The sequence below is a fragment of the Xenopus laevis genome, chromosome 1L (genome assembly GCF_017654675.1).
Source record: "Xenopus laevis strain J_2021 chromosome 1L, Xenopus_laevis_v10.1, whole genome shotgun sequence".
NCBI lineage: Eukaryota > Metazoa > Chordata > Amphibia > Anura > Pipidae > Xenopus > Xenopus laevis.
In genome coordinates this window covers 153,631,886-153,703,974 of record NC_054371.1, presented here as the reverse complement: position 1 = coordinate 153,703,974, position 72,089 = coordinate 153,631,886, and the positions used below count along the sequence as shown (strand labels likewise).

The window sequence follows — 72,089 nt, the reverse complement described above, 5'->3', positions numbered from 1 at the left end:
GCATCTTGTCAACTACAAGAGGTCCTCTGCACTCAACCCATTATCAATATATTTAAGACAGAGACATTTTGTGCATACTGCTACTAAAAAATGCCTTACCCTTTAAACAACACAGGGATTGTTTGTCCATATATTGCAATATATTTAAGCTGGACAACTACGTCAAAGTCATCCCATATCTGGCCAGTCCTATGCTCAATTTTCATCTGATTCATTAAGAATTCTATGGTTTAATTATACATTTTACAAAAGGGACGAATACGTTTTACCTTACTAGCTGCTTTCAAAGTAAAACTCCCAAACTTGGCTGCCCTTTTATTAGACACCAGTGGGATCACCTGACTATAGCTGGGAAGGGTGGGAGCTACAACATAGAGCTGGTCACTGCTCTTGTATAACTATAACAAACAAGGGAAAGTTGTGCTCACCACTATTTTTTAAAACCATTCGGCGGGGGTGCAATGAGGGTGTGACCACAAAATACATATAGTCAATTACAAGAGTCCTCTGCACTCAACCCATTATCAATATATTTAAGACAGAGACATTTTGTGCATACTGCTACTAAAAAATGCCTTACCCTTTAAACAACACAGGGATTGTTTGTCCATATATTGCAATATATTTAAGCTGGGCAACTACTGTACGTCAAAGTCATCCCATACAATGTTTGTCCACAATTATTTCTTAATAAATTACTCAGAAAATCTGTGTGTGTGTGTGTGTGTGTGTGTGTGTGTGTGTGTGTGTTGTGTGTGTGTGTGTGTGTGTGTGTGTGTGTGTGTGTGTGTGTGTGTGTGTGTGTGTGTGTGTGTGTGTGTGTGTGTGTGTGTGTGTGTGTGTGTGTGTGTGTGTGTGTGTGTGTGTGTGTGTGTGTATAAATGTTGTTGGATTTGCTTAAAGACTATAAATCGGTTTAATGATTGATCTGTCTTTTTTAATTTAAAGATCATGCACCTAAATAAATGAACAAATTAGAATGCATATATTTGTTAATAAAACCAAGCTTTCAAGGATAGAAATGCAGAAAAATATTTTCAAGTTGTGGAAAACATAACTGAAAATAAAGTGAATTCCTTCCGCTTTTATAAGCTACAGAATCATTTGTTAAAGGCTGTCTTGCTGCCTCCAATGGACTGTCAAACTAATTCTTCAAAATTCTAGACTTACCTTAAACATTATATTGTACAGACTTCCACTTAATTTGGCATATTTACATATTGTTTTGATTTTCACAGCTTGCTCCTCACATGGAGTAAAGAAGATATGAGAAAGATGAGAGGAGTTAAGTAATCAAATAGTGTGCTCAATTAAGCATTAATTATCATTTACAAAATCCCCATTTACAGGGGTACAAACAAAAAAAACTAGAAACGTGTCTACTGCACAAATATTTAGCATTTCAACTGCTTTGATATCACAGGCTAATTTTGTTTTCAAAATATGTTCCGTCTTTATGTCAGAGCTTGGCTATTCTTGGAAGCTCCTTCAACAACCTGTATGATTTTATAATGCTGTTGAAAATATAAAATCTGCGTTATAATTTGTTTAAATCCTCAGGGAATTCCAGATGCTTGTAAGCAATCTAGTTAATTTGTTTATTTAAATTGTTTGGGGATTTACCTTGAAGCATTCAAACTAATTAGTAGGTGACATTTTGTGCTGAAATATTAATTTGGAATTGTCAAATAATTTCATGAATAAAATAAATGAACATGAATTCCTTAGTAATGAAGGGTCTGTAAAGAGCTGTTCCCTCTTTGGGGTTTACACTAGCAAATTATAAATATATATATATATATATATATATATATATATATATATATATGTATATATAATCCACTTTTGTAAGAGACCGCAATCTCAAGACTTATACCAGTTTAAATAATTTATTAAAGATAAAAAAAATGACGTTTCTGCTTCAACACCAGCCTTTCTCAATATTTTGGACTATATATATAGACAGGTATGGGACCTGTTATCCAGAATGCTTTAGACCTGGGGTTTTCTGGATAACAGATCTTTCCATAATTTAGATCTTCAGACCTCAAGTCTGTTTCCTGAGGCCTTGCTAGCTTGTAACAACGAACTTTATTGACAAATACACACAGACAATATCACAAACATTAGTGATTGCAGTACCCGCTACAACAGTAGATGGCAGCACATGTTAAGCTCTTTATATATGTAAACATCTCCCTTCTTCTTTTTTTTTTTTTTTATTTATCAACAAAACCAAACTGCAGTATGTTTTACTTAAACACTGGAGTACTGTCCATCTCAAAGTTTCTTAAATTACAGAACAAAGTCTTTGTATCTTGCAGGTGTTCTGATTTCTCGAGTGCGAGTGCAACGTGGGGAAGCTGTTGTGTCCCTATTCTCTACATTTGCTTCCACCTCTGGGTTTATAGGTGACGTCTGGTCTGTAATGTCCTCAGAGGACTCTGTAATTGGTGTGGTCACCTCACTAGTGTTAACATCACTTGCTTCATTGGTGCATCTGAGAAATTTCCTGTTTCTCCTGTACAGATGACCATCAGCCTCCACTATATATGAGCGTGGAGCAACCTTCTCCAAGCAAATTCCTTTGCGCCACCTTCTATCTACTGAAGCAGGGTAAGGTTGTATACGCACTGTTTGACCAATGTCTAGCTCTGGAAGTTCTTTGGCTCCTCTATCATAATAAGCTTTTGCTTTCCGCCACTTCTCTGTAAGTTGATCAAATACTCCTTCTATCAGCTTTGGGAACAGAAGCTTTTGAGCAGTGGGAAGGAGAGTTCTAGTCCTTCGTGACATAAGTCTTTGTACAGGACTGCTGCTGGTACCTTCAGTAGGAGTATTCCTCCAGTCAAGTATGTTTTTCCCGAGATCTTTGCCATCTCTTTTAGCTTTCTTTATGATGTTTTTGGCTATCTTTACAGCAGCTTCAGCTTTACCATTGGACTGGCTGTGATAGGGGGATGAGGTAGCATGTTCAAATTCCCAATTTCTGGAAAAATGGGTGAACTCTGAGCTGATAAATTGTGGTCCATTGTCTGTGATGACAGTGTCAGGTATTCCCTGTCGACTAAAATGCACTTTGCATCATTCAATGATGGTTTTGGAGGTGGTTTCAGAAATTGCATCTACAGGGGCGCTTCTATAATGAGGCCGCCTGAGAAACTCGCCTCAGGCGGCAAAATGTGGGTCAATTCAAGGGGCGGCATTTGGACAGCTGCGGTAAGAAAAAAAAACTTGGTTTGCAAATGTAAATAAGCGCTGCGCATAATGCGCCTGCGCCTAATGCGCCTGCGCCTAATGCGCCTGCGCCTACACCTTCAGTCAGTTCCCTCCTGCTTGCTGCCGGGCTACCGCCCCTGACTTGTCCTGGCTGTGATGAGCGGAGTGCGGTGCCAGTCAGTGCGTCAACGTGACGTGTGCGCTCCGCAGCTCCCTGCTTACGTGACGCCGGTGACTCTAGGGCTGGGTCTGCGACTCTGCGCGTGTAGGCTTTTGGAGACTGGAGTTTGGAGTTTGCAGTGCCTGGACCTGGTGGTGCCGTGGTGGCTGGCTGCTGCATCTTTCTAGGGCAGCAGGCACTATGTGAGGCAGAGTTTTTTCACAAGAACCAGGTACTGTACTGTACTTACAGAACGAATATTTGGAATAAATAATATAATAGTTGTACTGCCTGTCTGTCTGTTATTTGAATTCTCCACTACCATTCCACTGTGTGTGTCATCAAAAAGCCAGTATTTATAATAAGTCACTTGCCCAGGTGCCCTCAATGCGTTACTGTATATACAAATTACCAAAATAAAATTGTTAATAATTAATTAATAAATACTAGTGGCTTAAGTTAAAAAAACAAAAAAAAAAAAAAAAGTTGCATGTTCCCTGGTTAATGCATATGCATAAAGATGAAATTCAAAGTTTTTTTGGAAATTAAGGGGGGAATTTACCAGTGTGACGTCATTTTGGCACTTTGCCAACGGGTGCTGGCGTAAATTCGCTAGCGAAGTAGACATACTCTAGTGATATTTTGCACCCGGAGGAGGGACGTAACTACGTTAATTCACTAACTTGCGGATTTTACTGAATGTTACCTCTTGCACCAGACTTAACTCAGACCAGGCAAAGTGCAATAGAGTAGATAGGAGGATCTTCAAATATAGTTGACATTTTTTCTAAGTCCCAAAAAACGCTGGCGTCTTTTACATTTTTTGGGGGTACTCTCCTTCCCCCCTACATTTCCTAACATATGGCACCTAAACTATACAGTGGGCTCATGTGTAGGGCAATATAACAACTCTATTTTATTTAATGAATGTTTCCCAGGCTTGTGAAGTGTAATGTAGTTTATGCTGCATATATGTCAATTGTACTTGAACTTGGCGCCGTATGCAAATTAGGCATCACTGACTTAACATTTAGTATGATGTAGAGAGTGATATTCTGAGACAATTTGCAATTGTTTTTCATGTTTTATTATTTATTTGTTTTTGAGTTATTTAGCTTCAGTTTGTTCAGTCAGATTGTTGAGCTTACAAATTATTAATTTTATTTGAATCTTTACTGGTAAGTGTTCTCTATTTTTATTGTTAGTAATGACTATGGGAGTTTTATTTCCTGTACATTTCTTGTGTGATAACTGCCTAATATAGTGAATAAAGTACTCCCTCTTGTAAAATATTAGGATATTATAAGTTACCGAGGAGTTTCATGACCATATAAAAGCACGAGGCCGAAGGCCGAGTGTTTTTATACAGGTCATGGAACTCCGAGGTAACTTCTAATATCCTTATATTTTTCAACTGGGGGTACTTTATTTATTATAATACACAAGTTTCAGTGAGTCGTGACAGAAATGACATCAGAACTCACCGTTTATAACTGATGACATCAGAACTCACCGTTTATAAGGATATAATTTACAAGATATTCATGGCTTTTGTGTATTATAGAAGAATAATTATTTAAAGGTTTTTTAATGTCTATAAGTTAAAAAAAGATAGTACGAAGTATCTATCTAAAAAGCATCCAAATACTTTATTAACTTTAGGGACAGCATGGTAACACATTAAGGGTAATTTACCTATCCTGTATAAGAAAGGAAAGACATGGTGTGTGGGGGAGTGACATGGGGGCGTGGCACGGGGGGCGCATTGCCATGCTTTCGCCTCAGGCAGCAGAAAGGCCAGAATCACCCTTGTGCATCTATCTCCCAAAAGTCTGAATAATAATCAACAATTATTAGGTAATCCTGCCCTGGTAATGAAAAGAGGTCCATTCCTAATTTACTCCATGGTAGAGTAGGTAGTTTGGGTGTCATCAGTGGTTCCTTTGTCTGCTTGCAGAGGTATTCATTGGATGTGTACAGTCCTTTTTTGCCTCAATTATGTCTTGTCCATTACTGTATGTGGCCAGAATATCACATCTTTGGCTTTGCGAAGGTATGAATCTATGCCCAGAGGACTTGAATGTATTCTTGCTATCATCTCTGGGTGCAGATTCTTGGGTATGATGACTCTGTGTCCTTTATACAGAATCCCATTCTGCATGGTGATTTCATCTCTAAAACCCCAGTAGTCCCTGACACAAATAGGTACCTTTTCTTTCTCATCAGGCCATCCAGATAGAACAGTTGTCTTTAATAATTGTAAGGCTTCATCTTCATTGTTGTAAACGTATGTCGGATACTCTTAAATATTCAGCAAAATTAATCTGTTCTAGCTCCTTCCAAAAGGCATCTTCGGCATAGATGGAGAATTTTTCATATTCTGGGTTATCAGATTTCACTTGGGTTTTAGGTAATCTCTTGACAGAAGGTCTGCAATATACATTCGTGATCCTTTTTGTAAGTCACATTCAGGTTGTACTTTTGTAATTGCAGCATCATTCTCTGTAACCGTTTTGAGGCTCCTAGTTTCTTGAATATACTTTCCAGTGGCTTGTGGTCAGACTCAATGTTGATTAGGGTTTTGCCATGAAAGCCTATCAGCAAGGACCTTAGATGATATCTTGATTTAATAGGGAAATGGGCCTAAAGGAGGAAGGGAGGGATGGATCTTTGTCTTTTTTCGGTATGACTCTAAGATTTGAAATTTCACTAGAAGGTAGACTTTTTCCAAAGAATAATATATCATTAAATCAATGTGTCATAAAAGGTGAGATTTTATCCTTCATAATTTTGTAAAAAGAAGGAGTAAGGCCATCAGGGCCACCTGCCTTTGCTGTTTTCAGATTCTTAATAATTCCTCTGAGGAAACTGGACTATTTAGCTTTTCTAACAGAATTTTCGAAATCTGGGGGATTTTACAATTTCCAAAGAAATTCTCCATTTTCTCAGAATTTATATTTGGATTAGAGTATAAATCCTTTTAATAATCTTGGAAAATGTCTACAATTTTATTGGGATCATTTGTTAGCTGGTTATGGATATCTTTAATCTTAATAAGTTTAGCCTGTTTATTTTCAGCCTTAGTAAGATTAAAAAGTAGGTTATTTGCTTTATTACTCAAGTTATTGAGCCTAGCCTGCGAATAAGATTTAAAAATGTTTTGTCTCAATTTAATCCAAACTTTAAGTTCATCCAAAATATACTTATATGTTTGAGCATTTTCAAACGAGGGATGTTGTTTAAATCTAATGTAAGAGACACTTTGGGGCAAATTCACTAAGATCCGTAGTTGCGCCAGACGTAACTTTGCCGCACTTCGCCGCACTTCGCCAGGCGTAGTTTCGCCAGCGCTTCGCAAATTCACTAAAATCCGAAGTTGCGCTCAGGGGTAGCGTAAGGTTGCAAAGTTGCGCTAGCGTTGATTCGCTAAGTAAAGCAAAGTTACGCTAGCGAAGGCTAATTTGCATACGGCGCGAAATTCAAATTTCAATGGAGGAATACGTATCAGCACTACAAATGGCTAGAAAACCTTCAAATCATCAAATAAAATTTTTATTTTGCCCTACACATGTGCCCACTGTCTAGGTAAGTTGCCATGAGTCAGGAAATGTAGGGGGGAAGGAGGGGAGCCCCAAAAATTTTTTCGATCTTGGGACTTTTGACTTTTTTTGAAACAATCCCTATCTACTCTATTGCGCTTTGCCAGGTCTGAGGTGGCGAAGGAAGTCTAGCGTAAAAGGTAGCGTTCAGTACACTGCGCAAGTTAGTGAATTTGCGTAATTACGTCGCTAGCGAAAATTCGCCAGGCGTAAGGGTGCGAAGAAACAGTAGCGAAACTACGCCAGCGTTCGTTAGTGAATTTGCGCAGTAACGAAAATGGCGAATTAACGCTAGCGTTCGGCACTTTGGCGCTTAGTGAATTTGCCCCTTTGTCTTTTACTCAATTCAAGAAAATTTTTGTGAACTTTTTTAAAGAAGTGAGATTTAAAATAGGATATTTCCCCTCTAGCCACTGCCTTCCAAGTTCCAAGGATGGATCTTTCAAGTGTATTTTGTTTTCCTTGAAAAAAAAATCCCATCTACTATGTAACATCTTTATGAAGTCTGGATTATCTTTAAGCAAATCAGGAAAAGATTAAGAGACATAGTTTCTAGGAACAGGTGACATGGAGACCACAAATGAGATTGGTGCATGGTCTGAGATATTAATGTCTCCTATAGTTCTATTTATCAGATTATTGGAAATTAGAAAAATCTATTCTTGTACCTACATGATGAGCAGATGAGAAAAAAGTAAAATCTTTTTCAGCAGTGTGAAAAAGTTTCCAAACATCATTAAGGTTAGTATCTCTGCAAAAAATTATGTGGGAGCATAGACTTCTTACATGGATTATTCAATTTCCAATCAGATCTGTCTAAAGAACTAAAGGACTCATCCAAGTCACCTGCCAGAATTATATTATTAGCAGGAAGCAGAGAGATTTGTTTTTTGGGCCAATTAAAATAATCAGATTTACAACTATTTGGAGCATACACAAGTGCCACACAACATCGTTAATGAGTACTTCAGTGTAAATAAATTTGCAAAGTTCATCCTCAATTGACTTAGTTATAGCAACATTCAATTTACGATGGAATAGAATAGCTACTCCACATTTTTTGTTAACAGCAGGGGAGAAGGCTAGCTCTCCCACCCAATCTTTTTTCAACCAAACATTCTCCAAACCATTGAGATGGGTTTCTTGTAGGGATGCTATATCACATTTGGTTTTCTTTAAACTTCTAAGTATACTCCTTCTCTTAGAAAAATGATTTAATCCATTAACATTCTGTCACGGCCGGCACCCAACACCAGAACAAGTGCTCGAATCCTGGGTCTGAGCTAAGCTTCACCAGTGGTGTGACCACCTTTGAGCTTCGGGAGGAGCCCTCAGCCTAATCGGGTGCCACCTGGTCTTACGAGAGGTTCAAGCAAGTGTTCTGGCAGGCAATGGGGCACGGCTGGTAGCTAGAGTCTTTTGGACCGAGGATCACGGTAACAGACAAGGGTATGGCAGAAGGATCGTCAGACAGGCTGGGTCGTGGCAGGCAGAAAGCAAGGGTCGTCAGGCAGGCAAGGGTCAAAACCAGGTATCAAGAAGGAAGGGTACAAGCAGAAGAGTAGTCAGATATCAGGCACTGGTCAGGATTCAGAATTCGGGATGGTCAAGGTACAGGCTGGGTCAAACACGGATTATCAGATTCAAACAGACAAAATAGCACAAGTCTTCAGAACAGAGCACCAGAAACAAGTTCTATCACGGGCAGTTTGCTGGGAGTGGAAGTGGCCTATTTATACCTTGTTTGGGCGCCAAAGTTTTCACGCCAAAAATCGGCGCGCATGCGTCAGAATCGACGCGCGCGTCCGCGTCAATAAAGGAAACGAGACGCGGGCGCGCGCGTTCTAAGGAGGCAAGATGGTGGAACCACGAGGCGGGCGTCCCCGCGGCCGGCGTACAGCACCCCCAATACCAGGTAACACAGATTTCCTTACATTACCCCCCTCTCTAGGGGGGGACACCGGACCCCCAGGCTTCCCAGGAAACTTTAAATGGAACTGCTTCCTAAGACGATCAGCCTTGATGTCATCCACTGAGACCCAGGAGTTCTCCTCAGGACCGAATCCCTTCCACCTAGTGAGGTACTGGAGTTTGTTACGTACCATTCGGGAATCAAGGAACTCCTGGATCTCAAATTCAGGCTGACCGTCAACTTGCACTGGAGGGGGGACAGAAGTAAGGCGAGTATTAGCGGCAGGTTTAAGCAAAGAAACATGAAAAGAATCAGAAATCTTGAAATTAACAGGCAATTTAAGGCGAACAGACGAAGGGTTGATAACAGTAGTGATGGGGTAAGGACCAATGAAACGGGGACCCAGCTTAAGGGAAGGAACCTTTAACCTGATGTTTTTGGTAGAGAGCCACACCAAGTCTCCCACTTTATACTGGGGTGCTTCTCTACGTCTTTTATCAGCAGCCCTTTTCTGAGCAGAAATAGCAGTAGACAAAGAATCATGTACCTGGGACCAAATCAAGGAAAATTGTTCGACAGAGGAGTTAGCGGAAGGGACAGAAGAACCAGAATTAGAGAAGGAAAAAGCTTTTGGGTGTAACCCATTAACAATAAAAAACGGGGACTCTCCAGTGGAGGAGTGAGTAGCGTTATTGTAGGCAAATTCTGCCCAGGGTAATAGTTCTGCCCAGGAAGATTGATTTTCGGAGACATAACATCTTAAAAATTGCTCTAAAGACTGGTTCACTCTCTCGGTTTGCCCATTGGTTTGTGGGTGATAGGCCGTTGAAAAAGAAAGATCGATCCCCACTAATGAGCAAAATGCGCGCCAGAACTTAGAGACAAATTGAACACCTCTGTCTGAAACAATATTACTGGGAAAACCATGCAACTTAAATATATGTTGAATAAAAAGTTCGGACAAAGTTTTGGCAGATGGGAGGTGAGGAAGAGCAATAAAATGACCCATCTTACTGAATCTATCCACCACCACCCAAATTACTGTTTTCCCCTGGGACACAGGCAACTCCACAATAAAATCCATAGAAAGATGGGTCCATGGTCTTTCGGGAATAGGGAGGGGAATCAGTAACCCTTGGGACAAATTTCTAGAAGTCTTGGAGCGTTGGCAGACAGGACAAGAATCCACAAAAGATTTAACATCTTGTTTACAGGTCGGCCACCAAGCACTTCGAGTAAGTAATGAAATAGTTTTACTTACACCAGGATGTCCTGCCATCTTGGAATCATGAACCTCTCTTAGGACCTGTTCTCTAAGATCTTCAGGAACAAATAATCTCCCAACAGGAGTGTTAGAGGGAGCGTCTGTCTGAACAGGGGATAACAAAGAAGAGAGATCAGATTCCATCGTAGCCACAATGACCTCACCCGGAATAATTGTACTACAGTCATCAGTTTCAGAATATATTGAGTCAAAGCTTCTGGAAAGAGCATCTGCCTTGACGTTCTTTGTACCAGGCCTAAATGTCAAGGTAAAGTTAAACCTAGAAAAGAACAAAGCCCACCTTGCCTGTCTAGGATTTAGACACTTTGCTGACTCGATATACAATAGATTTTTATGGTCAGTGTAGACCGTAACCTGATGTCTAGCCCCTTCTAGTAGATGCCGCCATTCTTCAAAGGCCCACTTGACAGCTAATAGTTCTCTGTTCCCTATGTCATAATTTGCCTCTGCAGGAAGGAATTTTCTAGAGAAAAATGCACAGGGGTGTAACTTATTAGTTATCGGGTGCCTTTGAGAGAGAATTGCCCCCGCTCCCACCTCAGAGGCATCTACCTCGACTATAAAAGGCAGTGCCGTATCAGGATGGCGGAGGATAGGGGCAGAACTAAACTCCCTTTTGAGGAACTCGAAAGCTTGGATAGCTTCCGGAGGCCACATACTGGGGTCAGCACCTTTCTTAGTAAGATTTGTGATAGGAGCCACAATAAGTGAAAAATTCTTAATGAATTGCCTATAATAGTTGGCAAAACCTAGGAACCTTTGGGTTGCCCGTAAGGAATAAGGTTGGGTCCACTCCAGGACAGCTTTCACTTTGTCTGGATCCATTTCGAGACCCCTGGAAGAAATATTAAAACCCAAGAACTGTACGGAAGCAACCTCAAAAGTACACTTCTCAAATTTTGCATACAGGTTATTAGCTCTAAGCCTACGCAATACCTCACAAACATGAAGACGATGATCAGACAGGTTGGCAGAGAAGATGAGGATGTCATCTAGGTAGACCACTACGTATATCCCCAGCAGGTCCCGAAAGATGTCATTGACAAACTCCTGAAACACTGCTGGGGCGTTACATAGACCAAACGGCATAACAAGGTACTCGTAGTGGCCATCCCTAGTATTAAAAGCCGTTTTCCATTCATCCCCTTCCCTGATCCGAATGAGGTTATAGGCACCCCTCAAATCAAGTTTGGAGTAGATCTTAGCATCCTTGACCTGGTCAAATAATTCGGAGATTAATGGTAAGGGGTAGCGGTTTTTTACCGTGATTTTATTAAGCCCCCTATAATCAATACAGGGGCGTAAACCACCGTCTTTTTTACCCACAAAAAAGAACCCTGCCCCCGCAGGGGAACAAGAGGGCCTAATGAAGCCCCTGTCAAGATTTTCTTGTATATACTCTTTCATTGCCTGGGCTTCGGGCAATGAAAGGGGGTAGGTTCTACCACGTGGAGGAGTTGACCCAGGAATTAAATCAATAGGGCAGTCGTACTGCCGATGCGGAGGTAAGGTCTCAGCTGCTTTTTTGGAGAAAACATCAGAAAAAACAGAATATGCTGAGGGTAACCCCTCAAGAGAAGTAGTGGCTACTACTGAGGGAAAACAAACCCCACTACATCCTGTACCCCATTGAGTCACCCCCTTAGAAACCCAGTCTATCAGAGGGTTATGCCTCTGGAGCCATGGTAAACCAAGGATAAGAGGAGAGGAAGCTCCCTCGATGAGGTATAGAGCTATCTCCTCACAGTGCAGATTATTTACACACATGGAAAGATTTGTGGTCTTTTTGGAAACCACCCCTGACCCCAAGGGTCTTTTATCGACAGCCAGGATTCTCATGGGAGGATTGAGGGCAACCAAAGGAATTTTATTTTTAGCAGCGAATGCTGCGTCCAAGAAATTACCCTCCGCCCCAGAATCAATGAAGGCAGACAATTTAACAGTGCCCGTAGGCCAGGTTAATTTAACAGATAATAGGACCTTGGAGGCAGATTGGGGAGAGGAAACGCCTGCACCCAAATGGAGCTCCCCTTCTCCATTTAGGCTAGAGCGTTTCCCGGCCTCTTGGTACACTGATTGAGGAAGTGACCCTTCTCCCCACAATACAAACACAACCCAAGAGACCGCCTCCGTGCCTTTTCCTCAGGAGTAAGGTGAGAGATGCCTAGCTGCATAGGCTCCTCCTGAGGTTGAGACACAGAGGGGTTTGACAACTTAGCACTAAAATTATGCTTATACGAAGAAGAAGTACCCTGTTCCTCCCGATTTTCCCTCTGTCTCCTATCTATCTGGATAACCAGAGACATTAGGTCATCCAGATTGGAAGATAGGGGGTAATTGACCAGGCTGTCTTTGACAGATTTGGCTAGACCGATGCGAAACTGGCTCCTTAGAGCTGCATCATTCCAACCAGTCTCCACCGCCCACCTACGAAACTCTGTGCAGTAAATCTCTACCTCCCGTTTGCCCTGGCATAGTTTGCGAATCGCGGAATCGGCCGAAGAGGCGCGATCCGGGTCATCGTAAAGAATGGCCATAGAGCGGAAGAACATATCTAAAGAGTAACGGGCAGGGTCAGTGGCCGGCAATCTAAGTGCCCAGACTTGGGGGTCACCCACTAATAGGGTCATTACGAACCTGACCTTTTCCTCGTCAGAGGGAAATGAGTGGGGGAAGAAGCTGAGGTACAGCTTACAGGCCTCTTGAAACACAAAAAACTGGGTTCTGTCCCCACCAAACTTGGCAGGAAATGCAATCTTGGGTTCCTGGGGTCTGTATACAGCACCCCTATCAGGCAGGGAACCCACAGAAGAAGTAGGAACAGAACTGGCTGGCTGCTGCGAGGGTCCCAACTGGCGTGTTAGGTTATGGAATCCCTGGAGCAAATAGTTCTGCTTTCGCTCCTGCTCCTCCATACGTTGCAGTAGAGTAGTTAGCAACAGCTCGGAAGAAGATGGGAGTGGAGCAGCGGCAGCAGCTTCGGTGTGATCGTCGTCCTCCATGGCCCGTGATAATGTCACGGCCGGCACCCAACACCAGAACAAGTGCTCGAATCCTGGGTCTGAGCTAAGCTTCACCAGTGGTGTGACCACCTTTGAGCTTCGGGAGGAGCCCTCAGCCTAATCGGGTGCCACCTGGTCTTACGAGAGGTTCAAGCAAGTGTTCTGGCAGGCAATGGGGCACGGCTGGTAGCTAGAGTCTTTTGGACCGAGGATCACGGTAACAGACAAGGGTATGGCAGAAGGATCGTCAGACAGGCTGGGTCGTGGCAGGCAGAAAGCAAGGGTCGTCAGGCAGGCAAGGGTCAAAACCGGGTATCAAGAAGGAAGGGTACAAGCAGAAGAGTAGTCGGATATCAGGCACTGGTCAGGATTCAGAATTCGGGATGGTCAAGGTACAGGCTGGGTCAAACACGGATTATCAGATTCAAACAGACAAAATAGCACAAGGCTTCAGAACAGAGCACCAGAAACAAGTTCTATCACGGGCAGTTTGCTGGGAGTGGAAGTGGCCTATTTATACCTTGTTTGGGCGCCAAAGTTTTCGCGCCAAAAATCGGCGCGCATGCGTCAGAATCGACGCGCGCGTCCGCGCCAATAAAGGAAACGAGACGCGGGCGCGCGCGTTCTAAGGAGGCAAGATGGTGGAACCACGAGGCGGGCGTCCCCGCGGCCGGCGTGGCGGGCGTCCCCGCGGCCGGCGTACAGCACCCCCAATCCCAGGTAACACAGATTTCCTTACACATTCCAGGAAACCAAGGACAAGGAGTTTGAGTTAGGTGAGAACGTCAGCCTGAAAGATGAGCACGAGCAGATTTAAATAATACAATACAAATATAGTTACATCCACTGGTATAAACATAACAGAGCAAACAATACTAATCAGTAATATGGAACAAAAGTCAATGACTTTTATAACTAAATAACAAATCGAAAATATCAAGTAATAGGTCACTTCCTTTTTTCCCTAAGGATGGAAAACTGAAAACTCTCTCTATGAGATAAGTTAAACAGAGAGTACAACGCTCGCTACAGGGTCTTGCTGGAGAAATTTTTTTTTAAACCCCTCGAGAGTAAAGTGTCATGAATCATGTCATCTTCACTGTAGTGTGGAAGGCTGCCTTCGCTAGGGGGTAGTGGAGATCTCGATCTAGACCTATATTTGGTCTGCACTTGAGAAGATTTTGCATTGTTTGAAAGTCTAGATTGTCGAGACACATCATATGTAAAAGTTGTATCTGAAGCAAGATTTCCACTGTAATTCTATTCCAGATGTGAAGTAAATGAATGTGCCTCTCTAGGATCGCTGAAAAATCTAACTCCAGAAGCCAGAAAAATCTTTAGTTTAGCCGTGTGCATCAAGGAAAAATTAATATGAAGGTTAGCCAGAGATTGGCAACAATTGGAGAATTCCTTCCGTTTTTGGGACAAAAGCAATGAGTAGTCTTGAAATATCAAAATTTTCTTCCCATCAATATCAAGTGTTTTTCATTTTTTGTAGTCTATTTTTGTCTGAATAGTCAAGGTATTTGACAATTACAGCTCTTGGTCTCATGGGTTGGAAATCTTTGGGGGGTCCAATCCTGTGAAGTCTCTCTATTTTAAAGCTTTGACATTCTTGGGGGAGACCCAGTTTAAGAGGAATTGCTTTAGAAATCAAAGTGTATAATGCATCATTTTGGAAAGGTTCAGGTGTGTTTATGAATCTAAGATTATTTCTCCTAGATCTATTTTCCAAATCATCAAGTTTCAATTTAAGCAATTTAAGCTCTTGAGTTAATCTTCGTTAAAGAATCAAGCGTTTCATCTTGGATTTGAGAGACCGCATCCTCAATCTCCCCAAATTGTTTATATTGTGTAGAAAGTTTTTCCGTGATGTTGGAAATTTTAATCTGTAATTTGTCAATGGCTTTAGCAATTGTAGAATCAATGACAGGATTAATGAGTCTGGCTACTTCAGCCGCAATAAGAAAGTAGTCATCAGATAAGGGTGATCTGAGAGGAGCAGTTTTCTGGGATAAAGAAGTACTATAATTATCAAATCCTGTTGTTTTCCATATTTCTTGTTAGCCTTTTCGTAGGTTTTGCCATTAGCTTTAGAAGACATATCAAAGATAGGAGAATGTGTTGACATGTAAAGAAAACTTGAGCAACAACCCAAAATGAGAGATAAATTCACTTTTTTTTCCATCTAATTATTTTAAATTTTCCACTTTTCTGTTTTTTTATTTTTTTGTTTCATTTTGTTTTTTGTTTTTTTATATTCCTTTCCCCCCCTTTTTTTTCTTTTTTCTTTATTTAAATTTTTTTTCTTTACCCCTTGAAGGTTCCTCTTTTTTTTTTTTAATATATTTATTTATTTTCCTCCTTCTTTTTCCTGACACTGAAGAGGTACCTATGAATACCTTCCTTTAGATTAATCCCCCTTCAGCAATAGCCAAGCAGTTTATAATAAAGGTGGCTCAGAAGTATTCAAATTTGAAAAAACAATCCCAAGTTACGCCAAGTCCTGGGTAGCTGAGGGGTTATAAAGAAATAAAGTCTTTCTTTTTATGTCAAATAGCTGTAACTAAACTTGAGCCAGTGTGTTTTTACTTAGTGTCCCAAAATAAGACACAACAAGCAGCTCTGACACATTCACAAACCAGTTCCTCAATGAATAAGCAGGTAAACAGGAGCCGCCATCTTATCACTGGCCTTGAATCAGCCTCAGTGTTTCGTGTAACATAATAACCCAGTGAGAAGCGGAACCAACAACTGAGGGAACTACAAATAAGGTAATGTAATTTTGCAGAATATATCTTGCATCAACCTTTCAAACGGAAGTATTATACCAGACCACACAGGCTCGGGGACTGTAATGGGGGGGCATGAGGTACTGGAGAACAGCAGTCCGAGTCGCACTGCACATATTTGTTGACCCATTTCTAATCCCCTCCCACTTCCTTACTTGCTTTTCTAAAAATCCCTAATCCCTTGCAAGAAATTTTCACTTCACATCTAGCATGAGGTCTTGGAACACTGTAGCACTTTTTGTTGCCATTTTTGGTAAGACACAATGTTAGTCTTTCAAAAAGTAATGGTATATAGCTTGGGAATCAATGTTTTGATAGCAGATGATGAAGAGTTACATACCAGAAGCTTTTGAAAATATGTTTCCATTTCTGTAATGTATGATTGAGAAAAAAGACATCAAATATTATAAAAATGCTCTTAGTGACAGACTTTCTTATTTTCTCCTTCATACAGAAATATCCAGAGCCAACAATGTCAACCAGACACCCCTATGAAATTTCGGTCCAGGAAGGAATTCAAGCTGTCTTTGCTTGCAGTTTCAAAACACAAGCTAATATGCCTACGCTCTTCTGATATGTCCAGCATCCAGGAAAGTCACTTAAATTTATTGTAAGAAAAGATTTATTCAGGAAGGAAGAGGATGAACCTGGGAAAAAGTATTCTACAAAAATGGACAAAGAGAGCAAATCCATTGAGCTGTGGATCTCTGGTATCAATGTGCCTGACTCTGAGTGTATTTTTGTGCTCTTAGTCTCACAGTGTCTCTCTATGCAGCTTCCATTGTACAATAATCTATTTCAGTGCTACTGTATATGCTCACTAAGGCTAAATAGTTTACATTATATTTATTTCCTAACTACTGCATATCAAAATGGTATATGCATTGAGGTACTGTATACATTAGTTTGATTTTTCCAACTCATGTAATTGACTTGAAATTTACAACTAAAACTTTAATGGTGTCTGGTGGATAAATACATTTCATCAACATTCTCTCTTCTGTTGACTTACACAATACTATAACACATCAATGCCCATAAAAATGATATTAAAATACACATTTATAACATCTGTAGAATGATACCCATAACATTATGTAGGACAAATGGAAGGGCAGGCAGAGTATGGCACACACAGGGAGCAAAGGGCAGGCAGAGCATGGCACACACAGGGAGCAAAGGGCAGGCAGAGTATGGCACACAGGTAAGCAGTGTATGGCACAATGGGAAGCAGTGTATGGCACACACATGGAGCATAGGGAAGGGAATATGGCACACAGGGAATATGGCACACAGGGAATATGGCACACAGGGAATATGGCACACAGGCAGAATAGGGCAGGAGACTCTAAGATGAACAGTTCATACTGTAGTTTGAATGCGCTAGAAAGAGTCAAAAGAAGAAGAAGAAGGCAAATAGTTAAAAAAAACTATAGTTTTAGTATTCGTTTTTTAACTAAAAAAAATGGATTAGAATATTATCATGCTCATTTGTAGCTTTGTCTTTAGGTCGCTGCCCGCGCTTGAGGTAATGCCGTTCTTTTGTACAAAATACAATCTCATCTGAAATACTGTTTCCCTTTAACCATTCTATATAACTTTCCTTAAACACCTCTCTGTCTGTATGCACAGCATCTGACTTCTGTCACTGTTTCTTTTTACACACATAGGAAGAAACTGCCATACCATTTACCTCTTTGCAGATAACAGAATTGCATTTGGCAACGGAGACAAGCGCACAGAGGGTTCCAAATATGTTAGACATCGCTCAGTTAATCCAGTGGCCAAGGTTTTTCTCCGGGCTTTTTGAAATAAAATGACACCATCTTGGGGAAAACAGAATGCTACCCTATGAGCCATAATAGTCCTTATTTCTGTCATGTATGTGCGAACATCATTGAAATCATCGACCCTTTTATGTCACTATTTTTGTCAGACTTATTGTGAGCTGCATTTAGATCCATTTAAAATTGTGTTCCTAACTTTTTTTTCCTTTCCCTTACAGGTACTTTATTATGTACTGGAGGACTTCAGGACAGAGAACACCAATGTCGAGGCCTTGTCTTCTATTATGGTAAAATCTTCATCACCATCATCATCCTCATTAATCATCAATTCCTTAAGTCATTCTGCAGTCAACTAATAGCCTTTCTGCAACTCTACTATTTCCCACAATTCCCATCTACATTCAGCAGCTTTATTTTGCTGTACCGTTATTCACCTATGCCACTTTCTTGATACCTGCTTGTGCACCCAGTTTGAATCAGTAGATGCCAGGGGGAAATAGTACTGTGACTTATATTATATTCTATATTATTATATTCTAAATAATACTACTGTACATTAAATAACATCAAACATATTTACCCCCTAGTTTCCCTCTATGTCTTTGATGTAAGAAAGAGGAAGGGATACTCTTCCATACCTTCTACTCTAAAATTATTGGAAACAAATCCTAACTCGCCTATTCAAAATAACTGAATCACAGGTTATTGGGGAAAAAAATGCATCTGATGCTACTTATGGAACACTCATTTCCAGAGCACTGAACCAGGCAAGAAAACTTCGGGAAAAAACAGTCCATCAACATTTCAGTTTTGGCTAAAAACAGTAGCATGGAAAGAATTGATTAAATTTAATTAAAGAAGATTAATAAAAAAAACTTTGAAGTGGTTAAGAAAAGTGACCAACTGAACAAGCAGTGGCTGGACTTGTAAGGTAAGTCTGATTGTAAGCTTCATCTGTTTGTGACATTGCATGTGTTATGTATGAAATGGTTTTGCTGTTATTTGATCTTTGCACCTTTGTTTATTGCTCTGTAGTGACTGTAGTGACATACTTTATATCAGGCCCTCCTCTCTTTGTGAAAGACTTCCTCCAAATAAGGCAAGCTCACATTGTTCATTATTTACTCAAGATGAGGACATGTCTGTATGCAGTGCTTTGTGCCTTGGTATCAGGTGAGAGGGACAACATTGTACTGGAGACCTCAGTAGTCTCTAGTTCAGTGGTACCCAAACTGTGTTTTCCCATACACAGACCAAGCAAAAACCCAGAAAGCTTTTCTCAGCACATTTCCAATCTTAGTCTACTCTTGTGAAATTATTGTGGTTACTGATTTACACTTGTACCATGTAACTTTTTCTATTTTAACTACAGGTCTTCAGCCTGACAGAGTTGAGCAGACACCAGCCAATACATCAGCTCGAAAAGGTGGTCATGTACATTTTAACTGCAAATTTGTAACAACGTCTAGCAATCCAGATCTCTTTTGGTATGTCCAGCGCCCTGGTAAAAGCCCAATATTTATTGTACAGAGAAACCTATTTGGCAAGGAAGATGAAGTACCCGGAACAAAGTATTCTGCAAAGCTAAACAAAGAGAGCAAATCCATTGACCTGAGGATCTCTGGTGTCAGTGTGTCTGACTCTGGGCTGTATTATTGTGCTCTGAGTGCCACAGTGTCTTTCTCTGCAGCCTTCTATATACAAAAAGTCTTGGCTCTTTCCATCAAAAAGGTTCAATAAATGTTTTGGTCTGCAGAACAAAGAAAACATAAAAAAAAAACTAGTTGTTTCAATGACAAAGAAACAAACAAAGAAAAAAATATTTACCCAGCTTTATTTCTAGTATGAAAATAAAAATATAGTGACATTTTCCCCATATGTTTATACCATAAATTGTTTTAAAAGCATCCCTTCTCCTGGGATCACTGTTACACTGTCTTTGTTACTGGGATTAGATATCTTCCACATGCCAAGGGACCTTTCAATCCCAAAGAGACAGGTAGCAGCAGTATAAATAGATACATGGATTTATAGAAGGTGGAACAGTTTACATCTGCCTAGCATTCATTTCTGGCTTCTGTGCTATAGTCTCTGCTCAGTAAGTTCTATTCCTGGAAATACCAATCATCAATAAGTCACAAAGTTTACATAATAGTAAATACATCTATTTAAAGTAATGGTATAGAATTTATATATAGATAATGTGTCTCTTTTTGTAATTCATACTAGAAATCCCAGGTCACTCCTTTACTACAGAATTGTGTTCACTATGTGATTGGGCTCGAGCGGCAACAATAGTGTATTTGACTAGTTGTAGTTGTGGATGGACTGAATTCACTATTTTGGATTTGGTCAAACCCCCAAATCCTTTGTGAAAATCTTTTAAATTTTAGTTTTTCACCTAATAAAATACATAATTTACTGCTACAATAAAGTGCTGTTTATTGGGGCTCTCGCTTTGCTTAATTCCTTGTTAAGTGGCCAAATTAATTTTTCTATTTTATGGAACCCTGGCACTATGACTAAAGGTGATTTGTTTTCCCTTATGTTATTGTTAAATTGTTTGCTTACATATTGAAGCATGATATCAAAATTGTACGAATTGGTCTAAGGAATTCAACCCAAGCATGAAGTGTTGTTTTCCATTTAATCCCAGCAAAATAATGAGCCAGATGATATAGGGTATGTTTAATAATACTGTATAGATTATAGACTTTAGCTGTAAAGGGCTATTGCACGATGGTAGGGCTTGCTCACTGAAATCTCATTGAGCATGTTGCTATTGTGATGCTGTATTTTATAGTGTTTTCCAGGCTACACTTATATAATCCCTATAATTTGATTTAGGTTTCAAGAAACAGGAAATGGATTCTGGAAACCAAAGCACAGTTAAGATGTTTTTCCTCAGTGGGTTTTCTCAGTCTTTGGAATTGTAGGTGTGTTTCTTTGTACTGTTTTTGGTTTTGTACTTCATAACATTATCTGGAAACATTCTGATTATGGCCTCTGTCTGCATGGATTCCCGCTTGCACTCTCCAATGTATTTTTTACTGGGCAACTTGTCATTTCTGGACATTTTTTATTCCACAGTAACAATTCCTAAAATGCTCAGCGATGTCATCACAAACAGCAAGGCTATTACATTCAACCAGTGCATGTCACAGCTTTTCTTTCTTCACATGTTTGGCGGCACAGAGTGCTTCTTACTGACTCTCATGGCGTATGATCGTTATGTGGCAATTTGTAAACCCCTAAGATATCACACAATTATGAACCACACATTTTGCTTGGCGATGGTGGCATCTACATGGCTAGCTGGTTTCTTGCATTCGTTCACCCAAGCATTTCTGACATACCAACTACCTTTCTGTGGTCCCAATACTATCAACCATTTTTTTTGTGATGTTCATCCGTTAGCTGTGCTGGCCTGTTCAGACACTTCCTTCATTGATATGTTTATAATAGCCAACAGTGGGATGATATCGCTTGTCTGTTTTGTGATATTGCTTATGTCCTACATTGGCATCATTAGTACAGTCTTGAAGATGAACTCAACAGAAGAAAGGAGATTCAAAGCTTTCTCTACATGTGCTTCCCATCTTATGGTTGTCACATTCTTCTTTGGACCATGTATTTACATTTATTTGAGGCCTCCTATAAATTATTCAGTAGACAAACTTATTTCTGTGCTCTATACTGTGCTGACTCCTTTACTCAACCCAATTATCTATACATTTAGAAACCAGGAAATGAAGAGTGCACTTAAAAAAATTCTACGGGAAACTGTATTACAGGGTCCAAGAAATAAAAAACAATAATTAAATAATATATAGCCAACAGTGCCCATTCTGGGGCATCTATTATGAAGGAATAATATTGATCTGTTTTTATACAGTTAAGCAGTTTTCTAATACTGTAGTATTAATAATAATACTGTTTACCAATACTGATGTTGATTTTTATGCATTGCTCCCAGCTAATGTTACCTGTGTATCACCCTGGATATTGTTTTCTGTTGTTTGTTTTTTTCTTTTGCTGCTTGACTCACTTTGATATCCTTTGTGGAATATGTACATATTTATACATTTATTATAAATATACTGTATATTTGTATATTTCATGTTTATAAGTTATAAAAAATGGTATTGTATTATACAACTGGAGGTGCTGACTTTTTCCAGGGTTAGTCAATAGTGAATAGGTGACTAGAAGGTATAGGTTCACAAGGTGTGATCCTCTGGACAGTTGTCCTACAGTATGTAAAATTTATCATTACTCTGGTAGGGGAGGGGTGTTTGTGATCTCCAACGTATCTATTTATTTAATTTCCATTTACTTATGCAATGGTCAAATACTTCCTTTTCTGTCTTTCCAAAATATTTATTAAAATAAAATACATTCAGGAAAGAAATGTTTTAAATAAATAAATGAATAAATATTTTAGAAGTCTCTGCTTCATGAATCTCATCCGAATTCTGTGGCTACCTTAAAGAGATACTAACACCAGAAATTAAACCTTTTTTTACATCATATTTAAAAATCAGATGCATTTACATTACCCATCTGATCCCCTATGTTCCTCTCTGAGGGGGGCTGCCATATTTGAACTTCAGCAGTCTGTTAGCATAAGAAATCCTAACTGACATGTTGAGAAGGGTCAGTCAGGTTGGCAAAACAGTCAGGTTTAGGAACTTTAAGTAACAATTACTTACAAAAGCAGCTCTATCAGTGAGAAAATGATCAACATGAGCTATAGGTAACTTTTGATGTACATTAAAATTCTGAATAATTTTTTAGTGTCAGTATCAAATAGAAATAGAACCATGTTTACATTGCTATTCATATATCATCAGCAAGAGGAAGTTATATTTTAGGTGACTCTTTTATTAGTCCTGCACTTTGTTTATGGTTACTGGGCAAGGATCATTCAAACAAGGGTGAATGCCAACTGAGTGAAGGGTAAATTTTGCCATAAGAGGCAGAAATGGAAGGAGGTGTCCATGGTGCTGATTAGAATGTGTATCTATGGGATGAATGTAGCTAACTTTCCTGAAGGTGCTTGGCAAGAAAGTAAGATAAGGGCATGTATTGTTACTGGGAAGTTATTTCTATGACTGCCAATTTATTCATCTTAGTCAAATAAAAACAAATTAATGTTTTATTGCTATTTTTATGACTTAGCAAGTAAAATTAATATATATATATATATATATATATATATATATATATATATATATATATATATATATATATATATTTATAAAACCTGAACTTTTTTTTGCTGGGTACAGTTTTACAACAAAATTTGAGGTTTTTCCAGCTGCAAACATCTTCACAAATTTTCAGTAGAATTTTGCTGGTGTGGTCAGCGTTGAAATAAAAATTTGAAAGATATTGGCAACATCAGAGACTTCTTTTCTTGTGAAGAACAGTTATATTATCATGCAAACGAGCTTCTATAAAGAGGTAGGGTAATGTATATGATATTGCAGAACTAAAAACTTTAACAATGCAAACTCACATAGTTATATAATTGTGTATTTTTGACACCGGTCTGATGCCTGTCATTATTTTTCATTATTTTCATAAGCAACTGAAGTCAAGGGAAAGAATTCAGTTAAGAACATCTGGTGTTAAAACTGATGTAAAATGTCATGTAAAAAGTATAATAACTCAACCAGAGTTTTTTTTCAGCAACTCTTTTGGTTTTACATTTTGCACTTGGATAAGCATTCATGTGAAATCATTACACAGCTTTATGTGTCATTTTACAAGATATATTGTGTAACGAAGAGGCAAATTTATTAGTTTTTATGAGACTTATTTTATCAGTCATGACACCCAGTCCCCAACACTTACTAAAGACATTTAATTTCAAGAGAATGTACAGGCACTTTTGTAAAGAGAATCATCATATGAGTTATTTTGCATTACCATAGAACTGGCTATTGAAAATATGATTAAAGAATTAAAATGTAAATAAAATAACACAATATTCAACAAAAATACAACACTGGCATGTATTACAGTACATAGTTTAGTATCAAAATACAAGAAATATCTTTTTATATGTGGTCATATAGCTACTATATAACTCTGAATGCAAAGCTTATTTTTAAAAACTCTTTGGTTTAAAAAAGGCAAAAACAATATTTCTGACTCTATCTGTAATTCTAATTTTGTTGTGTGAAACAGGAAGTCAGAGTGAAGTGTCTTTCTGTGTCAGAAGAACATGTTTCAGTTATCATGCAGGAGCACCTCTCCTACACAGCAATGAGTTGTCTCTTGTTTATTCTTCTTCTACTGGGTAAGACAGTCTCTGCATTTTAGCTGCTTTTGCTATCATTCTTGCATCATGTGAAATGCTTATTGATATATTTACTAGTGCTTTTTTGATATTATTTTGTTGCAGAGTAAAAGAAAAAAACACTCTTTCTATCCTTTAATTTGTGTATTTTTACAGACTGACTAAGAGGCATTGCTATTAAGCAACCCAGGATATCCACAGTAAAACATGCTGGGTTTACTTTTGTCCCATTGTGTACATTAAATGGAGATTTGTCTGTAGTGATGGGCAAATCTGTCCTGTATCAAAACAGCAAAAAATTTGCGAAACTTTGAACAATTTGCAAAACGCATTGAAGTCAACGGGCGTCAAAATTATTTTTAAACAATCGTCACATTTTATACGCACCACTATTTTGTCCAAATGCATTAAAATCAATGGGCATCCAAATAATTTTCATGCACAAGTCAATTTTTTTTGTCTCTGCAAATTTTTCGCCGCAGTTTCACAAAATCATTCGAGGGCAGCGAAATGTGAAAATTCACAGTGAATCCATGCCTGGTGAATAAATTCGTCCATCACTATTTGTCTGTGATTGATATAAAACACACTTAAAATGTTTCACCTTCTGAAATTATTTCTGAAACTTCTGTAACTTAGTAAAAAAATTCTTCTCTATCACACACACAAATTATATTAGCAAAAAAATTAATTGACATTTACTCTGCATTTTACTTAACAATTGTATTATGTTCCTATGAACTATGCTTAATGCCAACAATGAAACCTAGTAGTAGAAACTTTATTTTCTTTTTCAGGTTTTAAAACATTATATGGCCAAGTGTTTCAGCCTCAGCACATCAATGTATTAGAAGGGCACAAAGTCATTATCCCATGTCACCAGAATGCCACCAGCAAGGACACCATGTTGTGGTACATACAGCCTGAGAATGGTGCACTACAGCTTCTTGCAAGTGGGTATGATGGCACAAAGGAGGCTAGAACATTTAATATGATATTGAAGCCGGATGAAAGATTCACCAGCCTTGAGAAAAGCAAAGTCGAGCCCAGAGATGCTGCCAAATATTACTGTGCTGTAAGAGACACAGTGTTAGCAACCGCTAGAGCAGCATTTCAGAAACCCAAATAGTGTTAGTACCAATCTGTGCCAAGAGACAGGAAGCATCTGTCTATTCAAAAAAAAAAAAGAAGCATACGACATAAACAAAGAGACAGTCAGTATGTACAGTATGTATATCTCTGACAGTGACAGTGATGCTATAGCAAATGGAACGTTGTTTGGAGAACACTGATTGAACAACAGTAGTATGGATTAGTGCAACTGTAAAAGTACAAGTGTGAGGCTCTTTGTGTGACTCAATGTCAATCGTACTCAAGTACATGGGTAAAAATATAGAGAATCTGAGAGAGTTATAAAATCAAAGCTCATGTTTACTATTAGGTCTTTGAAATTATGAACTTTATTATAATAATAATATTTTTATTATTATTGACATAATAATACCAATGACAGATACAGTATGTACGTGTTTGATGTTTCACTCCTTTGTGTTCTAAGGAATTCCTCCATACAAGCCATCAGAACAAATATGGTGTCTGAAGTCTGTTTTTTATACCTACATGTTGTTGCAGTCTCTGTGAATACTAGTGTTTTGGAGAGCCAATTTCTTGAGTTTCTGTGAATAGTTATATAATGATGGTAGAGATATACTGTATCTACAAAGAAAAAAAATAGCTATATCAATATAATTATGATGAGATATATTGTAAGGAAAAGATAAACTTATGTACAAATGCTAATACTTATCAAAAGGAAGAATTAATTACTGAAAAGAGGAAGAAAACCCTCATATTAGGAATAGCTGCAATCTGAGAATGATTTACCTAGCAGACAAATTCCTAAGTGTAGGCCAAAGGTTAAAACCATTTAATCCAATGGAAAAAACAGGGGTCACAAAAAGGAGAAACAAAAAAGGCAACCCAGAATTAATGATACAGAAACAGGCAAGATCCAGCATGAAGCTTAATGACCACACACTGGCAGCAACAAGGGTTTGTCTTATAAACACTCCTTATTATATGATTCCATGCAGTTGGTTTAACAAGGTAACAGATGAATACAGAGGGAGTGGTGTATTTAAAGGTAAAGGTTAGCAAGAATAAATAAATAAATATTATGTGACCAGTGGTTTAGCAGGGAGAGCACTGTTAACAACTATGTGGTCTGAAGTTCTGATCAGGTAGGATGCTTTATGGTATAACATTATACATTTACAATGTACCAAATGTCAGTGGCAAGTGGTATCACCATAAAATTTGCACTGGAAGTTATGCCATGTAAATGTAACCCCTTGTTGGCTGTAACACCACTTTGTCCAGCTAGAAAGGTTCAGAGCATGGGGTACATTGGACTGGGTCTTTGCTATATGGAAGTAAATCATAAAGCGGTGTAGTGCAACTACAACATCCCACCTCCACTTCCAGTTCATTCAGCAACAAATGAAGAAATGGGCACCAGGAGTTCTTTGCAACAATAACAGAACTATTTTTATTGTCCAAGACAATTGATTTACAGGGTTATACTCACAAATCCACAAAGGTACAATAACAGAACAAGTTTTATTGTCCAAGACAATTGACTCACAGGGTTATACTCACAAATCCACAGACGTGGAGCAGCACATAAACTTGGAGGAGCAAAGAAACAGCACAACACTGATGCAGCACTGTGGAGAGTAGTTAGGCAGTAGATACTTCCTCAGGATTTCTACCTTCAAGGGCCTGAATCCCATACAGTAGTCCTTGGTTCAGGGAGATAAAATCTAAGCCTGATACCGTACTCACTACTGCGGCCCCTTCACTAAGGCAACAGAGCCTCCCCGACTTTTTAATTTTTTTTTTTTATAATTGCCATAATAACCAAAGACACAGTAAGAAAAAGATGCCATATGAACTAATCTAAATCAACCACTAATCAAATTTCTTTCATTCGTTTGCCACATTTAACATTGGTGCAGATTAATATTCGAGAATTTGAGTGGTAAGTTTACATATGCAATTGCTTCAGACACATGGGATGATTGTTGCAGATTTTACTGTATAAGTGTATCTGTTGAGCATCCATTGGTATCAACAGGTGGTTGTTGCCTCATGGAATAACTTGCAAAACTACAAATTAAGCCAAAGGCATTGAAGTCAATGGGAAGGCTAATTTACATTGCAATTAAATAGTTTTTAGCTCTTTTTTACTATGCTACAGTTATTCTTCATAGAAAACGCTGTACAACCTACACAGAAAGTAATGAGCACTGTTAGGGGCAGATTTATCAAGGGTCCAATTGAAAATTTGAAGTAAAAAAAAATCATATTTCAAGCTATTTTTGTCTACTTCAACTAGGGAATAGTCCAAATTCTATTCGATTTTGAAAGAAATTAGAAAATTCGAATATCAAAATTTATCATGTACTGTCTCTCTATAAATTCAACTTCGACCATTCACCATCTAAAACCTGCCGAATTGTTGTTTTAGCCTATGGGGGACCTCCTAGAACTTATTTGGAGTCAATTGGTAGACTTCAAAAAGTCAATGTTTTTTCTCTATAAAATACTTTGAATCTAATTTTATCGAATATGATCTATCTTCGATTTGAACGATAGAATACAGTCTATTCACCTGCAAAAAAAAAAAACGTTGATTTTTTAAAATACATTTTGGTTGGTGTTTTTTGTTAGAATTTCGAAGTTGTGGGCATTCAAAAAAACTCCCATTACTTTGGAATTCGTCCCTTGATAAATCTGCCCCTTAATGTTTGTGTTCCCATTAGATGGAACACATCAAAAAGCCAGCGCACTGAAATGCATCCTAAAACACCATGGGGGCTCATTTACTAACAATCAAATGTAGATTTTCCCACACATCTCTAAAAACTTGTGGTTTTCCCATTTCTTTTAAAAAGCTCAAAAAAATTGTTAAAACCACGAAAACCTCTAATTCAAAACTTTGCCAGGTAAAAGTTGTCAAGGTCCTATGACAGTCAACTGGAACTGCACTAATCGTATTGGACCTTTCAATTTGGACTTTTAGGGGGTTATTTATTAAACTCCGAATACAGAAATCATGAAAAATTCAGATTTTTTTTTTTTTACCAAAAAACAGATTTTTTTTGCCTGAACCAATTTTAGCACGCTTTTTCTATGATAAATATGGTCCAATCGACAATTCGGAGTTGGTCGGAATTATTTAATACAAATAATGAGATAAATTAATTCGAACTTTGATAAATAACCCCTAGATTTTGGACTTTTTCACTAGGAATTGTACAAAAACACATTTTTAGAGGTTTAAGATGTATTTGTATTTTTAGTGCCTCTTTCAGTGTAATTTTCCTAAGAAAAATACATTTACCCAGCTTTATTTCTAGTATGAAAATAAAAATATAGTGACATTTTCCCCATATGTTTATACCATAAATTGGTGTTACATTTTAAAAGGATCCCTTCTCCTGGGATCACTGTTACACTTTCTTTGGTACTGGGATTAGATATCTTCCACATGCCAAGGGACCTTCCAATCCCAAAGAGACAGGTAGCAGCAGTATAAATAGATACATAGATTTATAGAAGGTGGAACAGTTTACATCTGCCTAGCATTTATTTCTGGCTTCTGTGCTATAGTCTCTGCTCAGTAAGTTCCATTCCTGGAAATACCCCTACTTCAGCAAGGCTCAACTTAATATCAATCATCAATAAGTCACAAAGTTTACATAATAGTAAATACATCTATTTAAAGTAATGGTATAGAATTTATATATAGATAATGTGTCCCTTTTTGTAATTCATACTAGAAATCCTAGGTCACTCCTTTACTACAAAATTGTGTTTGTTTAAAAATTTCTATTTTAACAAACATTCTTTGACAAGGGGTCACAATATTATGCATTCACTATGTGATTGGGCTCAAGCAGCAACAATAGTGTATTTGACTGGTTGTAGTTATGGATGGACTGAATCCACTATTTTGGATTCGGTCAAACCCCCAAATCCTTTGTGAAAATATTTAACATTTTTGTTTTTCACCTAATAAAATGCATAATTTACTGCTACAATAAAGTGCTGAGTGCTGTTTATTGGGGCTCTAGTTTTGGCCAAATTTATATTTCTATTTTATGAAACCCTGGCACTATGACTAAAGGTGGTTAGTTTTCCCTTATGTTATTGTTAAATTTTTGATTACATATTGAAGCATGATGTAAAAATTGTACGCATTGGTCTAAGGAATTCAACCCAAGCATGAAGTGTTGTTTTCCATTTAATCCCAGCAAAATAATGAGCCAGATGATATAGGGTATGTTTAATAATACTGTATAGATTAAAGACTTTAGCTGTAAAGGGCTATTGCACAATGGTAGGGCTTGCTCACTGAAATCTCATTGAGCATGTTGCTATTGTGATGCTGTATTTTATAGTGTTTTCCAGGCTACACTTATATAATCCCTATAATTTGATTTAGGTTTCAAGAAACAGGAAATGGATTCTGGAAACCAAAGCACAGTTAAGATGTTTTTCCTCAGTGGGTTTTCTCAGTCTTTGGAATTGCAGGTGTGTTTCTTTGTACTGTTTTTGGTTTTGTACTTCTTAACATTATCTGGAAACATTCTGATTATGGCCTCTGTCTGCATGGATTCCCGCTTGCACTCTCCAATGTATTTTTTACTGGGCAACTTGTCAGTTCTGGACATTTTTTATTCCACAGTAACAATTCCTAAAATGCTCAGCAATGTCATCACAAACAGCAAGGCTATTACATTCAACCAGTGCATGTCACAGCTTTTCTTTCTTCACATGTTTGGTGGCACAGAGTGCTTCTTACTGACTCTCATGGCGTATGATCGTTATGTGGCAATTTGCAATCCCCTAAGATATCACACAATTATGAACCACACATTTTGCTGGGGAATGGTGGCATCTACATGGCTAGCTGGTTTCTTGCATTCGTTCACCCAAGCATTTCTGACATACCAACTACCTTTCTGTGGTCCCAATACTATCAACCATTTTTTTTGTGATGTTCATCCGTTAGCTGTGCTGGCCTGTTCAGACACTTCCTTCATTGATATGTTTATAATAGCCAACAGTGGGATGATATCGCTTGTCTGTTTTGTGATATTGCTTATGTCCTACATTGGCATCATTAACACAGTCTTGAAGATGAACTCAACAGAAAGGAGATTCAAAGCTTTCTCTACATGTGCTTCCCATCTTATGGTTGTCACATTCTTCTTTGGACCATGTATTTACATTTATTTGAGGCCTCCTATAAATTATTCAGCAGACAAACTTATTTCTGTGCTCTATACTGTGCTGACTCCTTTACTCAACCCAATTATCTATACATTTAGGAACCAGGAAATGAAGAGTGCACTTAAAAAAATTCTACGGGAAACTGTATTACGGGGTCTAAGAAATAAAAACAGTAATTAAATAATATATAGCCAACAGTGCCCATTCTGGAGCATCTATTATGAAGGAATAATATTGTTTTATTTTTATACAGTTAAACAGTTTTTTAATACTGTAGTAATAACAATAATACTGTTTACTAATACTGCTGCTTGACTCACTTTGATATCCTTTGTGAAAAATGTACATATTTATACATTTATTATAAATATACTGTATATTTGTATATTTCATGTATATAAATTGCAAAAAATTGTATTGTATTATACAACTGGAGGTGCTGACTTTTTCCAGGGTTAGTCAATAGTGAATAAGTGACTAGAAGGTATGTAAAATTTATCAGTTTTACAGTATGTAAAATGTATCATTACTCTGGTAGGGGAGGGGTGTTTGTGATCTCCAACCATTTTTTTTATTTAATTTCCATTTACGGTCAAATACTGCCTTTTCTGTATTTCCAAAATATTTATGAAAATAAATAGATTCAGGAAAGAAATATTTTAAATAAATAAATGAATACATATTTTAGAAGTCTCTGCTTCATGAATCTCATCCGAAATCTGTGGCTACCTTAAAGAGATACTGACACCAGAAATTAAACCTTTTTTTACAACTATCATAATATTGTCTTTGCATGCTATCTATAATGTTGCCATAAAAGTATTTACAGATGCATTTACATTACCCATCTGATCCCCTATGTTCCTCTCTGAGGGGGGCTGCCATATTTGAGCTTCAGCATAAGAAATCCTAACTGTCATGTTAAGAAGGGACAGTCAGGTTGGCAAAACAGTCAGGTTTAGGAACTTTAAGTAACAATTACTTACAAAAGCAGCTCTATCAGTGAGAAAATGATCAACATGAGCTATAGGTAACTTTTGATGTACATTAAAATTCTGAATAATTTTTTAGTGTCAGTATCAAATAGAAATAGAACCATGTTTACATTGTTATTCATATATCATCAGCAAGAAGAAGTTATATTTTAGGTGACTCTTTTATTAGTCCTGCACTTTGTTTATGGTTACTGGTCAAGGATCATGCAAACAGGGTAAAATGAAAATGGATACACAAGTTTGTGCAAATGCCAACTGAGTGAAGGGTAAATTTTGCCATAGGAGACAGAAATGGAAGGAGGTGTCCATGGTGCTGATTAGAATGTGTATCTATGGGATAAATGTAGCTAACTGCTTTCCTGAAGGTGCTAGGCAAGAAAGTAAGTGTAAGTAAGATAAGGGCATGTATTGTTACGGGTTATTTCTATGACTGCCAATTTATTCATCTTAGTCAAATAAAAACAAATTATTGTTTTATTGTTATTTTTATGACTTAGCAAGTAAAATTAATAAATATATATATTTATTTATAAAACCTGAACTTTTGTTTGCTGGGTACAGTTTTGCAACAAAATTTGAGGTTTTGCCAGCTGCAAACATTTTGACAAATTTTCAGTAGAATTTTGCTGGTGTGGTCAGCGTTGAAATAAAAATTTGAAAGATATTGGCAACATGGGAGCCTTTTTTTCTTGTGAAGAACAGTTGTAATAGTATGCAAAGAAGCTTCTATAAAAAGGTAGGGTAATGTATATGATATTGCAGAACTAAACACTTTAACAATGCAAATTCACATAGTTATAAAATTGTGTATTTTTTACACACGGTCTGATGCCTGACATTATTTTTCATTATTTTCATAAGCAATTGAAGTCAAGGGAAAGAATTCAGTTAAGGATGTCTGGTGTTAAAACTGATGTAAAATGTCATGTAAAAAGTATAATAACTCAACCAGAGGTTTTTTTCAGCAACTCTTTTGGTTTTACATTTTACACTTGGATAAGCATTCATGTGAAATCATTACACAGCTTTATACCTATGTGTGATTTTACAAGATATATTGTGTGATGAAGAGGCACGTTTATTAGTTTTTATGAGACTTATTTTATCAGTCAAGACACCCAGTCCCCAACACTTACTAAAGACACTTAATTTCAAGAGAATGTACAGGCACTTTTGTAAAGAGAATCATCATATGAGTTATTTTGCATTACCATAGAACTGACTATTGAAAATATGATTAAAGAATTAAAATGTAAGTTTTTTTAAATAAAATAACACAATATTCAACAAAAATACAACACTGGCATGTATTACAGTACATAGTTTAGTATCAAAATACAAGAAATATCTTTTTATATGTGGTCATATAGCTACTATATAACTCTGAATGCAAAGCTTATTTTTAAAAACTCTTTGGTTTAAAAAAGGCAAAAACAATATTTCTGACTCTATCTGTAATTCTAATTTTGTTGTGTGAAACAGGAAGTCAGAGTGAAGTGTCTTTCTGTGTCAGAAGAACATGTTTCAGTTATCTTGCAGGAGCACCTCTCCTACACAGCAATGAGTTGTCTCTTGTTTATTCTTCTTCTACTGGGTAAGACAGTCTCTGCATTTTAGCTGCTTATGCTATCATTCTTGCATCATGTGAAATGCTTATTGATATATTTACTAGTGCTTTTTTGATATTATTTTTTTGCAGAGTAAAAGAAAAAAACACTCTTTCTATCCTTTAATTTGTGTATTTTTACAGACTGACTAAGAGGCATTGCTATTAAGCAACCCAGGATATCCACAGTAAAACATGCTGGGTTTACTTTTGTCCCATTGTGTACATTAAATGGAGATTTGTCTGTAGTGATGGGCAAATCTGTCCTGTATCAAAACAGCAAAAAATTTGCGAAACTTTGAACAATTTGCAAAACGCATTGAAGTCAACGGGCGTCAAAATTATTTTTAAACAATCGTCACATTTTATCCGCACCACTATTTTTTCCAAATGCATTAAAATCAATGGGCATCCAAATAATTTTCATGCACAAGTCAATTTTTTTTGTCTCTGCAAATTTTTCGCCGCAGTTTCACAAAATCATTCGAGGGCAGCGAAATGTGAAAATTCACAGTGAATCCATGCCTGGCGAATAAATTAGTCCATCACTATTTCCCTGGTTAATATGGCATCATTAACAAGAGGGTAATCTCCACCCCTATATCTGACTGGACAGAGCACCTTGCAAGCAATTAAAGACTCTTAGTCCCTGCCTATATAACCTCGACCCCTCCCCCTTGATTCCTGTCTTTTTTCTTCTGTCCTATACAAAGACTGGCAGAGTGTTTTAGATGGTCCACGGGAATCTGGTGATTCACCAAAAACAAATCAGACCAGTAGGAAGGTTTTTTCTTAAACCCTTCTTTTTTCCTCCTACTGAAGAGCCTACAGTGCGTTGCCGATTGGCTTGCTATTAGGCTATAGTATTACTGCATGGCAAAAACCTTACCTGATGGTATAGGGTGCGTGCACGGAAAAGGAAGGATCAGCTGGGTAGCTGATCAGAAATCAGCCGGAGTGCAAGAGGACGCGCGCCTGTGAGTGACGCGGCACGCTGATGTCATCTAAGGGGAGGAGCCGGACGCACGCTGCGTGAATAGGAAGTAGCAGGCTTGCGCGTCTGAGTCCTTGTGCAGAGTTCACGGCAGTGACATAGAGGACAGAACCGGAGCGGTTACAGGTATTTTCCTATTAAGCAACGAGCAGTCTTGTCAGCACATGCAACGGATAGTGTAACAATATCTTTTGCAGCAGGTTATGGATTCTCGGCATTCACACAGCCCAGAAGCAGTGAGCAGAGAGGAAAGGAGGTGGGCCATCAATTTAATATTAAAATGAAGGGTGTTTTTTGGTTAGGAAGGAAATAATTTTTTTTTTTTTTTTTTTTTATTAGTGTGTCTTCCCCAAGAAGATCAAGGGAAAGGTTGAGATGTGCAGCATGTGACAATCCACCGGTCAGGCATTCAAAATTTTGTGCAGCCTGTTCAAAAAAGTTGTCTGGGGAAAAGACAGCAGAATCAGTGGATATTATGGCATGGATCAAGGAGGCAGTTGCAGAAGGCATAAGAGAAGCCTCAAAGCAATCCACTGCAGGTCAATCACGCAAAAGAGTGACAGAAACGGAATGTCTTGTTAGGGAAGAATCTCCTGTAAGAGAATCCTCTGCGGGCGAACTTTCAGAAGATGAAGAGGAGGATGTTACTGAACAGTTCTCCACATTTGATTTTGCATTTGTAGATCCATTAGTAAAGGCAATAAGAGAGGAATTAAAATTACCAGAAATACAAGAGCCACAGCCCTCCACTAGCAACCCCTTCAAAGTTCTCAAGAGAGACAGATCTACTTTTCCGTTGCATGAAGTGATAAAAGAAATCATCACAACGGAGTGGGGTAAAGCTGATGCTAGATTTACTATACAAAGCAAAATCCAAAGATTATACCCGTTCTCTTCAGATCAGGAAAGAGTATGGGAGAAGCCACCAAAGGTGGATGCAGCGGTAGCTAGACTCTCCAGAAGGACAGTCTTACCAGTGGATGACATTGCTTCCTTTGCAAATCCAATGGATCGCAAAATGGAGAATATCTTGAAGAAGAATTATTTGGCAACAGCAGCATCATGCAGGCCAGCAATAGCCCTAACATCTCTATCGCGGGCAATGCAATCATGGATGCATAATATTGAGAAATCCTCAAGCAAGGAGTGGATAGAGAAAGCATCATAAGATCCTTGTCTGACATGAAGTTAGCTACAGACTTTGTAGCAGATGCATCCATTGATCTGGTGAAGACTTCTTCAAGAGCCTTAGCTCTATCTGTTTCAGCTAGAAGAGCCCTATGGCTCAGAGCTTGGAACGCGGACAAGGCCTCAAAAGCAAACTTATGCGGAATGCCATTTGAAGGGGAAATGCTTTTTGGTTCAAGACTAGAAGATCTTATAAAAAAAGTTACAGGAGGAAAAAGCGTATTCTTACCTCAAGAGCGTAGGCAAGGTTCTGCATCAGATTTTTTTCAAGAAAGACAAAGGCAGTCATTTGGTAATAGATCGTCCTTTAAAGAACAAAGATCATACAGACCGGGGAGAGAGTATACTCAAATCAAAGCTGGAGAAGAGGTCAGGCAGCTACATCAAGATCGGGAAGAGGAAAGAGCTCTTTCACAAGAAATTCTAAAAAGTATTTCTGAAACAATGGCAGCCCAGATCAAAGACATCCCCAGGAGGTTAACAACATTTCAGAGGGTCTGGGCAGAGTCAATTTCAGATCACTGGGTGATGGATACGATAAAAAGAGGATATTTACTGGAATTTCAAAAGCTGCCACAGGGAAAGAATTTTGTGATATCTCAAATTCCGAAGGACAGAAAAGAAGAGAAATATTGTTCGATTACCTGGAAAAACTAGAGACACAAGGAGCAATTACGTTGGTACCAAAAGAACAGAGAAAAACAGGGTTTTACTCTCCGATTTTCATGATCAAGAAGAAGACAGGAGACTTCAGACCAATACTAGACTTAAGAAGATTAAACAAATATCTTGTAGTAAAATCGTTCAAGATGGAGTCTCTATTTACGATTATTCCACAGATCAGACCAGAAGATTGGATGCTTTCCATAGATCTAAAAGATGCATACTTGCATGTGCCAATCACCACCTCACATCAGAAGTTTCTTCGCTTTGCAGTGGGGTACCACCGACATTACCAATTCACTTGCCTGCCATTCGGCCTAGCTACATCACCAAGAGTGTTTTCAAAGATACTTATAACACTAATAGCAGAGCTGAGGAAACAGGGGATAGCTATTTATCACTATCTAGACGACATTCTGCTATTGGCAAGAGATCCAGGAATTCTTTCACAACACAGAGACCATGCGATATGGTATCTACAAAGACACGGTTGGGTGATAAACTGGGAGAAGAGTCAGCTGTCCCCTTCCCAAGATTTAGTGTATTTGGGAGCCAGATTTTGTACAAGATTGGCAATGGTAACAATTCCGGAAGAGAAGAAACAGAGGATAAAAGAGGAAGTTGCCCAGATGATGGACAGGACGACGTGTACAGCAAGACAATATATGAGTGTCATGGGTCTCCTGACCTCTACAATACCAATGCTACAGTGGGCAAGATGGAACATCAGAATACTTCAAAGAGGCTTTCTCAATCAATGGTGTATAGAAGACCAAGACTGGAATCAGAAGTTATGGGTTACCCAAGAGGTAAAGAACTCATTAGGATGGTGGTTGAGGACAAAAAATCTGTCAAAAGGAAAGAGATTAGGGGACATCTCTTGGGAGGTGATGACAACAGATGCCAGTTCAACAGGTTGGGGAGCATACTGGAGAAAAGAGGTGATACAGGGAAGATGGTCCCGAGAAGAAGCTTTGCTTCCAGCAAATATCAGAGAGCTAAGGGCGGTGAGATTAGCCCTACAGAAGTTTGGTCACTACATAAAAGGCAAATCTCTACTAGTCAGAGTGGACAACACAACAGCGATGTCCTACCTAAAGAAACAGGGTGGGACGAGGAGTATACAGTCGATGGAGGAAGTTACACCAATAATATTGTGGGCGCAGGACAATCTGGAGGATTTGTCAGCAATGTACGTGCCAGGCAAGGACAACAAGATAGCAGATTTCTTAAGTCGAAGTCTACTAGACAGACATGAGTGGGAATTGAATCACGAAGTGTTCAAGACAATTGTCAGCAAGTGGGGCCAACCAGTCTTAGACCTGATGGCAACGAGAAAAAACAGGAAAGTAAATCAGTTTTATTCAAGATTTTACGATGCAGAAGCGATAGCAACGGATGCATTGGCACAGGTTTGGAGTATAGGTCTCCTATATGTTTTTCCACCAATCCCACTAATTTCGGCGGTGCTAAGGAAGATCAGACAGGATCAGGCGAAGGTGATTCTAATTGCACCAGAATGGCCGAGGAGACCTTGGTATCCATTGCTCAAGAGGATGTCAGTGGACAATTCAATGAAGCTACCAGTGATTTCACGCCTACTAGTCCAGGGACCAGTAGAGCACCCACAGGGGAGTGCATTAGCCCTCAGGGCATGGCTTTTGAAAGGAACAGATTAGCAAAATCTGGATTGCCAGCAAGAGTGGTAGAGACCATGCTAAGTTCTAGAAGAAACTCTACAAATAGAAGTTACCAAAGAACTTGGAGAGTATTTATAGAATATCTTGGAGAAAAGAGCATAGAGGTGGAAAAGATATCAGTAGCAAATATACTGGATTTTCTACAGAGAGGTCTTGATAGAGGTCTAAGCATGAGAACCTTAAAGTCTCAGGTATCAGCAATCTCAGCCTTTACTGGTAAAGCCTGGGCTTATGAATCAGCTATGAGACAGTTCATGGCAGCCATCTTCAGATTGCGACCTCCTAGAAAGAATGTGGTTCCCTCATGGGATTTACCATTAGTCCTGAATGCTTTGATGGAAGAACCGTTTGAGCCAATGCAAGACGTATCTGATACATTACTCACTTATTGCGGTAACATCGGCAAGGAGAGTGAGTGAGTTAAGAGCTTTATCAGCACAAGAACCATTTACAGTTATTCATTCAGACAAAGTTATTTTGAGAATGAATCCTTCTTTCCTGCCAAAGGTTTTAACATCTTTTCATTTAGACACGGAGATAGTGCTCCCTTCATTTTTTCCAGAGCCGTCGAGCTCTAGTCAGGAAGAAAGATGGAATACTCTGGATCTTGTCAGATGTTTATCCATATATTAACAGAGAACTGCTACATGGAGAAAATCCCAACAATTATTTGTGATCCCTGCAGGAATGAAAAAAGGTCAACGATAGGTAGATGGATAGTAACAGCTATCCAAAAAGCTTACCAGGCAAAGGGAAGAAAAGTTCCAGAGGGGATTAAGGCACACTCCACCAGAGTGGTTAGTGCTTCATGGGCTGTTGATGCACACATATCTCCAGAGGATATATGTAAAGCGGCAACGTGGAGTTCGTTTTCAACATTCTTGAAACATTACCACTTAGACGTGAGGTCAACGTCAGAGTCGAGATTTGGTCAAGGAGTCCTAAGTGCAGTTCAAACTGCTTGAAGCTTAAATAAAGCATCTTTTTTGTTGACATGCACAATAGAGTGAAGTTGTCTTTTAAAAACCCTCCCTGTATAGGATTGCTTCTCAGATCCCTCTTGTTAATGATGCCATATTAACCAGGGAAAAAAGAAAATTATTACATACTTACCGAAATTTTCTTTTCCTGGTTAATGGATGGCATCATTTACAAGACCCTCCCTGTGAGGCTTAATTATAAGACAGGAATCAAGGGGGAGGGGTCGAGGTTATATAGGCAGGGACTAAGAGTCTTTAATTGCTTGCAAGGTGCTCTGTCCAGTCAGATATAGGGGTGGAGATTACCCTCTTGTTAATGATGCCATCCATTAACCAGGAAAAGAAAATTTCGGTAAGTATGTAATAATTTTCTTTTTTGTCTGTGATTGATATAAAACACACTTGAAATGTTTCACCTTCTGAAATTATTTCTGAAACTTCTGTAACTTAGTAAAAAAATTCTTCTCTATCACACACACAAATTATATTAGCAAAAAAATTAATTGACATTTACTCTGCATTTTACTTAACAATTGTATTATGTTCCTATGAACTATGCTTAATGCCAACAATGAAACCTAGTAGTCTCAATAATATGATTGATACACACGGAGGATTGCAGTGGATCCTATTACTGTTCCTATGGTGCTCCGTCCAAGCACCTAAAATATCAATCCAATATCTGTAGTCTGGAACAAAGGACCAAATCGCAGGATAACTGCAAATGTGCCAAATTTTATTTTAATCCACACACAACATGTTTCGGGCGCAACTGCCCTTTTTCAAGTGAAAAAGGGCAGTTGCGCCCGAAACATGTTGTGTGTGGATTAAAATAAAATTTGGCACATTTGCAGTTATCCTGCGATTTGGTCCTTTGTTCCAGACTACAGATATTGGAATGAAACCTAGTAGTAGAAACTTTATTTTCTTTTTCAGGTTTTAAAACATTATATGGCCAAGTGTTTCAGCCTCAGCACATCAATGTATTAGAAGGGCACAAAGTCATTATCCCATGTCACCAGAATGCCACCAGCAAGGACACGATGTTATGGTACATACAGCCTGAGAATGGTGCACTACAGCTTCTTGCAAGTGGGTATGATGGCACAAAGGAGGCTGGAACATTTAATATGATATTGAAGCCGGATGAAAGATTCACCAGCCTTGAGAAAAGCAAAGTCGAGCCCAGAGATGCTGCCAAATATTACTGTGCTGTAAGGGACACAGTGTTAGCAACCGCTAGAGCAGCATTTCAGAAACCCAAATAGTGTTAGTGCCAATCTGTACCAAGAGACAGGAAGCATCTGTCTATCCAAAAAAAAAAAGAAGCATACGACATAAACAAAGAGACAGTCAGTATGTACAGTATGTATATCTCTGACAGTGACAGTGATGCTATAGCAAATGGAACGTTGTTTGGAGAACACTGATTGAACAACAGTAGTATGGAATAGTGCAACTGTAAAAGTACAAGTGTGAGGCTCTTTGTGTGACTCAATGTCAATCGTACTCAAGTACATGGGTAAAAATATAGAGAATCTGAGAGAGTTATAAAATCAAAGCTCATGTTTACTATTTGGTCTTTGAAATTATGAACTTTATTATAATAATAATATTTTTATTATTATTGACATAATACCACCAATGACAGATACAGTATGTACATATTTGATGTTTCACTCCTTTGTGTTCTAAGGAATTCCTCCATACAAGCCATCAGAACATGTTGTTGCAGTCTCTGTGAATACTAGTGTTTTGGAGAGCCAATTTCTTGAGTTTCTGTGAATAGTTATATAATGATGGTAGAGATATACTTATCTACAAAGAAAAAAATAGCTATATCAATATAATTATGATGAGATATATTGTAAGGAAAAGATAAACTTATGTACAAATGCTGATACTTATCAAAAGGAAGAATTAATTACTGAAAAGAGGAAGAAAAGCCTCATATTAGGAATAGCTGCAATCTGAGAATGATTTACCTAGCAGACAAATTCCTAAGTGTAGGCCAAAGGTTAAAACCATTTAATCCAATGGAAAAAACAGGGGTCACAAAAAAGGAGAAACAAAAAAGGCAACCCAGAATTAATGATACAGAAACAGGCAAGATCCAGCATGAAGCTTAATGACCACACACTGGCAGCAACAAGGGTTTGTCTTATAAACACTCCTTATTATATGATTCTATGCAGTTAGTTTAACAAGGTAACAGATGAATACAGAGGGAGTGGTGTATTTAAAGGTAAAGGTTAGCAAGAATAAATAAATAAATATTATGTGACCAGTGGTTTAGCAGGGAGAGCACTGTTAACAACTATGTGGTCTGAAGTTCTGATCAGGTAGGATGCTTTATGGTATAACATTATACATTTACAATGTACCAAATGTCAGTGGCAAGTGGTATCACTATAAAATTTGCACTGGCAGTTATGCCATGTAAATGTAACCCCTTGTTGGCTGTAACACCACTTTGTCCAGCTAGAAAGGTTCAGAGCATGGGGTACATTGGACTGGGTCTTTGCTATATGGAAGTAAATCATAAAGCGGTGTAGTGCAACTACAACATCCCACCTTCACTTCCAGTTCATTCAGCAACAAATGAAGAAATGGGCACCAGGAGTTCTTTGCAACAATAACAGAACTATTTTTATTGTCCAAGACAATTGATTTACAGGGTTATACTCACAAATCCACAAAGGTACAATAACAGAACAAGTTTTATTGTCCAAGACAATTGAATCACAGGGTTATACTCACAAATCCACAGACGTGGAGCAGCACATAAACTTGGAGGAGCAAAGAAACAGCACAACACTGATGCAGCACTGTGGAGAGTAGTTAGGCAGTAAATACTTCCTCAGGATTTCTACTTTCAAGGGCCTGAATCCCATACAGTAGTCCTTGGTTCAGGGAGATAAAATCTAAGCCTGATACCGTACTCACTACTGCGGCCCCTTCACTAAGGCAACAGAGCCTCCCCGACTTTTTAATTTTTTTTTTATAATTGCCATAATAACCAAAGACACAGTAAGAAAAAGATGCCATATGAACTAATCTAAATCAACCACTAATCAAATTTCTTTCATTCGTTTGCCACATTTAACATTGGTGCAGATTAATATTCGAGAATTTGAGTGGTAAGTTTACATATGCAATTGCTTCAGACACATGGGATGATTGTTGCAGATTTTACTGTATAAGTGTATTTGTTGAGCATCCATTGGTATCAACAGGTGGTTGTTGCCTCATGGAATAACTTGCAAAACTACAAATTAAGCCAAATACATTGAAGTCATTGGGAAGGCTAATTTACATTGCAATTAAATAGTTTTTAGCTCTTTTTTACTATGCTACAGTTATTCTTCATAGAAAACGCAGTACAACCTACACAGAAAGTAATGAGCACTGTTAGGGGCAGATTTATCAAGGGTCCAATTGAAAATTTGAAGTAAAAAAAAATCATATTTCAAGCTATTTTTGTCTACTTCGACTAGGGAATAGTCCAAATTCTATTCGAATTTGAAAGAAATTAGAAAATTTGAATATCAAAATTTATCATGTACTGTCTCTCTAAAAATTCAACTTCGACCATTCACCATCTAAAACCTGCCAAATTGTTGTTTTAGCCTATGGGGGACCTCCTAGAACCTATTTGGAGTCAATTGGTAGACTTCGAAAAGTCAATGTTTTTTCTCTATAAAATACTTTGAATCTAATTTTATCGAATATGATCTTACTTAGATTTGAACGATCGAATACAGTCTATTCACCTGCAAAAAAAAAACGTTGATTTTTTTAAATACATTTTGGTTGGTGTTTTTTGTTAGAATTTCGAAGTTGTGGGCATTCAAAAAAACTCCCATTACTTTGGAATTCGTCCCTTGATAAATCTGCCCCTTAATGTTTGTGTTCCCATTAGATGGAACACATCAAAAAGCCAGCGCACTGAAATGCATCCTAAAACACCATGGGGGCTCATTTACTAACAATCAAATGTAGATTTTCCCACACATCTCTAAAAACTTGTGGTTTTCCCATTTCTTTTAAAAAGCTCAAAAAAATTGTTAAAACCACGAAAACCTCTAATTCAAAACTTTGCCAGGTAAAAGTTGTCAAGGTCCTATGACAGTCAACTGGAACTGCACTAATCGTATTGGACCTTTCAATTTGGACTTTTAGGGGGTTATTTATTAAACTCCGAATACAGAAATCATGAAAAATTCTGATTTTTTTTTTTTACCAAAAAACAGATTTTTTTGCCTGAACCAATTTTAGCACGCTTTTTCTATGATAAATATGGTCCAATCGGCAATTCGGAGTTGGTCGGAATTTTTTTAATACAAATAATGAGATAAATTAATTCGAACTTTGATAAATAACCCCTAGATTTTGGACTTTTTCACTAGGAATTGTACAAAAACAAATTTTTAGAGGTTTAAGATGTATTTGTATTTTAGTGCCTCTTTCAGTGTAATTTTCCTAAGAAAAATATATTTACCCAGCTTTATTTCTAGTATGAAAATAAAAATATAGTGACATTTTCCCCATATGTTTATACCATAAATTGTTGTTACATTTTAAAAGGATCCCTTCTCCTGGGATCACTGTTACACTGTCTTTGGTACTGGGATTAGATATCTTCCACATGCCAAGGGACCTTCCAATCCCAAAGAGACAGGTAGCAGCAGTATAAATAGATACATAGATTTATAGAAGGTGGAACAGTTTACATCTGCCTAGCATTTATTTCTGGCTTCTGTGCTATAGTCTCTGCTCAGTAAGTTCCATTCCTGGAAATACCCCTACTTCAGCATGGCTCAACTTAATATCAATCATCAATAAGTCACAAAGTTTACATAATAGTAAATACATCTATTTAAAGTAATGGTATAGAATTTATATATAGATAATGTGTCCCTTTTTGTAATTCATACTAGAAATCCTAGGTCACTCCTTTACTACAGAATTGTGTTTGTTTAAAAATTTCTATTTTAACAAACATTGTTTGACAAGGGGTCACAATATTATGCATTCACTATGTGATTGGGCTCAAGCAGCAACAATAGTGTATTTGACTGGTTGTAGTTATGGATGCACTGAATCCCCTATTTTGGATTTGGTCAAACCCCCAAATCCTTTGTGAAAATATTTAACATTTTTGTTTTTCACCTAATAAAATGCATAATTTACTGCTACAATAAAGTGCTGAGTGCTGTTTATTGGGGCTCTAGTTTTGGCCAAATTTATATTTCTATTTTATGAAACCCTGGCACTATGACTAAAGGTGGTTTGTTTTCCCTTATGTTATTGTTAAATTGTTTGATTACATATTGAAGCATGATATCAAAATTGTACGCATTGGTCTAAGGAATTCAACCCAAGCATGAAGTGTTGTTTTCCATTTAATCCCAGCAAAATAATGAGCCAGATGATATAGGGTATGTTTAATAATACTGTATAGATTATAGACTTTAGCGGTAACAAGGGCTATTGCACGATGGTAGGGCTTGCTCACTGAAATCTCATTGAGCATGTTGCTATTGTGATGCTGTATTTTATAGTGTTTTCCAGGCTACACTTATATAATCCCTATAATTTGATTTAGGTTTCAAGAAACAGGAAATGGATTCTGGAAACCAAAGCACAGTTAAGATGTTTTTCCTCAGTGGGTTTTCTCAGTCTTTGGAATTGCAGGTGTGTTTCTTTGTACTGTTTTTGGTTTTGTACTTCATAACATTATCTGGAAACATTCTGATTATGGCCTCTGTCTACATGGATTCACGCTTGCACTCTCCAATGTATTTTTTACTGGGCAACTTGTCAGTTCTGGACATTTTTTATTCCACAGTAACAATTCCTAAAATGCTCAGCAATGTCATCACAAACAGCAAGGCTATTACATTCAACCAGTGCATGTCACAGCTTTTCTTTCTTCACATGTTTGGTGGCACAGATTGCTTCTTACTGACTCTCATGGCGTATGATCGTTATGTGGCAATTTGCAATCCCCTAAGATATCACACAATTATGAACCACACATTTTGCTGGGGAATGGTGGCATCTACATGGCTAGCTGGTTTCTTGCATTCGTTCACCCAAGCATTTCTGACATACCAACTACCTTTCTGTGGTCCCAATACTATCAACCATTTTTTTTGTGATGTTCATCCGTTAGCTGTGCTGGCCTGTTCAGACACTTCCTTCATTGATATGTTTATAATAGCCAACAGTGGGATGATATCGCTTGTCTGTTTTGTGATATTGCTTATGTCCTACATTGGCATCATTAACACAGTCTTGAAGATGAACTCAACAGAAAGGAGATTCAAAGCTTTCTCTACATGTGCTTCCCATCTTATGGTTGTCACATTCTTCTTTGGACCATGTATTTATATTTATTTGAGGCCTCCTATAAATTATTCAGCAGACAAACTTATTTCTGTGTTCTATACTGTGCTGACTCCTTTACTCAACCCAATTATCTATACATTTAGGAACCAGGAAATGAAGAGTGCACTTAAAAAAATTCTACGGGAAACTGTATTACGGGGTCTAAAAAATAAAAACAGTAATTAAATAATATATAGCCAACAGTGCCCATTCTGGAGCATCTATTATGAAGGAATAATATTGTTTTATTTTTATACAGTTAAACAGTTTTTTAATACTGTAGTAATAATATTAATACTGTTTACTAATACTGATGTTGATTTCTATCCATTGCTCCCAGCTAATGTTACGGTGGTAACCTGTGTATCACCCTGGATATTGTTTTCTGTTGTTTGTTTTTTTCTTTTGCTGCTTGACTCACTTTGAAATCCTTTGTGGAAAATGTACATATTTATACATTTATTATAAATATACTGTATATTTGTATATTTCATGTATATAAATTGCAAAAAATTTCCATTTACGGTCAAATACTGCCTTTTCTGTATTTCCAAAATATTTCTGAAAATAAAATAGATTCAGGAAAGAAATATTTTAAATAAATAAATGAATACATATTTTAGAAGTCTCTGCTTCATGAATCTCATCCGAAATCTGTGGCTACCTTAAAGAGATACTGACACCAGAAATTAAACCTTTTTTTTACATCTATCATAATATTGTCTTTGCATGCTATCAATAATGTTGCCATAAAAGTATTTACAGATGCATTTACATTACCCATCTGATCCCCTATGTTCCTCTCTGAGGGGGGCTGCCATATTTGAGCTTCAGCATAGGAAATCCTAACTGTCATGTTAAGAAGGGACAGTCAGGTTGGCAAAACAGTCAGGTTTAGGAACTTTAAGTAACAATTACTTACAAAAGCAGCTCTATCAGTGAGAAAATGATCAACATGAGCTATAGGTAACTTTTGATGTACATTAAAATTCTGAATAATTTTTTAGTGTCAGTATCAAATAGAAATAGAACCATGTTTACATTGCTATTCATATATCATCAGCAAGAGGAAGTTATATTTTAGGTGACTCTTTTATTAGTCCTGCACTTTGTTTATGGTTACTGGGCAAGGATCATGCAAACAAGGCTAAAATGAAAATGGATACACAAGTTTGTGCAAATGCCAACTGAGTGAAGGGTAAATTTTGCCATAGGAGGCAGAAATGGAAGGAGGTGTCCATGGTGCTGATTAGAATGTGTATCTATGGGATAAATGTAGCTAACTGCTTTCCTGAAGGTGCTAGGCAAGAAAGTAAGTGTAAGTAAGATAAGGGCATGTATTGTTACGGGTTATTTCTATGACTGCCAATTTATTCATCTTAGTCAAATAAAAACAAATTATTGTTTTATTATTATTTTTATGACTTAGCAAGTAAAATTAATAAATATATATATTTATTTATAAAACCTGATCTTTTGTTTGCTGGGTACAGTTTTGCAGCAAAATTTGAGGTTTTGCCAGCTGCAAACATTTTCACAAATTTTCAGTAGAATTTTGCTGGTGTGGTCAGCGTTGAAATAAAAATTTGAAAGATATTGGCAACATGGGAGCCTTTTTTTCTTGTGAAGAACAGTTGTAATAGTATGCAAAGAAGCTTCTATAAAAAGTTAGGGTAATGTATATGATATTGCAGAACTAAACACTTTAACAATGCAAATTCACATAGTTATAAAATTGTGTATTTTTTACACACGGTCTGATGCCTGACATTATTTTTCATTATTTTCATAAGCAATTGAAGTCAAGGGGAAGAATTCAGTTAAGAACGTCTGGTGTTAGAAATTATGTAAAATGTCATGTAAAAAGTATAATAACTCAACCAAATGTTTTTTTCAGCAACTCTTATGGTTTTACATTTTACACTTGGATAAGCATTCATGTGAAATCATTACACAGCTTTATACCTATGTGTGATTTTTCAAGATATATTGTGTGATGAAGAGGCACATTTATTAGTTTTTATGAGACTTATTTTATCAGTCAAGGCACCCAGTCCCCAACACTTACTAAAGACATTTAATTTCAAGAGAATGTACAGGCACTTTTGTAAAGAGAATCATCATATGAGTTATTGTGCATTACCATAGAACTGGCTATTGAAAATATGATTAAAGAATTAAAATGTAAGTTTTTTTAAATAAAATAACACAATATTCAACAAAAATACAACACTGGCATGTATTACAGTACATAGTTTAGTATCAAAATACAAGAAATATCTTTTTATATGTTGTCATATAGCTACTATATAACTCTGAATGCAAAGCTTTTTTTAAAAACTCTTTGGTTTAAAAAAGGCAAAAACAATATTTCTGACTCTATCTGTAATTCTAATTTTGTTGTGTGAAACAGGAAGTCAGAGTGAAGTGTCTTTCTGTGTCAGAAGAACATGTTTCAGTTATCATGCAGGAGCACCTCTCCTACACAGCAATGAGTTGTCTCTTGTTTATTCTTCTTCTACTGGGTAAGACAGTCTCTGCATTTTAGCTGCTTATGCTATCATTCCTGCATCATGTGAAATGCTTATTGATATATTTACTAGTGCTTTTTTGATATTATTTTGTTGCAAAGTAAAATAAAAAAAACACTCTTTCTATCCTTTAATTTGTGTACTTTACAGACTAACTAAGAGGCATTGCTATTAAGCAACCCAGGATATCCACAGTAAAACATGCTGGGTTTACTTTTGTCCCATTGTGTACATTAAATGGAGATTTGTCTGTAGTGATGGGCAAATCTGTCCTGTAGCGAAACGGCGAAAAAATTTGTGAAACTTTGAACAATTTGCAAAACGCATTGAAGTCAATAGGTGTCAAAATTATTTTTTAAACAATCGTCAATTTTTATACGCCACACTATTTTGTCCAAATGCATTAAAGTCCATGGACATCCAAATAATTTTCATGCACGAGTTGATTTTTTTTGTCTCTGCAAATATTTTCGCCAAAGAATTTTTTGCCGCAGTTTCACAAAATCATTCGAGGGCAGCAAAATGTGAAAATTCACAGTAAATCCATGCCTGGCGAATAAATTCGTCCATCACTATTTGTCTGTGATCGATATAAAACACAATTGAAATGTTTCACCTTCTGAAATTATTTCTGAAACTTCTGTAACTTAGTAAAACATTCTTCTCTATCACACACACAAATTACATTAGCAAAAAAATGAATTGACATTTAGTCTGCATTTTACTTAACAATTGTATTATGTTTCTATGAGCTATGCTTAATGCCAACAATGAAACCTAGTAGTAGAAACTTTATTTTCTTTTTCAGGTTTTAAAACATTATATGGCCAAGTGTTTCAGCCTCAGCACATCAATGTATTAGAAGGACACAAAGTCATTATCCCATGTCACCAGAATGCCACCAGCAAGGACACCATGTTATGGTACATACAGCCTGAGAATGGTGCACTACAGCTTCTTGCAAGTGGGTATGATGGCACAAAGGAGGCTGGAACATTTAATATGATATTGAAGCCGGATGAAAGATTCACCAGCCTTGAGAAAAGCAAAGTCGAGCCCAGAGATGCTGCCAAATATTACTGTGCTGTAAGAGACACAGTGTTAGCAACCGCTAGAGCAGCATTTCAGAAACCCAAATAGTGTTAGTACCAATCTGTGCCAAGAGACAGGAAGCATCTGTCTATTCAAAAAAAAAAGAAGCATACGACATAAACAAAGAGACAGTCAGTATGTACAGTATGTATATCTCTGACAGTGACAGTGATGCTATAGCAAATGGAACGTTGTTTGGAGAACACTGATTGAACAACAGTAGTATGGATTAGTGCAACTGTAAAAGTACAAGTGTGAGGCTCTTTGTGTGACTCAATGTCAATCGTACTCAAGTACATGGGTAAAAATATAGAGAATCTGAGAGAGTTATAAAATCAAAGCTCATGTTTACTATTAGGTCTTTGAAATTATGAACTTTATTATAATAATAATATTTTTATTATTATTGACATAATAATACCAATGACAGATACAGTATGTACGTGTTTGATGTTTCACTCCTTTGTGTTCTAAGGAATTCCTCCATACAAGCCATCAGAACAAATATGGTGTCTGAAGTCTGTTTTTTATACCTACATGTTGTTGCAGTCTCTGTGAATACTAGTGTTTTGGAGAGCCAATTTCTTGAGTTTCTGTGAATAGTTATATAATGATGGTAGAGATATACTTATCTACAAAGAAAAAAAATAGCTATATCAATATAATTATGATGAGATATATTGTAAGGAAAAGATAAACTTATGTACAAATGCTGATACTTATCAAAAGGAAGAATTAATTACTGAAAAGAGGAAGAAAAGCCTCATATTAGGAATAGCTGCAATCTGAGAATGATTTACCTAGCAGACGAATTCCTAAGTGTAGGCCAAAGGTTAAAACCATTTAATCCAATGGAAAAAACAGGGGTCACAAAAAAGGAGAAACAAAAAAGGCAACCCAGAATTAATGATACAGAAACAGGCAAGATCCAGCATGAAGCTTAATGACCACACACTGGCAGCAACAAGGGTTTGTCTTATAAACACTCCTTATTATATGATTCTATGCAGTTAGTTTAACAAGGTAACAGATGAATACAGAGGGAGTGGTGTATTTAAAGGTAAAGGTTAGCAAGAATAAATAAATAAATATTATGTGACCAGTGGTTTAGCAGGGAGAGCACTGTTAACAACTATGTGGTCTGAAGTTCTGATCAGGTAGGATGCTTTATGGTATAACATTATACATTTACAATGTACCAAATGTCAGTGGCAAGTGGTATCACTATAAAATTTGCACTGGCAGTTATGCCATGTAAATTTTACCCCTTGTTGGCTGTAACACCACTTTGTCCAGCTAGAAAGGTTCAGAGCATGGGGTACATTGGACTGGGTCTTTGCTATATGGAAGTAAATCATAAAGCGGTGTAGTGCAACTACAACATCCCACCTCCACTTCCAGTTCATTCAGCAACAAATGAAGAAATGGGCACCAGGAGTTCTTTGCAACAATAACAGAACTATTTTTATTGTCCAAGACAATTGATTTACAGGGTTATACTCACAAATCCACAAAGGTACAATAACAGAACAAGTTTTATTGTCCAAGACAATTGAATCACAGGGTTATACTCACAAATCCACAGACGTGGAGCAGCACATAAACTTGGAGGAGCAAAGAAACAGCACAACACTGATGCAGCACTGTGGAGAGTAGTTAGGCAGTAGATACTTCCTCAGGATTTCTACTTTCAAGGGCCTGGATACCATACAGTAGTCCTTGGTTCAGGGAGATAAAATCTAAGCCTGATACCGTACTCACTACTGCGGCCCCTTCACTAAGGCAACAGAGCCTCCCCGACTTTTTAATTTTTTTTTTATAATTGCCATAATAACCAAAGACACAGTAAGAAAAAGATGCCATATGAACTAATCTAAATCAACCACTAATCAAATTTCTTTCATTCGTTTGCCACATTTAACATTGGTGCAGATTAATATTCGAGAATTTGAGTGGTAAGTTTACATATGCAATTGCTTCAGACACATGGGATGATTGTTGCAGATTTTACTGTATAAGTGTATCTGTGTATCTGTTGAGCATCCATTGGTATCAACAGGTGGTTGTTGCCTCATGGAATAACTTGCAAAACTACAAATTAAGCCAAATGCATTGAAGTCATTGGGAAGGCTAATTTACATTGCAATTAAATAGTTTTTAGCTCTTTTTTACTATGCTACAGTTATTCTTCATAGAAAACGCAGTACAACCTACACAGAAAGTAATGAGCACTGTTAGGGGCAGATTTATCAAGGGTCCAATTGAAAATTTGAAGTAAAAAAAAATCATATTTCAAGCTATTTTTGTCTACTTCGACTAGGGAATAGTCCAAATTCTATTCGAATTTGAAAGAAATTAGAAAATTTGAATATCAAAATTTATCATGTACTGTCTCTCTATAAATTCAACTTCGACCATTCACCATCTAAAACCTGCCGAATTGTTGTTTTAGCCTATGGGGGACCTCCTAGAACCTATTTGGAGTCAATTGGTAGACTTCGAAAAGTCAATGTTTTTTCTCTATAAAATACTTTGAATCTAATTTTATCGAATATGATCTTACTTCGATTTGAACGATCGAATACAGTCTATTCAGCTGCAAAAAAAAAAAAATGTTGATTTTTTTAAATACATTTTGGTTGGTGTTTTTTGTTAGAATTTCGAAGTTGTGGGCATTCAAAAAAACTCCCATTACTTTGGAATGCGTCCCTTGATAAATCTGCCCCTTAATGTTTGTGTTCCCATTAGATGGAACACATCAAAAAGCCAGCGCACTGAAATGCATCCTAAAACACCATGGGGGCTCATTTACTAACAATCAAATGTAGATTTTCCCACACATCTCTAAAAACTTGTGGTTTTCCCATTTCTTTTAAAAAGCTCAAAAAAATTGTTAAAACCACGAAAACCTCTAATTCAAAACTTTGCCAGGTAAAAGTTGTCAAGGTCCTATGACAGTCAACTGGAACTGCACTAATCGTATTGGACCTTTCAATTTGGACTTTTAGGGGGTTATTTATTAAACTCCGAATACAGAAATCATGAAAAATTCTGATTTTTTTTTTTTACCAAAAAACAGATTTTTTTTGCCTGAACCAATTTTAGCACGCTTTTTCTATGATAAATATGGTCCAATCGGCAATTCGGAGTTGGTCGGAATTTTTTTAATACAAATAATGAGATGAATTAATTCGAACTTTGATAAATAACCCCTAGATTTTGGACTTTTTCACTAGGAATTGTACAAAAACTAATTTTTAGAGGTTTAAGATGTATTTGTATTTTAGTGCCTCTTTCAGTGTAATTTTCCTAAGAAAAATATATTTACCCAGCTTTATTTCTAGTATGAAAATAAAAATATAGTGACATTTTCCCCATATGTTTATACCATAAATTGTTGTTACATTTTAAAAGGATCCCTTCTCCTGGGATCACTGTTACACTGTCTTTGGTACTGGGATTAGATATCTTCCACATGCCAAGGGACCTTCCAATCCCAAAGAGACAGGTAGCAGCAGTATAAATAGATACATGGATTTATAGAAGGTGGAACAGTTTACATCTGCCTAGCATTTATTTCTGGCTTCGGTGCATAAGTCTCTGCTCAGTAAGTTCCATTCCTGGAAATACCCCTACTTCAGCATGGCTCAACTTAATATCAATCATCAATAAGTCACAAAGTTTACATAATAGTAAATACATCTATTTAAAGTAATGGTATAGAATTTATATATAGATAATGTGTCCCTTTTTGTAATTCATACTAGAAATCCTAGGTCACTCCTTTACTACAGAATTGTGTTTGTTTAAAAATTTCTATTTTAACAAACATTGTTTGACAAGGGGTCACAATATTATGCATTCACTATGTGATTGGGCTCAAGCAGCAACAATAGTGTATTTGACTGGCTGTAGTTATGGATGCACTGAATCCCCTATTTTGGATTTGGTCAAACCCCCAAATCCTTTGTGAAAATATTTAACATTTTTGTTTTTCACCTAATAAAATGCATAATTTACTGCTACAATAAAGTGCTGAGTGCTGTTTATTGGGGCTCTAGTTTTGGCCAAATTTATATTTCTATTTTATGAAACCCTGGCACTATGACTAAAGGTGGTTTGTTTTCCCTTATGTTATTGTTAAATTGTTTGATTACATATTGAAGCATGATATCAAAATTGTACGCATTGGTCTAAGGAATTCAACCCAAGCATGAAGTGTTGTTTTCCATTTAATCCCAGCAAAATAATGAGCCAGATGATATAGGGTATGTTTAATAATACTGTATAGATTATAGACTTTAGCGGTAACAAGGGCTATTGCACGATGGTAGGGCTTGCTCACTGAAATCTCATTGAGCATGTTGCTATTGTGATGCTGTATTTTATAGTGTTTTCCAGGCTACACTTATATAATCCCTATAATTTGATTTAGGTTTCAAGAAACAGGAAATGGATTCTGGAAACCAAAGCACAGTTAAGATGTTTTTCCTCAGTGGGTTTTCTCAGTCTTTGGAATTGCAGGTGTGTTTCTTTGTACTGTTTTTGGTTTTGTACTTCATAACATTATCTGGAAACATTCTGATTATGGCCTCTGTCTACATGGATTCACGCTTGCACTCTCCAATGTATTTTTTACTGGGCAACTTGTCAGTTCTGGACATTTTTTATTCCACAGTAACAATTCCTAAAATGCTCAGCAATGTCATCACAAACAGCAAGGCTATTACATTCAACCAGTGCATGTCACAGCTTTTCTTTCTTCACATGTTTGGTGGCACAGATTGCTTCTTACTGACTCTCATGGCGTATGATCGTTATGTGGCAATTTGCAATCCCCTAAGATATCACACAATTATGAACCACACATTTTGCTGGGGAATGGTGGCATCTACATGGCTAGCTGGTTTCTTGCATTCGTTCACCCAAGCATTTCTGACATACCAACTACCTTTCTGTGGTCCCAATACTATCAACCATTTTTTTTGTGATGTTCATCCGTTAGCTGTGCTGGCCTGTTCAGACACTTCCTTCATTGATATGTTTATAATAGCCAACAGTGGGATGATATCGCTTGTCTGTTTTGTGATATTGCTTATGTCCTACATTGGCATCATTAACACAGTCTTGAAGATGAACTCAACAGAAAGGAGATTCAAAGCTTTCTCTACATGTGCTTCCCATCTTATGGTTGTCACATTCTTCTTTGGACCATGTATTTATATTTATTTGAGGCCTCCTATAAATTATTCAGCAGACAAACTTATTTCTGTGTTCTATACTGTGCTGACTCCTTTACTCAACCCAATTATCTATACATTTAGGAACCAGGAAATGAAGAGTGCACTTAAAAAAATTCTACGGGAAACTGTATTACGGGGTCTAAGAAATAAAAACAGTAATTAAATAATATATAGCCAACAGTGCCCATTCTGGAGCATCTATTATGAAGGAATAATATTGTTTTATTTTTATACAGTTAAACAGTTTTTTAATACTGTAGTAATAATATTAATACTGTTTACTAATACTGATGTTGATTTCTATCCATTGCTCCCAGCTAATGTTACGGTGGTAACCTGTGTATCACCCTGGATATTGTTTTCTGTTGTTTGTTTTTTTCTTTTGCTGCTTGACTCACTTTGAAATCCTTTGTGGAAAATGTACATATTTATACATTTATTATAAATATACTGTATATTTGTATATTTCATGTATATAAATTGCAAAAAATTTCCATTTACGGTCAAATACTGCCTTTTCTGTATTTCCAAAATATTTCTGAAAATAAAATAGATTCAGGAAAGAAATATTTTAAATAAATAAATGAATACATATTTTAGAAGTCTCTGCTTCATGAATCTCATCCGAAATCTGTGGCTACCTTAAAGAGATACTGACACCAGAAATTAAACCTTTTTTTTACATCTATCATAATATTGTCTTTGCATGCTATCAATAATGTTGCCATAAAAGTATTTACAGATGCATTTACATTACCCATCTGATCCCCTATGTTCCTCTCTGAGGGGGGCTGCCATATTTGAGCTTCAGCATAGGAAATCCTAACTGTCATGTTAAGAAGGGACAGTCAGGTTGGCAAAACAGTCAGGTTTAGGAACTTTAAGTAACAATTACTTACAAAAGCAGCTCTATCAGTGAGAAAATGATCAACATGAGCTATAGGTAACTTTTGATGTACATTAAAATTCTGAATAATTTTTTAGTGTCAGTATCAAATAGAAATAGAACCATGTTTACATTGCTATTCATATATCATCAGCAAGAGGAAGTTATATTTTAGGTGACTCTTTTATTAGTCCTGCACTTTGTTTATGGTTACTGGGCAAGGATCATGCAAACAAGGCTAAAATGAAAATGGATACACAAGTTTGTGCAAATGCCAACTGAGTGAAGGGTAAATTTTGCCATAGGAGGCAGAAATGGAAGGAGGTGTCCATGGTGCTGATTAGAATGTGTATCTATGGGATAAATGTAGCTAACTGCTTTCCTGAAGGTGCTAGGCAAGAAAGTAAGTGTAAGTAAGATAAGGGCATGTATTGTTACGGGTTATTTCTATGACTGCCAATTTATTCATCTTAGTCAAATAAAAACAAATTATTGTTTTATTATTATTTTTATGACTTAGCAAGTAAAATTAATAAATATATATATTTATTTATAAAACCTGAACTTTTGTTTGCTGGGTACAGTTTTGCAGCAAAATTTGAGGTTTTGCCAGCTGCAAACATTTTCACAAATTTTCAGTAGAATTTTGCTGGTGTGGTCAGCGTTGAAATAAAAATTTGAAAGATATTGGCAACATGGGAGCCTTTTTTTCTTGTGAAGAACAGTTGTAATAGTATGCAAAGAAGCTTCTATAAAAAGGTAGGGTAATGTATATGATATTGCAGAACTAAACACTTTAACAATGCAAATTCACATAGTTATAAAATTGTGTATTTTTTACACACGGTCTGATGCCTGACATTATTTTTCATTATTTTCATAAGCAATTGAAGTCAAGGGAAAGAATTCAGTTAAGGATGTCTGGTGTTAAAACTGATGTAAAATGTCATGTAAAAAGTATAATAACTCAACCAGAGGTTTTTTTCAGCAACTCTTTTGGTTTTACATTTTACACTTGGATAAGCATTCATGTGAAATCATTACACAGCTTTATACCTATGTGTGATTTTACAAGATATATTGTGTGATGAAGAGGCACGTTTATTAGTTTTTATGAGACTTATTTTATCAGTCAAGACACCCAGTCCCCAACACTTACTAAAGACACTTAATTTCAAGAGAATGTACAGGCACTTTTGTAAAGAGAATCATCATATGAGTTATTTTGCATTACCATAGAACTGACTATTGAAAATATGATTAAAGAATTAAAATGTAAGTTTTTTTAAATAAAATAACACAATATTCAACAAAAATACAACACTGGCATTTATTACAGTACATAGTTTAGTATCAAAATACAAGAAATATCTTTTTATATGTGGTCATATAGCTACTATATAACTCTGAATGCAAAGCTTTTTTTAAAAACTCTTTGGTTTAAAAAAGGCAAAAACAATATTTCTGACTCTATCTGTAATTCTAATTTTGTTGTGTGAAACAGGAAGTCAGAGTGAAGTGTCTTTCTGTGTCAGAAGAACATGTTTCAGTTATCATGCAGGAGCACCTCTCCTACACAGCAATGAGTTGTCTCTTGTTTATTCTTCTTCTACTGGGTAAGACAGTCTCTGCATTTTAGCTGCTTATGCTATCATTCCTGCATCATGTGAAATGCTTATTGATATATTTACTAGTGCTTTTTTGATATTATTTTGTTGCAAAGTAAAATAAAAAAAACACTCTTTCTATCCTTTAATTTGTGTACTTTACAGACTAACTAAGAGGCATTGCTATTAAGCAACCCAGGATATCCACAGTAAAACATGCTGGGTTTACTTTTGTCCCATTGTGTACATTAAATGGAGATTTGTCTGTAGTGATGGGAAAATCTGTCCTGTAGCGAAACGGCGAAAAAATTTGTGAAACTTTGAACAATTTGCAAAACGCATTGAAGTCAATAGGTGTCAAAATTATTTTTTAAACAATCGTCAATTTTTATACGCCACACTATTTTGTCCAAATGCATTAAAGTCCATGGACATCCAAATAATTTTCATGCACGAGTTGATTTTTTTTGTCTCTGCAAATATTTTCGCCAAAGAATTTTTTGCCGCAGTTTCACAAAATCATTCGAGGGCAGCAAAATGTGAAAATTCACAGTAAATCCATGCCTGGCGAATAAATTCGTCCATCACTATTTGTCTGTGATCGATATAAAACACAATTGAAATGTTTCACCTTCTGAAATTATTTCTGAAACTTCTGTAACTTAGTAAAACATTCTTCTCTATCACACACACAAATTACATTAGCAAAAAAATGAATTGACATTTAGTCTGCATTTTACTTAACAATTGTATTATGTTCCTATGAGCTATGCTTAATGCCAACAATGAAACCTAGTAGTAGAAACTTTATTTTCTTTTTCAGGTTTTAAAACATTATATGGCCAAGTGTTTCAGCCTCAGCACATCAATGTATTAGAAGGACACAAAGTCATTATCCCATGTCACCAGAATGCCACCAGCAAGGACACGATGTTATGGTACATACAGCCTGAGAATGGTGCACTACAGCTTCTTGCAAGTGGGTATGATGGCACAAAGGAGGCTGGAACATTTAATATGATATTGAAGCCGGATGAAAGATTCACCAGCCTTGAGAAAAGCAAAGTCGAGCCCAGAGATGCTGCCAAATATTACTGTGCTGTAAGAGACACAGTGTTAGCAACCGCTAGAGCAGCATTTCAGAAACCCAAATAGTGTTAGTGCCAATCTGTGCCAAGAGACAGGAAGCATCTGTCTATCCAAAAAAAAGAAGCAAACGACATAAACATAGACAGTTAGTATGTACAGTATGTATATCTCTGACAGTGACAGTGATGCTATAGCAAATGGAACGTTGTTTGGAGAACACTGATTGAACAACAGTAGTATGGAATAGTGCAACTGTAAAAGTACAAGTGTGAGGCACTTTGTGTGACTTAATGTTAATCATACTCAAGTACATGGGTAAAAATATAGAGAATCTGAGAGAGTTATAAAATCAAAGCTCATGTTTACTATTAGGTCTTTGAAATTATGAACTTTATTGTAATAATTATATTTTTATTATTACTGACATAATAATACCAATGACAGATATGTACGTGTTTGATGTTTCACTCCTTTGTGTTCTAAGGAATTCCTCCATACAAGCCATCGGAAGAAATATGGTGTCTGAAGTCTGTTTTTAATACCTACATGTTGTCGCAGTCTCTGTGAATACTAGTGTTTTGGAGAGCCAATTTCTTGAGTTTCTGTGAATAGTTATATAATGATGGTAGAGATATACTGTATCTACAAAGAAAAAAAAATAGCTATATCGCTATAATTATGCTGAGATATATTGTAAGGAAAAGATAAACTTATGTACAAATGCTAATACTTATCAAAAGGAAGAATTAATTACTGAAAAGTGGAAGAAAAGCCTCATATTAGGAATAGCTGCAATCTGATTTACCTAGCAGACAAATTCCTAAGTGTAGGCCAAAGGTTAAAACCATTTAATCCAATGGAAAAAACAGGGGTCACAAAAAAGGAGAAACAAAAAAGGCAACCCAGAATTAATGATACAGAAACAGGCAAGATCCAGCATGTAGCTTAATGACCACACACTGGCAGCAACAAGGGTTTGTCTTATAAACACTCCTTATTATATGATTCTATGCAGTTAGTTTAACAAGGTAACAGATGAATACAGAGGGAGTGGTATATTTAAAGGTAAAGGTTAGCAAAAATAAATAAATATTATGTGACCAGTGGTTTAGCAGGGAGAGCACTGTTAACAACTATGTGGTCTGGAGTTCTAATTAGGAGAACTAGGTAGGATGCTTTATGGTATAACATTATACATATACAATGTACCAAATGTCAGTGGCAAGTGGTATCACAATAAAATTTGCACTGGAAGTTATGCCATGTAAATGTAACCCCTTTTTGGCTGTAACACAACTTTGTCCAGCTTGAAAGGTTCAGAGCATGGGGTACATTGGACTGGGTCTTTGCTATATGGAAGTAAATCATGAAGCATTATAGTGCAACTACAACATCCCACCTCCACTTCCAGTTCATTCAACAACAAATAAAGAAATGGGCACCAGGAGTTCTTTGCAACAATAACAGAACAATTTTTATTGTCCAAGACAATTGATTTACAGGGTTATACTCACAAATCCACAAAGGTACAATAACAGAACAAGTTTTATTGTCCAAGACAATTGACTCACAGGGTTATACTCACAAATCCACAGACATAGAGCAGCACATAAACTTGGAGGAGCAAAGACATAGCACAACACTGATGCAGCACTGTGGAGAGTAGTTAGGCAGTAAATACTTCCTCCGGATTTCTACCTTCAAGGGCCTGAATCCCATACAGTAGTCCTTGGTTCAGGGAGATAAAATGTAAGCCTGATACCGTATTCACTACTGCGGCCCCTTCACTAAGGCAACAGAGCCTCCCCGACTTTTTAATATTTTTTTTTATAATTGCCATGATAACCAAAGACACAGTAAGAAAAAGATGCCATATGAACTAATCTAAATCAAACCCTAATCAAATTACTTTCATTCATTTAACATTGGTGCAGATTAATATTCGAGAATTTGAGTGTTAAGGTTACATATGCAATTGCTTCAGACACATGGGATGATTGTTGCAGATTTTACTGTATAAGTGTATCTGTTGAGCATCCATTGGTATAAACAGGTGGTTTTTGCCTCATGGAAAAACTTGCAGAACTACAAATTAAGCCAAAGGCATTGAAGTCAATGGGAAGGCTAATTTACATTACAATTAAACAGTTTTTAGCTCTTTTTTACTATGCTACAGTTATTCTTCATAGAAAAGGCAGTACAACCTACACAAAAAGTAATAAGCACTGTTAGGGGCAGATTTATCAAGGGTCCAATTGAAAATTTGAAGTAAAAAAATTCAAATTTCAAGCTATTTTTGTCTACTTCGACTAGGGAATAGTCCAAATTCGATTCGAATTTGAAAGAAATTAGAAAATTCGAATATCAAAATTTTTCATGTACTGTCTCTCAATAAATTCAACTTCGACCATTCACCATCTAAAACCTGCCGAATTGCTGTTTTAGCCTATGGGGGACCTCCTAGAACCTATTTGGAGTCAATTGGTAGACTTTGAAAAGTCAATGTTTATTCTCTATAAAATACTTCAAATCTAATTTTATCGAATATGATCTCACTTCGATTTGAACGATCGAATACAGCCTATTCACTTGCAAAAAAAAAAAACTTTGATTTTTTTAAATACATTTTGGTTGGTGTTTTTTATTAGAATTTCGAAGTTGTGGGCGTTCAAAAAAACCGAACCAATTTTAGCAAGCTTTTTCTATGATAAATATGGTCCAATCGGCAATTTGGAGTTGGTCGGAATTTTTTAATACAAATAATGAGATAAATAACCCCTAGATTTTGGACTTTTTCACTAGGAATTGTACAAAAACACATTTTTAGAGATTTAAGATGTATTTGTATTTTTAGAGCCTCTTTCAGTGTAATTTTCCTACTTTTTTCATTCTGAACTTTAAATTAATATCGTGAGATTTGTAGTTTTATAGTTTGTGAGTTTAGTCATGGTTTCAAGAACCTCTAAAACCACTGGTTGGTTGTGCAGTTTTCCTTAAAACAAACTAAATACACATATTTATTATTATTACTCTTATTATTTATAAAAGTTAAAACTTTTTCAAAAATATAAAAATATAATTTCTCCCCACTTTTCTACTTTACAGTTGTTTGTTGATGATAATTTAACTTTATGCTTCATTGGCTCACTGCTTTAGTAAAAAAATGCTGGATTTTCCATTTTAATTTACTGTTATGACAGTTAAGAAAGTTTTAGAGGTTAAACCAATCCAGAGTCTCAGGAGGCAAATTATTTACTGAAAATATCACATTTGTGTCTTTAGAGCATCTAAGCCTTAAGGCACTGCCCAAATGTCTATATAAATGCACTGATATAACACAAACATGGCATTAGCTGCTGGCATTTAGTGCATGTACATCTATAATCAATTTCCAGCACACTATTCATCCTTGTTGTAACATAATGAATAGGTAAAGGCTGACCAGTTGAGTCTGATTGGAATCAGCTCTTCAATCAGGAAGCTGGTTAGCTTCACTCAGAGAGAATTTGGGATACACAGGGATCTGTTAGTGTGTGCTCTTCTAAAAACCTAAACGGATAGAGAGAAGGATCAACGTTTGTGAACCTTTATAATAGCATGGTTACCCTGCCATAGAAAGCTGTTTGTCTAAAGTTTCACTTAACAAAACTGTGTTTATTTTGCCTATGCTGCTGCTGGGTGAAAATAAAAGCTACTTTTTCTATATAGTCTCTTGTGTCATGAATATTACTCTAAAGGGAACTGGCACCCTTGCATTGTAAGTATTCTCTCTACCAAAAAACACAGGGATAACATACAGACACCACACAGATAACACCCTGATCAGAAGCAAATACCCAAACATCATTCTTCCTTTCCGATTCCTTTTTAATTCTATGTTGTTGGCTAGATTACATTGTGCTAAGGTTATACAGATGCAGCCACTTTGGTTTGTCTGTTTGACACAGAATAACTAAACACAGATATCCCATTTATCTCATTTAACACAGAAAACTGTGTCACAACATCCCATCTAATTAAAGCATTCACCATTGTGAACAATGGTGCTTTGGTATGCTAATGAAAAGGTTAAATGCATTAAATGAGTTAAGATAACTTTAGATAACACAGTTTCTTCAATTAACTCTGAGTCATGACGCATTTAACTCACAAATCCAAGTGGCTTCATCTGTACAAATCAGGTTCTGGGCATGCAATAGCACACACACAATAGTAAATTACAAAGAGCATTGTAGGTTTATTATTGCTAACTTCCAGCTTGGAAGCAAAATTTTGCGAGTTTGTAATTTTTTACCTGACCTGATCAGGTGAGTTTTCCCATCTTCTTAGTTTACGTATTTGTATTATCCTAACTTTATTAAGGCAACATACAGGTATGGGACCTGTTATTCAGAATGCTCGGGACCTGAGCTTTTCTGGATAATGGATTTTTCTGTAATTTGGATCTTTATACCTTAAATCTACTAGAAAATCATGTAAACATTAAATAAACCCAATAAGCTGATTTTGAAAATTATATCTTAGTTTGGATCAAGTACAAGGTACTGTTTAATTATTACATAGAAAAGGGAAATACTTTTTAAAAATCTGGATTATTTGGATCAAATGGAGTCTATGGGAGACAGCCTTTCCGTAATTCAGAGCTTTCTGGATGACAGGTTTTCGGATAATGGGTCCCATACCTGTGTTAGTTTTGTTAATGATATATTGAGAACTCTATAGGAATTAGAAATGGTGCAGAATAGTGAAACACATTTCATTACTAGTAAGACCGAGACTTTGCTCCCATGAAGTTGGGATACCGATTATCATTAGTGCCTCCTGTACAATTTGTGTGACGTCTTCTCTTGACTGTGCCTTACCTTGCTGGCCCTCATTGTTGCTCATTGGCATTGCTTGATATAGCAATCCACAAATACTAGCTATTTCTGTGTATTTCTTTCAGTTTGTAATGCTTGGGGGGATATATGTGGTGCCAGGGCTTTACCGAAGCTGCTCTAACTCTCTGATAGCCCTTTCAACAGCTGATAGTACAGACACTGTTATAAATAAAAATCAATTTCTTTATCTATATTGAACTAACAGAACCCTGCAGTTCCATTGTATTTTTATTTTAAAATTGATTTATTTTAAAATTGTCTGCTGTCATGTATGAATTTATCTGAAAGAACTGTTTTACACATACAAACAGTATTTGGGATAACATTTTACTATTGAATACTCATTTTGTTCTAGTGTATTATGTATATATTTTCCTCTAACTTACCATACAATCTTAATCGTTGTTCTTGAGCCCTGGCATTATTTAATTTTGTCTCTGCGTTACAATATATCTTGCAAATGTAACCCCATAAACATTCTAGAAATAAGCAGAATCCACGTAATTTTTCCTGCAGCTATATATAAATTGAGCACATTTTTTATCTAGTGTTCAGGTGTAAGAATCATACAAATCAATGTAATGCACTATAATTAGTACTTTATTTTTCTAGTTTAGTATCATGCTCATCAAATATATATGAATTCATTATGAAGATTATTATTATTATTATTATTAATAAGATTATTTTTTTTTTTTAGCATTGTGTAATCATAATTACTGACAATTGAATAATAATAGGTGGCACAGAACAAGTGATGCCCTGGTACTCTCCAGGTTAATTTTGCCAGGTTTTAGTTCTGTATGCCTATTATGCTTATTTATGTTTCAAACTGGATTCATTGTTGCCATGTAGAAATCACATTTCTAATAGTGTTTGTCTATATAGTAAATGTATATGTTTATGTTTTTTGTAGGTTGCAAAGTCTAACATAATGGAATCTAAAAACAAAAGTACTGTCACAGTGTTCACCCTAAGCGACTTCTCCCATTCATTGGAGTCACAAGTGACATTCTTCATCCTCTTTCTTGTTTTATATCTGATGACACTGTTTGGGAACATTCTCATTATGGCTTCTGTGCATGTGGATTCACGTCTGCATTCACCAATGTATTACTTTCTGAGTAATCTATCTTTCTTGGACTTGTGTTATTCTACTGTTACTATTCCTAAGATGCTCACTAACACCCTTTTAGGGAGCAAGACTATTAGCTTTAACCAGTGCATGTCTCAGCTTTTCTTTCTTCATCTTTTTGGTGGCACAGAGTGCTTTCTACTTACTGTTATGGCCTATGATCGTTATGTGGCTATATGTCACCCATTAAGATATCATATTGTCATGAACCAAAGGTTCTGTCACTGGCTTGTGGCATTCACATGGGTTGGTGGTTTCTTACATTCATTTACTCAGGCATTTCTGACCTATCAACTACCTTTTTGTGGTCCTAACAATATCAACTACTTTTTCTGTGATGTACACCCCCTTGCTGCTTTGGCTTGTTCTGATACTTTATTAATTGATATTTTCATTGTAGCCAATAGCGGAATGATTGGCCTCAGCTGCTTTGTGGTGTTGCTGTTTTCATATCTTATCATTATCATGACAATTTTTAAAATGCACTCAGCAGAAGGAAGAAGCAAAGCTTTCTCTACATGTGCTTCACATCTCATGGTTGTTATTATTTTCTTTGGGCCTAGTGTATTTATTTATTTGAGGCCACCTGTAAATTACTCAGTAGACAAGATTTTGTCATTTCTTTACACAATACTGACCCCGTTACTTAACCCTATTATATACACTCTTAGAAACAAGGAGATGAAAAATGCCATAAAGAAACTTGCACAAGCCTTTTCACAAGATTCAAAAATTAAGCAGCAGCATTCATGCAGAACCATGCAACAGCAGTCAAAAAAGCTAGCTGTTCATGGCAGCAGTTAATCGATGTCTGACTATGCTTTAAACAATTTCTGGGGCTGATGTATATTTGGAACACTACAGTGAAGGGGACATTTCTACAGGTGAAAGCTAAAGCTGGCTATACACCACTTGTTTGGAAAGGTCAACAATTGAATGTATCTTTTCCTGATATGCCCCCTTTTCTCTGGGTGATATTGGGTTGATCTGATCATTTGGCCCTTGGGCAAGCCCTGTCTGGGTTTCAAGTCCCTACTGAAAGCAGGCAATTCAAAACTGGATTGGTAGTTACTATTGCAGCTAAACATATAGGAGAAAGTTATCTTAACAAGCCTCTAGAGGGTGCTCTTAACATTGCATTGGATTCAAATAAAAAAAGAGCAAAGAGAAGAAAATGCTTTGCATACTGAGTTCCAGTCTATGTCAAAGCATATTTTTGCCTTAATAATCAAACAAATACAAGCAATCTGTATATCCCTAGAAAACAACTCCATGAATGGTTCAGCAACTGTTCAGCATACAATGTATACAAGTATCAGAACGATTTTCTTGAAAGAAGGATATAAAGGGGGTAAATTGGTTATTTTAACTGGTATGATTGATGCAATTTCTGCTTAATGTTTTCTCTTAAAGTCTGGATGGTTCTGGAAGTTGGTAAGATCGATGGTCTGGACTTATTTAAGAATGCAAGTAGAAATGCAATTGCTAAAACAACATAAAACCAAGCACTACACACACTCCTTAATGTCTTGTAGTGAACACTAATAAGCCAGCTTCATGCTGTAGTTGTGGGCAGAGATGATCCATGGGATTAATGCCGACCTTAATTGGTAAATATGTTGTAGGAAAATATTTAGCGAGCCTAGAGTAGAGCTGGGTCAGTGTAGTTCCAGATCACTTTCACAATTAAATATTGAATACTCTTCTGGCCTTAGGCCATATTTTAGTATATGTATGCTCAATACTGGCAAGCCTAATGAGAAATAGCAAGAGGGTTTAAAAGAGATAGAATGAGTAAGACCATTAGCACCATATGCTTCTAAGTTGCAAAAGTCACTTTTTCTATTGAAGGGAATGGTGTTCCTCTACAGCATGTTGTGAGATTCTACAGCTGATTCAAGCATGCTCTTTGTATATTATTGGAGATAAAAAATCACTAGTCAGTTATAAGAAAGGCCTGGGATAACAATCCTATTTAAATCCAGCTGCGATAAACCACAACTAACTGTATACCTAGAGGGTCTTTTCCTGTCTGGGAGTTACAGATTAACAATAAAGAAATAAATTGTATTCCTTTTTAAATAATAAATACAAGCATGTGCTCACATGTATTATGAATCAAACAATTCTCCACCCCTTTCACCCTTAAATATCAGTGTTACTGTTTGTCAGCTGTAACACACCCAGACCAACAGCACAGCTCAGTCTACACAAAAATATCTTATCTGCAGGTTTGAGAATTGTTAAAGCATGAAGGTTTGTCAGTACTTTCTAATACTTGCTGTAACTTGTTCAGGTAAAGCATATTCAGTAATTACTTTGTTTTATATTCAGTAATGATGCTTTAGGATAATAAAGCTATTGTTGACTGTTAAAAAGAAAATGTAGTGCAGGTTATGTATGTATGTAATATTAATGGAGATATTTTATATTTTAGGTAAAGTTTCATGTGATTCAATTGATCCAAGCAATACGTATTTGCTGGCTAAAGAAGGGGAGAATGTTACAATGTCCTGCTCCTTTATGTCTAACTATAAAGGGACTATCTACCTTTACTGGTATCGCATGTCTGCTTATGGAAGGCTTGAATACATTCTGCGAAAAGCAAACACAGGTTCCTATGGTGATATTCCACCATTTTCATCCTTTGCAAAGGATAAATATTGGTCTGATTTCAATTTAACCACCATTACCCTGACCATCACTAAACTGAAGCTGGAGGATTCAACTACCTACCACTGTGCTGTAGAGAGAACACAATGTCACAGCACTCGTGAGAGTAGCTACATAAACCTTGCAGAATAGAGGAAACAGCAGTTAAGCATTGTTGCAGGAGCTATAGCTCACAAACTTATAAGTAATACAGCAGAGCCTGGTTTTATATTTCCTATGGGACAACCTCAAAGTGGGGTAAATTCTGGGAAACCTTAAAATCTGGAAAAAAAAAGTGCCACTTGCCTATGGAGACAGTGTCAAATTTGGGAGAACGTAAAACTTGGGGACATAGAATACTATAAAGAAATAGAAAGGGTATCGTTGGTCTATTTATCATTTTTAAGATTGAACATTTTAAATATTTTATACAGAAATAAAGTAACAATAATAACAATAATCAAGGCCAGAAACCTTTTTATGCTTGGCAAATAAAATACAGTTATTGCACAGTAAGACCAACTGTTAAAATCCCAGTGCCATTAGTTTCACGGTGCAATGAACATTAAATGGGCAAACGCAAGTAATGAACACCAATGCAGAACTGAAAATGTAATAATGTTACTACGATTACAATGAAACCACTGGAAAAGCAATAAATGGACCAAATAAAAAAGCAATAAATGGACCATGCCGGTTCACACTTGTCACACTGTGGAATGATACACTTCTTCGGGGAAAAACACTGATCATAGTTTTTTTTAAAAGTGAAGTATGAGTGTGTATACATTTGCCATATTGTGCATTTTTTGTTTGTGCCTGCAAAAAACTTGCCCAGGCTTTGCCCTAAAAAGTATTGTATTTTTTCAGAAAAGATGGCAACCCTACCTTTAATTACATATGCTATAAACAACAGGGACATGCTTAAATTTTATCTTAGGCCTTACCCAAAGCTATTTTAATGCTAACTTGGGCTAGGCAGACCAAACGGGTTTAATATCCAGCTAGTGATTAGAGCATGGGTTACATTTGACTCTAACACTTCAGGCAGGGCTTTTCGCTGAGAATACAGGTGTGGTGTAGTGTGACTACAACTCCCCCAGGCAATAAAAATAGAAAGATTGGACACCAGGAGGTTCTTGCAGTGAAACAGTTTATTTGTCAGAGACAATTGACCCACAGGGTTACTTACAATCATGAGGCATATGCAGTATTCAAATACTAGCGCACTAGGACAGGCAGATTAGTCAGCTAGGAATGTAACTTTCATAAAGATGTAGTCAAGTAGTAAGGCAGACCTCCAGGCAGATACTCCTTGAAGTGGTCCGAATCTCCCCCAGTGGAGTGGTCAGGGAGAAGAAGTCTAAGGGGCAATTTTACTGAAGGGCGAAGTGATTTGCCAGCGTGATGTCGTTTCAGGACTTTGCTGATTTACTACCGGGCGTTGGTGTAAATTTGCTAGTGAAGGAGATAGACTGTAGTGCTACTAATGCCAGGCGAATTTTCGCTCTGGTGAATGGACGTAACTACACAAATTCACTAAGATGCGGATTTTAATGGACGTTACCTCTTGCGCCAGACTTGCCTTCACCACCTCAGACCAGGCGAAGTGCAATAGAGTAGATAAGAGTTCCTCAAAAAAAATTAGAACATTTTTCTAAGTTTTCTAAAAAAACGCTGGCGACTTTTACGTTTTTTCAGGGTGATAGGCTGAAAAAGATCGTAAATTTAGGTTACCCGGCTTCCCCCCTACATTTCCTTATGTATGGCACATAAACTATACACTGGGCACATGTGTAGGGCAATATAACAACTTTATTTTTTTTTATTAAGGTTCCCTTGGGCTTGTGTAGTGTAATGTATTTGCTGCAACATATACGGCCATTGACATTTAAATTCCCGCCGTATGCAAATTCGCCAACGCTAGCGCTACTTCGCTTTGCTTGCCGAATTAACGCTAGCGAAACTTCGCTATTGTTTGGCACCCTGGACACAATTTCCCATTTTAGTGAATAAGCGTTGTCCTGGCAAAGTATGACGATGTGAGCGAAGCCGTCGCTGGCAAATTTCAGAAGGTTAGTGAATTTGGGCATATCCAGATGGTAAGGACACCAGAAGCCAAAGAGGAAGATCCACCCCTTTCCACACACTTTATTAAAGAGTGGCAGGAAGTGGTCATTACACCTTTTTGCCAATAACTAAGATATGTAGATTAACAACTCTCTATATGGGCTTTTGCCCAGCAACTACGGAAAAGGAGGAACGTAGGGAATTAAAGCCATAGGGGCATATTAACCCTATTGTTCCATACACTATAATTCTGTTCTATTCTAAGGACTTCCTGTATGTTGTTGTGCCCTGGATTTCTGATACCATATTCAGATGGCTGTGAGCTTACTGTAACCTGCTTTCTAACTTTCAAACCTCAATTAAGCTTCAAAGCTGAGGTTTTGAATGTGACACAGATCTAGAGCTCCCACAATTTTGCAACAGAAAACTGTCACCCACATAACATTTAGCTTTTTCAGGACACATAAGCCTTACTTTGCTCCTACTTGAATATCATATACTACTTACAAAAATAATAGTAACTCGTCTCCACTGAGTTATCATTTATTTAAAGTGCCTCTGAAGTTTGGGGTTTTACTACCAAGTACTGATACAGTTCAGTAACATTTAGAGGCAGATTCTTAATTTCAATAATTATGCTGCAGTAAGTAAATTAGAACCTATACGCCCTAATTAGATAAGGTAGAGATGGAGCACACTTTCTCTAGACATATGTCTAAGATTTTGGACTCCAGTCCTTAAGAGGGATATAAATGAGCTGGAGAGAGTGCAGAGACTAAGTGCAACTAAATTGGTTAGAGGGATGGAAGACTTAAATTATGAGGGTAGACTGTCAAGGTTGGGGTTGTTTTCTCTGGAAAAAAGGCGCTTGCGAGGGGACATGATTACACTTAACCAGTACATTAGAGGACATTATAGACAAATGGCAGGGGACCTTTTTACCCATAAAGTGGATCACCGTATCAGAGGCCACCCCTTTAGACTAGAAGAAAAGAACTTTCATTTGAAGCAACGTAGGAGGTTCTTCACAGTCAGGACAGTGAGGTTGTGGAATGCACTGCCGGGTGATGTTGTGATGGCTGATTCAGTTAATGCCTTAAGAATGGCTTCGATGATTTCTTGGACAGACATAATATCAAAGGCTATTGTGATACTAAGCTCTAGTTAGTATAGATATGGGTATATAGAATTTATGTGAAGGTATGAAGGTATGGAGGGGTATGTGTATGGATGCTGGGTTTTCATTTGGAGGGGTTGAACTTGATGGAGGGCTCATCACGTCAATATATATATATATATATATATATATATATATATATATATATATATATATATCACCTGTTCCCTTTGAAATGAGTGCTGTGACAGGTTGTCCCATAGTGTGCTTTGTGCAAATAGCATATTTTTATATGCTATTTGTATTTCAGGGAAATGTCTGGGCAAGTTTTCCAGCCACTTACAGCCCAGGCATATCCTATATTCTAAGGTACTCATTGTTCTGGCTGACAGTTTGGGGAAGATAAATCACAATGGAATCACATCTAAGTGAGACGGCAGCAAACATTTATTTCATCTAAAAAAAGAATGTGCAGATGTGGAAGACTCTGGGCTGTACTGTACTTCTGTGCTGTGAGTGACACAGTAATTCAAGGAGGCAGTGCAGCTGTTCCAAAACCCCTCAGTATGTTCTGTTCTCTATGGGAAAGGATGGGAGCATGGTTCTTGAAGATAACTGGAATATATTTATATATATATATATATATATATATATACATATATATTCATTAAGCTGTAATGTGTTTTTCCAGTCATGAAAAAATATGCAGTTATAATTACAGAATGAAAAAGTGCAGTAATTAGAAATTTATAGTGATTTAGCTTTGTTGTATTCTGCAGATTTGCATTGAATTGCAGTGAAACAAATACATAGCAGCTATTTTGATTTAGAGAAACTAGAGCGTTTTACCACTACATACATGCATACTCAGGAATCTGTCCATTTTTATTAATTTGTAATCTTGATCTCAAGACAATTTAAATTAAATCAACAGATGTGAAAATGAGCAAATTTGAAATATAAAATTAAATTCAACATTGTAAACACAAGATGGCAGCACTGAATTTAAGTTGTTTTCATACATCCCCTGGCTTTAAACTTGAAGCAGGAAAGAAATTCAAGAAAGATGAAACAAAACATTTGGAAAACTGTGTAAAGGGGTGTTCTCAAGGAAAGAAATATGCACTCTGCTTGGGCCCTGCTGAACTGGATGGAATGTAATTCACAAGTAACACAAATACTATAAAGTGCATAACAGCAGCAAATACTATCTTCTTCTCTCTTTCTCTTTCTGATTTTAATATGCAAATATTCATTTTCCACCCCTTTTCCTGGTATCTTCTGCATGAATTCTGTTGGATCTTCACTGGCTAACTACCTCTGCTATATCTTCTCAGGGACATGTCAGAAATTGTTTGCAACTTTAAGGTTTGCAAAAAATCCTGAAGTTAATTGGGATTCAATGCAGACACGGACAGATGCATACATGTAGTGAAATAGTTTAGATTGATGTATTTGTAAATGAAAAATCATTATTCAGTTTGAATAACAATGGTTTGAAAAAAATGAATGACTTGGCAGTGTTATCCAATTGTAGATGAGCTACATTCAGTGGCATAACTAGATATTGCTGGGCCCCACAGCAAATTACTTTACAGGCCCCCACAACGTCTAGAGTAGTGATGGGTGAATTTATCCGGCAGGAGCTAATTTGCAGCGAATTTGGGCAATTCGCCGCCGGCGAATAAATTCGCGAAACGGCCACGAAAATTTGCTGCCGAAAATTTGCCGACGTCAAAAAAAAAAAAAATGGAAATTTGCGAAACGGCGAAAAATTCTTGAAACAGCACCGGCGTCAGTTTTTTGGACGCTGGCGCATTTTCACCAAAAAAACGAGACACCGGCGGCGAAGCGAAACGGCGCAAATTCGCCCATCACTAGTCTAGAGGTTGACCAGTTTTACCAATATTTATCAAAACTGTATATGAATTAAGTCTTCATACCTCCTGGGCCCCCTGTAGCCACAGGGCCTGCTTCCTCTGTTCCCCTGGTTGTATTGCTATAGATAAGTTTTATTGATCCAACACCCCTCATGATCAGTAGTGATGGGCGAATTTATTCGCCAGGCACGAATTTGCGATAAATTCCTGCGATTCGCCGCCGATGATTAAATTTGCGAAACTGCATCGAAAATTTGGCAAAAACAGATGCTGGCGTCCAAAAAAACATCCGCCGCCATAAAAAACGGACAACGGCGTCAAAAACGGATGCCGGGGTCAAAACGAGACTCCGGCGCCTTTTCGCGAATTTTTCGTCATTTCGTGAATTTCACTGGAAATTCACTAATTTTTGACGAAGCGTAATGCCCCGAATTCACCCAGACCCATTTTTGTTCTGCAGAATACTACTCATCCCCATTAAAGTGGTTCAATGGGCTGCTCTCACATAAACTGTCCAAACTCCCACACTTCATTTATAGAGAAAGTCCATGCAGCCTTTTTCAGTTGATGATATAATCAGAGGAAACTTCATTTATGCATTACAAATAAAAAAAAAAGAAATATCTATTTGACCACAAACTGTATTAGCATGTCTTTTGCTATTTCTCCATCAGATACCGTGTTTCAAAAAGGAAACAGATCTGATAGGCTGATGAGAGAACATGTGCTTAGGGACGTATATTTAAAGACAGAAACTATTTCTGTCAAAGGAGTAGTGTACATTATTATAGCACAATGTGGCTAGCTAAACTCACATCACTTGTCATCCTCTGTGCATTCTCAGGTAGGTGCTCAGATAATAGAATACAGTAGCTGTGCCTTGAACTCAGTTGCAGACAAATGATCTTGTTTGTTTCTTTTGTAGAGTTATTAAGAGGGGATTCCATTAACCAGCAATCCTTTGATACGGGTACAGAGAATGAAATGAAGACTCTCACTTGTACCTACAGAACCACAAGTGCCAA

The 72,089-nt window shown here is 36.9% G+C and overlaps 5 protein-coding genes and 4 gene segments (V, D, J or C); all 9 read left to right on the top strand.

Annotated features, from left to right (window-relative positions):
* Positions 1 to 18,766: 18,766 nt before the first annotated feature.
* Positions 18,767 to 21,783, top strand: LOC121394442 (olfactory receptor 4Q2-like). The gene has a single exon (XM_041565398.1). The coding sequence runs from the start codon at positions 20,756 to 20,758 to the stop codon at positions 21,572 to 21,574; it is 819 nt and encodes a 272-aa protein (XP_041421332.1). The 5' UTR covers positions 18,767 to 20,755; the 3' UTR covers positions 21,575 to 21,783.
* Positions 21,784 to 24,002: 2,219 nt separating this feature from the next.
* LOC121400924 lies at positions 24,003 to 25,192 on the top strand. The segment is given in 2 exon segments: positions 24,003 to 24,063; positions 24,861 to 25,192. Coding segments are annotated over 2 exon segments (393 nt in total).
* A 3,937-nt stretch (positions 25,193 to 29,129) lies between these two features.
* Positions 29,130 to 30,608, top strand: LOC121394440 (olfactory receptor 4Q2-like). Its single transcript, XM_041565371.1, has one exon. It carries the CDS (start codon positions 29,590 to 29,592, stop codon positions 30,541 to 30,543), a length of 954 nt encoding a protein of 317 aa, XP_041421305.1. The 5' UTR covers positions 29,130 to 29,589; the 3' UTR covers positions 30,544 to 30,608.
* A 13,422-nt stretch (positions 30,609 to 44,030) lies between these two features.
* Positions 44,031 to 45,156, top strand: LOC121394441 (olfactory receptor 4Q2-like). Its single transcript, XM_041565388.1, has one exon. It carries the CDS (start codon positions 44,115 to 44,117, stop codon positions 45,066 to 45,068), a length of 954 nt encoding a protein of 317 aa, XP_041421322.1. The 5' UTR covers positions 44,031 to 44,114; the 3' UTR covers positions 45,069 to 45,156.
* Positions 45,157 to 47,346: 2,190 nt separating this feature from the next.
* On the top strand, positions 47,347 to 48,553 carry LOC121400923. The segment is given in 2 exon segments: positions 47,347 to 47,407; positions 48,222 to 48,553. Coding segments are annotated over 2 exon segments (393 nt in total).
* A 4,320-nt stretch (positions 48,554 to 52,873) lies between these two features.
* On the top strand, positions 52,874 to 53,999 carry LOC108714906 (olfactory receptor 4Q2-like). The gene has a single exon (XM_018259773.2). The coding sequence runs from the start codon at positions 52,958 to 52,960 to the stop codon at positions 53,909 to 53,911; it is 954 nt and encodes a 317-aa protein (XP_018115262.2). The 5' UTR covers positions 52,874 to 52,957; the 3' UTR covers positions 53,912 to 53,999.
* A 9,145-nt stretch (positions 54,000 to 63,144) lies between these two features.
* Positions 63,145 to 68,195, top strand: LOC108695628 (olfactory receptor 1509). Its single transcript, XM_018224294.2, has 2 exons — positions 63,145 to 64,050; positions 68,160 to 68,195. The coding sequence occupies exons 1-2, from the start codon at positions 63,145 to 63,147 to the stop codon at positions 68,193 to 68,195; spliced, it is 942 nt and encodes a 313-aa protein (XP_018079783.2).
* On the top strand, positions 65,475 to 67,144 carry LOC121394444. The segment is given in 2 exon segments: positions 65,475 to 65,641; positions 65,783 to 67,144. Coding segments are annotated over 2 exon segments (414 nt in total).
* A 3,660-nt stretch (positions 68,196 to 71,855) lies between the features above and the next one.
* Positions 71,856 to 72,089, top strand: part of LOC121400922 — a 487-nt gene continuing 253 nt past the window's right edge. The window contains 2 exon segments of the V gene segment in view: positions 71,856 to 71,908; positions 71,990 to 72,089. The exon segment at positions 71,990 to 72,089 is cut by the window's right edge and continues 253 nt beyond it. Of these exon segments, the coding sequence occupies positions 71,860 to 71,908; positions 71,990 to 72,089 (149 nt within the window).

What these genes read in the sequence shown, in the direction of transcription:
- LOC121394442 (XM_041565398.1), top strand. Translation starts at nt 20,756, where the DNA reads ATGGCCTCTGTCTGCATGGATTCCCGCTTGCACTCTCCAATGTATTTT.
- LOC121394440 (XM_041565371.1), top strand. Translation starts at nt 29,590, where the DNA reads ATGGATTCTGGAAACCAAAGCACAGTTAAGATGTTTTTCCTCAGTGGG.
- LOC121394441 (XM_041565388.1), top strand. Translation starts at nt 44,115, where the DNA reads ATGGATTCTGGAAACCAAAGCACAGTTAAGATGTTTTTCCTCAGTGGG.
- LOC108714906 (XM_018259773.2), top strand. Translation starts at nt 52,958, where the DNA reads ATGGATTCTGGAAACCAAAGCACAGTTAAGATGTTTTTCCTCAGTGGG.
- LOC108695628 (XM_018224294.2), top strand. Translation starts at nt 63,145, where the DNA reads ATGGAATCTAAAAACAAAAGTACTGTCACAGTGTTCACCCTAAGCGAC. An exon ending in AAAATGCCATAAAGAAACTT is followed by an intron (nt 64,051 to 68,159) that starts GCACAAGCCTTT and finishes TTTATTAAAGAG; the next exon opens with TGGCAGGAAGTGGTCATTAC.